This window comes from Benincasa hispida, chromosome 10 (assembly GCF_027475165.1).
Source record: "Benincasa hispida cultivar pf3 chromosome 10, pf3_genome.v1.1, whole genome shotgun sequence".
NCBI classification, from domain to species: domain Eukaryota; kingdom Viridiplantae; phylum Streptophyta; class Magnoliopsida; order Cucurbitales; family Cucurbitaceae; genus Benincasa; species Benincasa hispida.
The window spans coordinates 2,768,057-2,839,440 of NC_143487.1; the positions used below are offsets into that span (position 1 = coordinate 2,768,057).

General features: G+C 34.1%; 6 protein-coding genes and 1 long non-coding RNA gene across 14 annotated transcripts in view; 4 read left to right on the forward strand and 3 right to left on the reverse strand.

The window, feature by feature from the left end:
* Window positions 1–8,658: 8,658 nt before the first annotated feature.
* DPBF2 (Basic-leucine zipper (bZIP) transcription factor family protein) lies at window positions 8,659–10,885 on the forward strand. Of its 4 annotated transcripts, XM_039046679.2 has the most exons (6): window positions 8,659–8,785; window positions 8,897–8,976; window positions 9,110–10,055; window positions 10,220–10,291; window positions 10,375–10,404; window positions 10,506–10,885. In XM_039046679.2, the coding sequence occupies exons 3-6, from the start codon at window positions 9,207–9,209 to the stop codon at window positions 10,590–10,592; spliced, it is 1,038 nt and encodes a 345-aa protein (XP_038902607.1). In that variant the 5' UTR covers window positions 8,659–8,785; window positions 8,897–8,976; window positions 9,110–9,206; the 3' UTR covers window positions 10,593–10,885. The 4 variants fall into 4 exon arrangements, with proteins under 4 accessions (XP_038902607.1, XP_090162350.1, XP_090162349.1 ...); XM_090306223.1 differs by lacking the exon at window positions 8,897–8,976 and having other exon boundaries at window positions 8,683–8,785; XM_039046680.2 differs by lacking the exon at window positions 8,897–8,976 and having other exon boundaries at window positions 8,732–8,844.
* Window positions 10,886–12,143: 1,258 nt separating this feature from the next.
* LOC120087824 (Glycosyltransferase family 29 (sialyltransferase) family protein) lies at window positions 12,144–19,517 on the reverse strand. Of its 3 annotated transcripts, none has more exons than XR_005484703.2 (3): window positions 17,715–19,517; window positions 12,789–12,899; window positions 12,144–12,627 (listed from the first exon to the last, which is right to left on the reverse strand). XR_005484703.2 is itself a non-coding variant. In XM_039044743.2 (3 exons), exons 1-2 carry the CDS (start codon window positions 18,852–18,854, stop codon window positions 12,838–12,840), a joined length of 1,185 nt encoding a protein of 394 aa, XP_038900671.1. In that variant the 5' UTR covers window positions 18,855–19,517; the 3' UTR covers window positions 12,144–12,627; window positions 12,789–12,837. The 3 variants fall into 3 exon arrangements, 2 of the variants coding, with proteins under 2 accessions (XP_038900671.1, XP_038900670.1); XM_039044743.2 differs by having other exon boundaries at window positions 12,789–12,882; XM_039044742.2 differs by lacking the exons at window positions 12,144–12,627; window positions 12,789–12,899 and adding an exon at window positions 15,397–15,651 and having other exon boundaries at window positions 17,715–19,511.
* On the forward strand, window positions 12,523–17,436 carry LOC120087823 (poly ADP-ribose polymerase 3). Its single transcript, XM_090306222.1, has 18 exons — window positions 12,523–12,660; window positions 13,048–13,343; window positions 13,434–13,629; window positions 13,725–13,838; window positions 13,923–13,980; window positions 14,072–14,141; window positions 14,450–14,624; window positions 14,703–14,836; window positions 14,920–15,157; window positions 15,263–15,390; window positions 15,488–15,564; window positions 15,638–15,798; window positions 15,868–16,077; window positions 16,165–16,267; window positions 16,350–16,432; window positions 16,502–16,645; window positions 16,728–16,910; window positions 17,086–17,436. Exons 1-18 carry the CDS (start codon window positions 12,655–12,657, stop codon window positions 17,152–17,154), a joined length of 2,445 nt encoding a protein of 814 aa, XP_090162348.1. The 5' UTR covers window positions 12,523–12,654; the 3' UTR covers window positions 17,155–17,436.
* LOC150033044 (uncharacterized) lies at window positions 15,823–16,296 on the reverse strand. Its single transcript, XR_016524096.1, has 2 exons — window positions 16,162–16,296; window positions 15,823–16,049 (listed from the first exon to the last, which is right to left on the reverse strand). It is a non-coding gene; the product is annotated as an uncharacterized LOC150033044 (long non-coding RNA).
* Window positions 19,518–23,075: 3,558 nt separating the features above from the next.
* Window positions 23,076–24,322, reverse strand: LOC120087627 (A20/AN1-like zinc finger family protein). The gene is made up of 2 exons (XM_039044466.2): window positions 23,873–24,322; window positions 23,076–23,773 (listed from the first exon to the last, which is right to left on the reverse strand). The coding sequence occupies exon 2, from the start codon at window positions 23,749–23,751 to the stop codon at window positions 23,257–23,259; it is 495 nt and encodes a 164-aa protein (XP_038900394.1). The 5' UTR covers window positions 23,752–23,773; window positions 23,873–24,322; the 3' UTR covers window positions 23,076–23,256.
* Window positions 24,323–52,089: 27,767 nt separating this feature from the next.
* On the forward strand, window positions 52,090–58,987 carry LOC120088631 (protein SUPPRESSOR OF K(+) TRANSPORT GROWTH DEFECT 1-like). 2 transcript variants are annotated; one of them, XM_039046048.2, is made up of 9 exons: window positions 52,090–52,568; window positions 54,200–54,684; window positions 55,095–55,200; window positions 56,340–56,538; window positions 57,326–57,394; window positions 57,479–57,553; window positions 57,663–57,761; window positions 57,874–58,029; window positions 58,612–58,987. In XM_039046048.2, the coding sequence occupies exons 2-9, from the start codon at window positions 54,213–54,215 to the stop codon at window positions 58,735–58,737; spliced, it is 1,302 nt and encodes a 433-aa protein (XP_038901976.1). In that variant the 5' UTR covers window positions 52,090–52,568; window positions 54,200–54,212; the 3' UTR covers window positions 58,738–58,987. The 2 variants fall into 2 exon arrangements, with proteins under 2 accessions (XP_038901976.1, XP_038901977.1); XM_039046049.2 differs by having other exon boundaries at window positions 52,098–52,568; window positions 54,182–54,684.
* A 586-nt stretch (window positions 58,988–59,573) lies between these two features.
* LOC120087609 (protein SUPPRESSOR OF K(+) TRANSPORT GROWTH DEFECT 1-like) overlaps window positions 59,574–71,384 on the forward strand; it is a 16,211-nt gene continuing 4,400 nt past the window's right edge. Inside the window, exon 1 of one of the 2 annotated variants that reach the window (XM_039044431.2) lies at window positions 59,574–60,177. In XM_039044431.2, the coding sequence (XP_038900359.2) occupies window positions 60,100–60,177 (78 nt within the window). In that variant the 5' untranslated portion in view covers window positions 59,574–60,099. The remainder of the gene's footprint in view (window positions 60,178–71,384) is intronic. The other variant, XM_039044432.2, reaches the window with a different exon arrangement.

Genomic DNA, 71,384 nt, shown 5'->3' on the forward strand with positions numbered 1-71,384 from the left:
CATTCATGTGGAGACGTGTGAGTGGAGGTATCCTATACAAAGAGTTTTTATAAGACTAGACCATAAAATGATTAGTCTCTCTTTATAATATCGTTACTAGAAGAGACTTACAAGTTACATTTCACTAGGATGACCATAGGTGACTTGACTTTAATCCTGAAGAAGTTGTGAACTCCTACCTATGAGAGCAGTCCTTTGATCTGTATGAGTGCTAGTGACCAGATTCACCAACTCAATATATGTCTACCATTTTGAGGATTCATCTAAGTGGAGAGTTGGGAACATAGCTACACAAGATGAAATTCACGTTTTCCCGTTATTTGGGTAAATAGATGAACTACTCCCTTAAGGACTGATTCCAAGTCTTGAACAATGAGACACCTCACTGACTTACTAGCCAGAGAGAATTCTAGTTATAGTTCGACTATGACTAATCGTTCATTATAAGGATAAGTGGTAATTAAAAAATTAGATGTAACTACAGGGGTAAAATGGTAATTTTGACCCAGCTATAGTTATGAGCAATTTGTGAAGGGTTAACTTACTGTTGATTGGCTATATCCAATTGTTGGGTTTTATACCCTAAGACTCGTAAATTGTAAATGTTATTTATTGACTGTCATCAATAAAGAGTTACATATGTTAAATCAATAAATATTATTGTTTGTATTATTGTTTATTTTGTCTTAATAACCTTAAATCCAATAAACTAACATCCAAGCCTATCTTATATGTCTTGAACTGTATGTGGAAATATACAAGGATCAATGTTCAAGATATAGCCTAAAGGGTCTATAGCATAGAGATAAGGCTGGGTACCTTATCCTGTAATATTATGAATACGACCCACTTTGTATTTGATATAAATGTAATGATTCAACGCGTTTGTGTAGGTGATACGTGAATGGAAGTATCCTATGCAATGAGTTTTCATAAGACTGAACCGCGAAATAGTGACCACTAGATGTAACACCGTTAACTAATTAGATTCCTATTTCAATTGGATGACATAGGCAACTTAATCTTAATCCTGAGTATATTATGAACTTTATTTACGAGGGATTGTCCTTTGACTTGTATGGATGGGGGTGGCCAGATCGTCGACCCAATATGCCTACCATCTTGGGAACAAAACCGAGTGGGGAGCTGGGAACATAATGATACAAGATGAAATTCACTCTTTCCCGCCTTAAGGGTAATTAGATGAGTGTTCCCTTATGTCGTGTCTCCGAGACTTGAACAAAAGGCCTTACCCTCTCATTGGTCTGATAGGGGTTTCTGTTTATTGGTTGGACCATAAACAGGTTGTTTATTAGAGGAGCACTGGTACTTAAAGGCTGAGAACCCAAAGGTAAAATGGTAATTTGACCCAATTGGTATTACGAACACTCGTGAATGACTAATTTGCTGGTATTAGTCTATATCCATGGACACAGAAATATATCTGTAGTGAGAATAGTGTAGTTGTGGGTCCCATAGTTAACGAATATTTATTAATTTGGTTAATGAGTTTAGCCAATTAATCTCATATCGTTGGAGCTTCTGATCTACAGGTCCACTAGGTCCCCTCGTTAGCTCACTAGAGAATACTTAAGAGGGATAATTTGATTTGTAAAAATTAATTTGAGAAAAATATATATTAATGTGATTAATATATAATTAATTAAGAATATGATCTATAATCAAATTGGAAAGTAATATTTGAATACGATTCAATAATTAATTCAAGTGAATTAGTTCACAAAGAATTAATTAATAGAGAGGTTTTGCACATATACATGGGATGTATATGATAAATGTATACATTAAATTGGGTTTAATGTATAAGTAGTTATTTAATTATTGTGTAAATTAAAATTAAATAAATGTTATTTAATTGTGAAAACTAAATAAGTGTTATTTAATTGGGCTAATTAATTGAATAAATGCTATTTAACTAAATGGGTTAATTAATTAAATAAATGTTATTTAATTAATTATAGAAAAGAAAAATATATTGGGAAAGATCCTTGGTCCTCTATATAAAGACCTCCCCATGGCTCTTTAGCCTTTTGAAGGCTGAAGGTGGAGGTAGATTCTAAACATTAATCTTCTTCTTTTTTCTTAGTCATACCCAATCTTTGGAAGATTGAAGATCGAGTCATTGAAATTTTATATGATCGAAGATAGGAGTTTTTTTTGCTCAACTTCTTTTGATTCTTCAGAGGTTATGTGATTGTTGTTGGAAACTTTTAAGCATTCTGTAAATGGTGACTCACCCTGATTACATCTTGACAAAGGAACATAACGCAAGATTGTAGGACTTGGAGCTTTCTCATCTTTTAAAACTTTAGTCTTTGTAATGCTAATGGGTGCCTTACTCTTTTGAGAGTTAGAAGCACTTGCCTCTTCAAATGACTCTCTTTTTTGTGACTTTAGCTTTGGATTATCCTCACTTTTTATCAAAGGGATTTCTGCAGGCATAGCTTCTCCGACATTATCACTCTTCAAGTAAAACTTAGCATTTGAAAAGTGAGACTCATCTCTTGAGAATGGGTTAGAGTCTGCTTCAACCTTCTTAATGTCATCTTGATAAAACTTGAAGTATTGATACAGTGTTGAAGTTACCACTCAATTTCTGTGAATTCAAGGACGACCTAGTAATAACTTGTAAGTAGTCCTCGAGTCTATGACATGGAATAATACGATGGTATTCAGGTCACCGACAATAAGTTCTAAGCGTATCATGTCGATTGCTCGTTGGCTGCCTTGGTTGAAGTCTTGAATTACTAGTTTGCTATTTGATAATTCTTCCATCAAGATACCTAATGATTCATTGTTGACTTGAGCATTATATCGATAGTTGATCCATTATCAATGAGAATTTGACCAACCCTCTATTCTCGAACGTATCCGGAGACGAATAAAGGTCTATTATGAACATTTGCCCCCAACAATAAATCTTCATCTGAAAAGCCTATGGTCGTGTAGCAAGAAGTGCATGTGCGCGCTGCAGGGTTAGGGCATTTGAACTTGTTGCTCCTGAATATTACAACGCGTCAATAAGGGCATTCTTGGTTGCTTAAGAGAGGGAGAACAAGTCATTTATATCAAATAACGATAAGCCTTTTGATTGTACCTCATTCTCTAATGAACTTGAAGGAGCGTCTTCATCCTCTTTTGCACTGATGGCATGACATGCAACAACTTCTCATTTTTCATTTGAACAATCATCGCAGAAGTTTCCTAAGAGGAATTCTACCAAAGTTATTGGATGTGGAGGTCGAAGAACATCTCATCTTTCTCCTGCACGAGCTTGGGCTTCCAGACCTTTTTTTTTTTCCTTTCTTTCTCTCAGTTTTGATCCCTCTTCTATAATTTTGATGGAAGCGCAACTCTTTTTTGGTTGAACTTGACTCTCTTCTTTTTCGATGAGTTACAACTATCCATCCTTCATCCTTTTCCACTATCCAGTTCTTCCTTCTCTTGGGGGGTCTTTCATCACAATCCTTTGCTGGAACCAAACAACTATGGGCTCGAAGGTCCCAAATTGGATCAAGCTTTTCCTTTGATCTTAAAATAATATTGATGGTGAAATATTTGAAGTCACTGCCACTTCGACATGATTTGAATGAGCTACTTCAGTAAGATCCAGTTCAATCTTCCTTTCATGAGCCAACTTTAAAATAAGTTCCTTCAACACGAAACACTTTTCCACTGAGTGGCGGACGACCCAGTGATACTTGTAGTAGTTAGGATCATCAAATTTTTCTACTTGTTTCGATCATTTGCATTCAGGTAGCTGAATAAGTTGCTTTTCTAGCAATTGCTCTGACAATGGAGTCAGGAAATTGATAAACTTTTTCCTATCTTTCTTTTAAAGTTGGGTGACGCTTCTCGCCTTCATCGTGCTTTCTTTCAAATTTTGTTTCTTTTTCTTTGGAGAAAAATTTTAGTGCGGTCACATGAACGACCATAAATTCTTTTGTCGCACTATTCATGATCTTTTCAGTGCCATTGGTTTCATTCTTGTCTCTCCTCACCTCAGTAACCAAGAAGTCCTTAGTTTCTCTATTGGTGATGTTCAGCTCCATGTCATGGGCGCGATTCGCCAACTCTTCGAAATGTACGAGGCTTTATTCCCTACAAGATGTAGAGAAATTCCCAGGTCATGTATTAGGTGTACATCTCCACTGCAGATAGTTCAATGAGTCGGTCTTTGGAGTCAAGACTGAGAGCCCTCCATCAATTGATGTAGTCCATGATTGGATCTCCTTTCCACTGCTTGGCATTTGTCAGCTCCATTACACTATTGGTGTGCTTTGTGCTGTAAAAGTAGTTCAGGAACTTACTTTCTAGCTGCTCCCAGTTGTCAATCACGTCTGACTCTAGATTAGTATACCAATCGAAAGCATTCCTTTAAATGGTCGAACAAACTGTTTGACTATCATGTATCCTCTAGTCCTTGCATTTTCGCAAGTTTCAATAAAGTGAGCAATATGTTGTTATTTTATTGCCCTTTCCATCGAACTGCTAGAACTTTGGAGGTTGGTACCCAGTTGGCATTCTCATGTTGTCGATTCTCTTGGTGTACAGCTTGGAGTACATAAAAGAAGTTTGTTACGGTTCTCCATACTGATCCTTTATGGAGTTCATGATCATATCTTGCAGCTGTTGAACTGACAAAGAGGCAACAGAGGTGGATTGTTGCAGTTGGTTTTCCTACAAGACGGTTTTTCCTTTGTCATTGGCTTTGGCGGCTGTAGCTTTACTGTCTCAGCAGTTTCTTGAGCCTGCATTTGATCTCTTAAGACAATGATTTCATGATCTCATTCCTTAACAGCTTTCATTAGGAGATCTATTTTTCTTTTCACCTTTTCCATGGTCACTTCAGCTATTACATCAACCATCATGACAAACATCACCTAAAGGTGTGATTCTTTCCTTCTTTCCTTGATCGATTAGAAGCAGACTTATCAAATAAGATATTTTCTTTGATGACAGATTTGCCTTTAGGAGATTCCATCGATTGTTCTAAGACTTTCCTCGCAATGACAGTACCTTGTTCTTGTTCCTGCAATCTCTCCTTTGAACGACTGCGGGTGGTAGGTCCTATGTAGGCGTCACTTACAGTAGTTACTTTGGATGTAGTTTTCTTTGGCGCCATTGATTGATTTGAATGTTGAAAGAGAGATGAAAGGTAGAAATGTCCCACTAGGCATGCCAATTTGGTCGCACGAGTTTTCTGGAGAAACATGTTTCATGGAGTTGAACTTGTGTTGATGTAAATTTGATGCGATTCGAACTCTAGAATTTGATCCTTTGATTTTTCCTCAGTTGAATGCGTACACTTGATTTGAAGAAGCGGAGCACATGGAAATTAAAGTCATGGATGAGTATTTGTATCTTCAGAACTTGAGGTTCAAAGAGTGGTTCAGTCTTCAAGAGTTAGGGAGTCTTCTGATTGTAGAGATTTCTCTCTAGGCTCTCTGGAGTCTAAAATTTTTGTCCATTCAAATGAAGAGAACTCCTCTATTTATAGAGTTCTCTGGTGGGCTTTGTGGGCTTGAACTTAGTTGGTTCGTGTACCTAGTCCTTGGGCCCAACTAATTGAATTGGGCTTTATTTGACATTTGGGTTAAATTAAGCCTAATTTTTTGCTCAATTGGATTTTTAACCCAAACAATAATATCAAATTGGACCAAATTATTTTATTCAATTCAATGGTCATGATGAAAACACGTGACATTATCAGGATTTGCCAATTTATGTCTTCAACTTCAATTTGGGACACATGTCAACCTTTAATCAGATCCAAATTTGATGATTTGGTAATTTCGCCATTAATTTGATAAATAACATGAAAAATTGTGATTGGTCCAAAATTTCTTATTTAACAAACATTGTTTAATCGGTCCATAAATTTTTTTATTTCTTCTACTTGATCTATGACATTAGAGATTTGTAAAAATTAAATGAGATATAAAGTGTAGAACTGAGTTTTATGGACCTTAACCTTGCAATTTCATGTTTAGCTAGTCCGTGAATTTTTTAAGATATTTGATAGATAAGTTACTTATTAGACACAAAATTATAAAATCTATGGGTTTATTGAATACAAATTTACACATTTAGAACCTTATTAGATTTTTTAAAAAATATTTAAAGATCTATCGAACATTTTCAAAGTATTATAAATTAAATAGACATCAAGTTAAAAGTTAGGGACAACACTGACAAATATTTTTTTAGGTTAAAAATCACCTTTAATCCCTAAACTTTCATAAAAGTAACAATTTAATCTCTAAATTTTGATTTGTAATGATTTAGGCCATGTATTTTCAATTTATAACAATTTATCCCTATTATAGAAATTAGTGCAAAAATTTAGTAAGATTTCTTGTATAAATGAACTGATAAATTGATTAGAGATTCAATATTTTTACAAAATACAAAGCCTACATCATAAAATAATAAAAAGTGACATCTAATTTTTATGAATTTTTTAATGTTAAGGATTAAATTGTCACAAATTTGAAAGTACGACGACTAAGTTGTTACATACTAAAGTTTAGAGACTAAATTATTACAAAACTAAATATATAATTATCAAATCGTTTCAAACCAAAATTTAGTATCTAAATGATTACTTCCTTGAAAACATAGGACCGGAAATGTTTAAAAAAAATGTATTGTAAAAAGAATATGTAATGTCAAAGTGATTTTAACGTAAAAACTTTTCTCCTTAATTCCTCGAGAGAAAAAAAAATCACCTGAAAGTACATTACATTTGTTGTCAAAAGAATCCATGTGAGTAGTCAACTATCTGATGTTAAAGAATGTGTAATTGGTCAGATTGATCAGGTACGTGTGGGTTCGGTCGCAGCAGATTCGAACTTGTACCTCGGCTACCAATCATGTGCGTGTGCAAGGCATGAGGTTCATAAATAGGCGTCGAATCCAACGGCTGAAATTGAAGGATGGTAACTGCCTTTGTCCTTCTTTTCCTCGTATTTCGCAAACACTACATCATCTCATGAGACAAAGTTGCATGATGGATTATACGTGTCCAACAAAATCCCTTTTTTTATTAATTCACTGTGAGAGAAAATTTCTTTATATTTTTTAAATAATTAAGAGAAGTTTGGAGTGTTGAATTTGTTATTGTAGATTTCTTTTGGAATTATCGTAATTTTTAAAATAATTGCTAATAATTGTTTTTTTCGAAAAATCAAGTGTGAAAAAAAAAAATAGTGTTTGGTAAATTTAAGTTTAAAATTGAAAAAGTAGATTAAGGTATTCAATAAACAATTACAAAAATATCTTATTTTATATATAATAACTAAAATAGACTTACAATCAATTTTTTTAAAAAAATATTGTATTAAATTTTAAATAAATGTATAGTATGATAAATTTTGTTTATTATAGATTAATTTTTAAATATTAAGGAAAATAGTTTTATTTTAAAAAAAATGAATATGGTATGCTTTTAAAAAAAAATTATGTAGAAAAATAGAAAATAGATTTGATTGGGTGAGAAATAGATAAATATATAAAATAAATCTTCTTTTTAAAGTATGGAATTGAAAATTGAATATTAATTAAAAATTATACCTGATTTTAGGAGAATCTAAAAGCTAGAAGGATATTGTTTTTAAGGTCTACGTGAAATTAACGTGTTTTTAAAAGTGATTTTAACATATATAATTTAAATATGTTTTAACAAACATAAAAAATGGGTAAGATTTTTTCCAGCGGTTTTTTGACACCGTTGACGCAATGACAAACGTAGTCGTAGTTTGTGGTTATTATAATTTATGGGTTATAATAGTTTTTGTTTAAGATCCTCATTAATTTAGTTGGATTTATAATAGCTTGTGTTTGGATATAAACTATTTTAATCTGTATACGAGATAGTAAACATAGAAACAAAGAGATATTTGAAAGAGTAATATTGTAGGTTATAATAATTGGAAACTTCAATAAACATGGAACTGGGTTATAATAGACCACTCCATCAAATTCAAGTTCTTATAATTTTATGTATCACAATTTTGCTTCTACCATTTATTTTATTTTCGATTTGTTTTCTATATACTTTTAATTATTTTTTTCAATAGTTTAATGAAATCTCATCATTTGTGTCTGTTGTTATCACATTTTACACTTTTTTCAACATCGGTTTGTAAATTTTTTTATTTGGTTTAAATGTATTAGTTGGACCAGATTAAGAAAGGATTGAACCCAAAAAAAATGAAATAAAAATATTACATTGGTTTATGTAAGTTTAATTTAGTGGCAATTGACATGACATGTTCCTATGATAGAAAATTCAATTCCTCAACAATATTAGAATAAACTAAATGAAAAAAAAAAAAAAGTTCAAAATTATAATAACCTAAAACTAAGTCCTTGTATAAATTAAATTAAAATTTTCATAGGAACTTAAACCTCGACTATATTCAAATCATTAATCAATTTATATAAAAAAAAACAAAGCATATAAATATATAATTGAATTTAAAGGTTTATTATTACTTATGAAGTGAGAAAAATGGCAGTTAGTTTCAAGTCTGTGAGCCTTCTTTCTCGCCTCGAAACTACTTTTTGAAGGAAAAAAAGTTGTTCCTCCATTAAAATCAAATACCAAATTCCTCTCCCCTATACATATATAAACTCACATCCATGCATCTCCCTTTGTTTACTCCGCTTCCATCTTCTTCTTCTTCTTCTTCTTCTTCTTCTTCTTCTTTTTCTTCCTTTGTTTCACCATTTTTTCTGATTTTGGTTTCTCTTCTCACAGGTAACTTCACTTCCTAAATGGGTTTATGTTTTCCATCAATTTTCTATCATCGTTTTTGGGTAAATCTCATTTCTTTCTTTCAACTTCTTTCAAACGGTTGCTTGCATGCAGGGATTTCGAATTTGGTCTCTGTTTTCACTGTGAATTGAATCTCTTCATTGAACTTTTGAACAGAGACTGACATTTTTTGGGTATTATTTCCACTGAATTGGATGTGACTGAGTGGGAAAATCCATCATCTCAATTGGGATTTTGGTTTTTTTTTTTTCAAATTTTTTCTAAACTATGGTTTCTCTGTTTTTTCTGTCTCTGGTTCTTCTACAGTGTATTTGCCAATTTGGAGCTGTTTAGGCATAATTTTTCTGGGTCATTTTTTAAGCAATTCAAATCAAAACACAACATTCTGCTTAATGTTGGAGAAATGGAGAATTCCCAATTGGAAGATATGGCAATTGTCCAAATGACATCAGAGGCAGAAGCAGCAACAGCAACACAAGCAAACAAACATGAGTCCATTTTATCACTGACACTTGATGAAATCCAGTGCAAAAGTGGGAAAAATTTTGGGGGTATGAGTATGGATGAGTTTCTTGCTAATATATGGAATGTTGAAGATCTTCAAACCCAATTTCACTCACAATCACAAGAAAATGAACCTCAAAATCACTCTTTTTTGGTTGCCAATAATTCAAGGCCAAACCTTTGTAGCCAGGGCTCTTTTTCCATCCCAATTCCACTTTGTGGAAAAACTGTGGATGAAATTTGGTCTGAGATTCATAAAGATCAACAACACCCACATCACCAAAAGTTCATTAATGTTCAACAAAATCCTTGCCAAAGTCAGCAAGCTTTAGGGGAAATGACTTTGGAAGATTTCTTGGTGAAAGCTGGAGTGGTTCAAGAAGCATCTTCTTCTGCTTCAATGAAGCAACAGTTATGTTCTGCGAATAACAGATCAATGGTGGATTTGGGGTTTGGGGTTGGGGAAAAATTAGGGCTGTCTTTGTCTTATCGACAGAATAGTGATGCTGCAAGAATCAGAAATATGTCGGGGAATTGCTTTTCAAATTATCAAATGCTCATCCAATCAGTTGGGGAGCCATCTGATAACAGCTCAATTCAGAAATGTCAAAGCTTGATGACTGATTGGGTTGAGCCTAGTAACAAGAGAAGGATAATTGATGGTCCTGCCGAAGTTGTAGTGCAGCGGAGACAGCGCAGGATGATCAAGAATCGCGAGTCCGCTGCTCGATCTCGGGCTAGAAAACAGGTTTAATACAGCATATATGAAGTTCATTTGAGCTAAACCATGATTCATATGATTGTCTAATGTAAATTTGAATTAAATCGTTGATGCATTGACACATTTGTAAACTACAATGAACTCAAGTTGTTGTCGTCGTTCGATCATCGAGCTACCGGTTTCGATTGCAGGCATACACAGTGGAGTTGGAAGTGGAACTGAATCAGCTTAAAGAAGAGAATATAAAACTAAAGCAAATAGTGGTGAAGTTTTTCTGTATTGCAACTCTCTATATGCTAATACTCATTATATCATCTCTACTAATTTCATTTCTTGAATTGTGCAGGCTGAATCTGAAAGGAATAGAAAGCAAGAGGTAAGCACCTCGAGCCGAGTTTTTGAGGTTTTTCTTGTTGGATTGTCTGTTTGGATATGCTTTATGAGATTATTGTGTTTGTCTTACATTTTTCATTGTAGATTATGCAGAGAAAACAACCTGAAAAGAGACAGAAACCAACAGAAAAGTTGAGGGCAATGAGGAGGATAGCAAGCATGGCTTGGTAGAGGGGAAAAGGGTTTGCGTTTTGTTGTCACTTTGAGGAAAGTTTTATATGTAAAAGTTTTACACCAAGTAATGGTTGTATCAAAAACTATATATTATAAGTCTCTTACATTACACATGTTTTCTTTTTAGTCACATATAGTTGTATAATGGTAATGAGCTTTCTTTATAGTGTGGGATTTTGCTTCTTTTCTCTTAGGATCTGATTCATTTTGAAAGCTTCTTTCTGGTTTGGGAAATTTGTCAATTCCATTTGATTACCAAATCAATTATAACAATCGACATTTGTTGGTAATATTCTCGTCCTTCATTTTTATTATTGTTGTTTTTGTTCAAGGTAGAAATGCATTAAATGTTTAGATTTTATTTTTCGTTTTTCTTGGTTGTTCTTTGATTTCAAAATTTAGTATTACAATCACCTATCACAGGATGGAATTTCAAACTTACAAGCTTGGTTTTTATCTTTGTTTCTTAATATTTGGACAATTATAATTAAGAGAATGGGTTTTCTTCTAAACAGTTCTTAAAAATTATTCTAAACACCCTCGGTTAGAAAGATTCTTAGAAAATGAGTAAAACAAACCTACCTTCTAAAAGTGTGATTTGAAAAAAAGAAAATCAAAGATAAAAGATTTCAGGGTTCCATTCCATAGTTATTAATTTCATATTCTGAGTCAAAAATAGCACTCTCATCTATAGAAGTAAAAGTAAATCAAATAAAAAATATTAAAAGATTTTAGGGTTCCATTCCCTAGTTATTAATTTCATATTCTGAGTCAAAAATAACACTCTCATCTTTAGAAGTAAAAGTAAATCAAATAAAAAAATATTAAAAGATTTTAGGGTTCCATTCCATAGTTATTAATTTCATTCCATAATTATTAATTTCATATTCTGAGTCAAAAATAGCACTCTCATCTTTAGAATTAAAAGTAAATCAAATAAAAAATATAACAAAATTTCACAACTATTTATATTTATCTAAATTATGATAGACACAATAACCTATCATGATCTATTGCGATCAATTATAGATAGATCGAAATATTTTACTATTATTTATAAATATTTTTTCATCCAAAAAAATCTCTAAATTTTGGAGTTTTTTTTTTTTTTTTTTTATTAAAAAGGTAATACACCCGTTTGACTCAACATTTTCAAAACAAGAGTGATGAGAGTAACAATATTTCTTCTTTTCTTTTTTTTTCTTTCTTTCTTTTTTTTTTTTTTTTGGAGACAAATAGTATTTTAATTTTATAATTTTTCTATTAATAAATTAATGACTCAGAAAATCTAGTCCAGAATCTTGGACTTAGCACAGATAATGAGGCTCTTTCAACTATGATAAAGATATTATCAAGGAAAAAGGCTATTTAAATATATCACCAAAAAAATGAGAGCCCATAATTTTTATTATAAAGGAAGAAGGCTATTTAAATATATCACCAAAAAAATGAGTAAGCCCATAATTTTCTTTTTCACTTTAAGTCCTAACTGACATCAGAAGCACAAAATGAAGAAAATACAGAGATTGAAAGGTCAATCTAAGCATCTGTGAGGCAACCCATGGCTTCCTTTCTTTCCCATTTATTCCCTATCTTAAAACATGCTTTCAGTTTACATTTGAATTGGAATGAAATGAAATATTTTGCATATTTCCTTCTTGGCTCTCATTCTCTCTAGGGCTCAATCAACAAATTAATGAGCAGGAATTACAGAAGGGACAAAGGAAACCAAACCCATGAGGAGTTTTAACGTTCACCACCTGTCAATGGCGGAGGCTTTCAAAAGGCAACCAATTGGACACGTGGCAGCCACCCAGGTGCCACTTAACACATGGAATTCTACTAATATGACAGAGAAGTCAAGAACAAGCATGGACGTGTCTATCTTGGAAGAGTTGTCTCTGTCATTAAGTGTTTGCAATCTTAAGGGGAATCCATGGAATGGTCTCTCAGTCTCAGCTAGTTGAAAAACTTGGATTTGATTGTTTTGCTTTTCACTGGCTTCTTTGTTGGGGAGCTCATCTGTGTTCACCTACAACAGAGACAGAAAAACTGAAAGATGAAGGTTCGATCCTCTTGGTTTCTCTCATATGTTCTTTCTCAGTTGTTTTACAGCTTAATCATCTACTTGTTGCATTTACTTAGGTAAAAACTTGTAGAAGTTTAAACCAAAATAAAAACCAACTTTTGTACCTGCAAATATGATTGGGATGTTGGTTTGCTGTCCATCTGATGCAAAAGGTCATGGTAGTACTGCAAAGCTCTTTCTTGCTTTAGTCACCAGTTGCTGAGAATATATGAAATCTTGAAAAAAAAATGACACTTCAAGAAAATTGAGGAAATACAATTGAAAGGTTATTGAAGAAATGTAAAGAAAAAATTGAGCTAAGGGTGATGGGTTTTGAGCCAGAAACGGAAACGCTAGTGCTAAGTTTGTGTAAAACTTTTGAAGGTTCATGATACGAGATCTCATTCTCACGCTCATGGTGCTGGTGAAGAAGAAAAGATAATGACAAGGAAGCAAAAGGCAGAGAGCAAGACGCATGAAAATGAACAATCGCCTAAGAAAGTTAAGTCTGAAGATGAGAATGGCCGGCCCAATGGGAAATCTGAAGCCGACCTTGCAGATGAATTTGAAGAGTTCTGTAAAGTTACTAGAGATGGTCTTTCTATTGATCAAATGAAGGAGATTTTGCAAATGAATGACCAAGATTCTACAGGCCCTGACTATGAAATTGCTTCTAAATGGTATAACATCGATACAGTTTTACCCTTATCACATTTGAATCATTCTTTTTCATTCTTGTATCTTTCTGAGATTGTTCTCACATTTGACAGTCAAGACTTACTGTTCTATGGTGCGCTAGAAAAATGCCCAGTTTGTAGTGGGAAATTGGTATTTGATGGGAAACGCTATTCTTGCAATGGATTTCTAAGTGAATGGTCTACTTGTACCTTCAAAACAAAGGATCCATCTAGGAAAAATGAAGCCAACAAGTTACCAGAATCAGTCTTGAATTCTCCTGTTTCAGATGTAACCCTCCATTTCCTCACTTGTTTCTTTCTTTTCTACATAGCTTAACATCATCATCTGTTTCTTCATTGAACTCTCCTTTCTTTGTGGTGTAGTTGATAAAGAAGTATCAGAATCCGGGTCAACGTCCTAAGAGAAATCTTGGACAGTCGGATAAACCATTCTCCGGAATGACAATTTCACTCTCTGGTCGTCTTTCAAGAACTCATGTAAGTGCGTGGATTGAGGGTGAGCTTTCATGGCACGAGTTTTTATCATTATGTTTAACAAGTTTCCAATGATTATTACCTCAGCATTACTGGAGAAAAGAAATTGAGAAGCATGGAGGGACTGTCAACAATTCTGTTATTGGTACATGTCCTTTGTTCCTTTTTTCTCGTCAAGTCCTTAATTGTTGCCTACACTGTTATTACTGGCAGTGTTTATGAACAAATCTTTGCAGGTGTCAGTTGTTTGGTTGTCTCTCCTGCGGAGAGAGAGCGCGGTGGATCTTCCAAAGTTGCAGAAGCAGTGTGGGTTTCTTCCCTACTACCAAAGATAAACGTAGTTTATAGGAATGTTTGGTTTTTGAATTCTCATACTAAGGAATGTACAGTGGATGAGGGTCTTTCCAAACAGGTCCTAAAACCAGAGACCAAAACCAAGATGCACAGTCATAAGAAAAGGGGCATTGAGAAATGTGGTCTTAAGACTGAGCAAAGTGCTTAATTAGAGAAAATATTTAGTTCTCTCCCTTGCAAATCAGAATTTAGCTAACTGTACAATGAATGTTTTTCAAACGTCCTGCTCTCTCAGTAAGCACCAATGTTATCTTTTTCAGTGAAAGAGGGATACGGATCATACGAGAAGCTTGGCTGCTTGACAGCATTGAGAAACAAGAAGCTCAGCCATTGGAAGCTTATGATGTTGCAACGGATCTCGCTGTGGAAGGCAAAGGGATCCCTTGGGACAAACAAGATCCATCTGAAGAGGCATTTGAATCCCTCACAGCAGAAGTATGCATATAATTTTGAACAAACTGTAGGTGTATATATGAAGTTCTTACCGGTTTTATGTCTACATATATTGTGCAGCTCAAGTTATATGGAAAAAGAGGGGTTCACAAGGATACTAAATTACAAGAACAAGGTGGAGAGATATTTGAGAAGGATGGGGTCTTGTATAATTGTGCCTTTTCACTTTGTGATCAAGGCCGAGGACTCAATGAGTAGCATACCGAACTTCTCTCAAGAAACTTCCTTATTCGTTAATTTTCTCCAGTTCATTTTTATCCACGAGCTTTTATTGTAGGTATTGTATTACTCAACTGATCAAAGTACCTGATAAAAACTTGCGTCTGTTCTATAAGAAAGGAAAAGTTGGTGATGATCCCAATGCGGAGGAAAGGTTAGAGGAATGGGAAAATGAGGGAAATGCTGTGAAGGAAATTGTGAGGCTATTTGAGGAAATAACCGGAAATGAATTCGAGCCATGGGAAAGGGAGAAGAAGTTTGAGAAGAAACGCTCTTTTTTCCATCCCATTGATATGGTATAATCCTAGTTTTTCAGTCACATTTGATCATGAGTTGGTCGTCACGTGATGTTTGATATACATGTTTTCTTTTTAATTTGTGGTGATGGTTATACTTTATAGGATGATGGCGTAGATGTGAGACATGGAGGGCTTGGTCTTAGGCAGCTAGGAATTGCAACTGTTCACAGTAAGCTTGAGCCAGTGGTTGCAAACTTTATGAAGGTTTTGTGCAGCCAAGAGATTTACAAGTAAGGCCTTTCCACTTATATAACGGATAGAAGTGCAATCTCCTTCCCCCTTCCTGTTCCCTGTGACTGATCTCACACCTTTGTCCTTCGGCTCCAGGTACGCTCTCATGGAGATGGGGCACGACCCTCCGGAGTTCCCGATGGGGATGCTGTCTAAATTTCACCTGGAGAGATGTAAGCTCCTCTTGGCCTTTTCTTTATTCCAGTTTTCGTTCTCCTTGGTGCTGAAGAGGAAACACCTTTGCAGGTGAAGAGGTCCTTCTGGAATTCATAGAGAAAGTGAAATCAATGAAAGAAACAGGATTCAAGTCTGAAGCTGTTTGGACAGATTATAGTAATAGATGGTTCACTCTAATGCACTCTACCAGACCTTTGATCTTCAAGGACTATCAAGAAATTGCAGAACATGTAAGCTAAGCCCCCATCTAGACCTTTTTCTTTTTGGTTCATCGTCATCTTAGCCGCCTAATTATCCAGGCTGCGGCGGTGTTGGAGGGTGTTCGAGATGTAACAGTGGCTTCACATCTCGTTGGGGACATGAGCAGATCTACCATCGAAGATCCACTCTCAGATCGATATGAGAAACTGGGTGGTTCTGTTTCACTTCTAGAGAAGGATTCTGATGACTATAAAATGATTGCAAACTATCTTGAGAAAACCTATGAGCCAGTGAAAGTTGGAGACATTGTAAGAACTGGCATTCAATTAAGCACTTGATAACATATTTTAAAACATGTCAATTCTTAGAGTTTGTTTTTTGAATGTGTTTACCAGGAATATGGGGTGAGCATTGACAACATTTTTTCGGTAGAATCTGCAGTTCTCCCCAACTACGAAGAGATGAAGAAACTACCAAATAAAGTCCTCTTGTGGTGTGGTGGGTTGGCTTAATCCCATTACTTACATTCATTTCAACGACGATCATGTTGTTCCATCTAAATTTCCTTCTTTCTTTGCAGGTACTCGAAGTTCAAATCTCTTGAGGCACTTGCATAAAGGCTTCTTGCCAGCAATATGCTCACTTCCAGTTCCCGGTTACATGGTACTTGCAAGAAAAATTATCTTTTAAACATCAAAACGTACAACAATGAGGATTTGCTTTGCTTTGTAGTTTGGCCGAGCGATCGTGTGCTCTGATGCTGCAGCAGAGGCAGCTCGTTACGGCTTCACCGCCGTAGACAGGCCAGAAGGGTTTTTGGTGCTAGCCATTGTTTCTCTTGGGGAAGAGACAACAGAGATAACAAGCTTACCTGAGGTAGTGTGTTATGAACTTGATTTTACAACGTCCTTCCTATGTACAGTAGGAGGTTGAATTAACTTGCAAGTGGCTGGGACAGGACACGAAATCACTGGAGGAGAAGAAGGTGGGAGTAAAAGCCTTGGGTAGAAAGAAGACAGACGAATCAGAACACTTTGTTTGGAAGGATGATATTGGAGTTCCCTGTGGCTCTTTGATTGCTTCAGAGCACAAAGATAGCCCTCTTGAATACAATGAGTATGCCGTCTATGACCCAAAGCAGGTAAGACATTGAAGGAAACTTCATATAATACAACAGAGGAAAAGAACGAACGTTGTTCAAGCATATCGTTTATTTCCTCGTGAAATAAATTGATAAGAAGTCTTAAATGAGAGGAGAACCACCAAAACGGGTGGAGTCGGCTAAATTCTTTCTTAAATGGCATTTTTTCTTGCAGACGAGTATAAGGTTCTTGGTGGGGTTGAAGTACGAGGAGAAAGATGCGGTGATGGACACACAAGAATGAAAGGAAACTGGAGCGGTGTTTGTTAAAGCATGGGCTACATTATCTCTCTAACCCTTTTGCACTTCTTTTGTGTTGTGAGTGTTTGATTCACTTCATAATGCACAGATATAGTGATCTCTAATCTGGTTTCTGTGGTGCTTTTTTCCAGTCTTTGTTAGGTCAGCTTAGTTTGAAATAGGAAATCTGAATAGCAATATAATGTGTTATAAAACTACGGTCGCCAACTTTTGGTGTGACAGAGCGACAGTGTTGACATTAGAATCAATCTCTCTCATTCATTCATCCCCTTGCATTTGAATGGGTATTAAGTTTTCGTTGTTGATAACTGTTCATGGTTGATTTAATCTATCATGTGCTTGGTTATAAAGCATTGTACAAAGGATAGCCCAAGAAGTACCGGAAGCACTAAAGAACAAGTTTTTCTTTGCGACCAGTTAATGGACAGCCTAGCGAACAACTATATACCAAAAAAGAATGAAGCGAGTAATCTTATCAATCATCAGAATCATTGATTTGTCCAATTTACATCAAAATCATTGATATAAAACCGTAGGAGGTACCTTGAACTTGTCCGACAAGAAAGGTATTCTCTGTGGCCTAGCAATCAAATCATAATAGAAAGCATACTCTGCCTCGTAATCGTGCAAACCCAGTTCAGCTTTCTGGTTTGTATGATAATGATGCTTTGCTGAAACCGATTTACCAAATCCAAATATACTTACTTTATCACAAATTCCTACGGCCAACATAACGGCTTGCATGCCAGAAGAATAGTGGAACAAAGGACCTTCGTGGGCTGAGCTCCATTCTTCCAACGACTTCCCTGTTACCTCCACAAAGCGTTTGACAGAGTAATACTTAACAATCCTAGAGCACAGAGCATCAAAACTTGGATCTGTTATCAGCAGTGGAGATTTGTGGGAACCGTTGCAGATAGTGTAGTCCATGAAATGTACAGGTTGACAAATGTACATGACTGTTGGCACATTTGGCCCATAAGGATGGCAAAAACACCCTTCTCTTCTGGCACAAAGATGCAAGATGTTGCTATTGATGAAAGAAACGCTGGTTTTAGATCCCACTTTGCTCTCATAGTTGTCTGTTTTCGCGTTGTTCAATCGAATAACAATCTCGTGGCTGTCAATTAGCTTCCCATAATCACTGTTCAATAAGATTCCACTGTTCCCCACGACGGCACATGATGAATATCTTTGATCTGAACCCACAGACCCATTGTATCTGTCCAATGGATCTTTGACGAGTCTTACCAGTTCTGGCATTATATCCGTCGTAAACCCTTTTTTTCTCACCCAGCTACTCAACGCTCGCCTGAAATCCAGCCAATGTCGGTAGAAAGCTGGTGACCGGAATGTCACTGGAAAGCTATTTGGGGGCCTTTCTTTCTTGTTATATTGATTGAACCTTCGCCAAGTAGCATAAGTCTTGTACGTCCTGGGACCACCAAAGTTGGCCTCCAATAATTGCTCTATCTCTCGCTTCGACTGCGCCTCTCCGAGATCAACCGAAGCGAAGTTCAGCAGTGTGGAATTGAACACAAATGCTGGAGGTCTCGGAGCGATTACATTAGTTTCCAACTCAATGGAACTGAGGCCACGACGGAAGATAAGGCGGCAAATGAGAGTGACGGTAAAGGTAATGAACAGCAGCACGCTGAACACCGGACGGACCGTGCGCTTCATTGCGACGGACCAATTGGGGGTAATGCTAAATGAAACCGGGCATGGATTGAACAGATCTTGAACCGATATGTCTCAGATCGATTCCCAGGAAGTTCGGCATCCAATTTGAACTCAGAGAAAATCCGAAAAGCGAAATTTCTGTGATTGCTTAGAGATTTCGAAAAAGCAACAAACACTGAATGAGAATGCAATCTCGTCGGTGACGATGTTAGAAAAGAGTAGGTAAGAAACAAAAACCGCACATCCAAAGAGTCCAAATAAAAGCGAAATCAGAGTAAGAACGTACAAAACATGCCTCCCTGAAAGAGAACGGCCTCAAAGAACAACACCACCAGAAAAGATCTACGAGAAACAGCAGAGGCAAGCGGTTTCCTAATTAACTACTACAAGTAACTGAACTACAAATTTTGCTGTTAGAACTTAGAATTAGACCTCAATGTCGGTTCCACCATTAAAGCGTAAACAAAGCATTGAGAGAAGATCGGGGAGTTTAAGTAACAGTGACGGGCAGACACAGAATCCGAAAAACCATTAACAAAACCAAAAGATTCAAACCAGAATCACGAACCCTAACATGAATCCGCCGCTTCCATTGAGGAACTATGAGATGCAAAGAAAGTTCAGAATCATAAGCATTGTTTTTCGGACGGGATTTTGCCCGTCGATCTTCCGGCCATTATTATACCCTTTATATACACCCAGATATTATAATGTGCGGCGCTGTACACGTCAGTAACCATGTGGATGGTTCCACGTGGCTTTTTCTTGTTCCCTCTTTTTATGGTGTTTACATCAGACGGTTCAGATCACGCCTCTGGTCATGATGCACCACGTTTTCAAAGGTGGAAATCACATCTTATCTATTCCCAAAGTTATTCATCTAATTATCTAAAGACTGCAATCCAATAAATTTTCTGGAGCTTTTTTAATGCCTTAAATAGAATTTAATTTATTTTGTAAAATACGAAATTTATATTCCATGTGTTCCAACGGTGTTCAAAAAATTCGAAAATTTTGATCAACTCAACTCAATCTATATGGTTTGAATTGAGTTATCAACTCACTTGAATTGGATATAGTTCCAATAAAAAGGAATTATAAATTGGGTTAGTTCATAGCTCCACTTAAAATAACTATAATCAATCCGAACCAACTCAAAATTATTATTAATTTTTTTAAAAAAAAATTCTTTCTTTTACTTATGATATAGTTATGTATACAATATTTATTTTAATTTTATAATTTTTAGATCATTTATTTCCCAACCACTTTAAAAAAAATTAATACTTTTGAAATAAAACTTTCATTATATAAATTGAAATTAAATTATTAATCTTAATTCAATATATGAAAATAACTCAAATACAATTTTTACTCGTTAATATTTCACTTACTTTTATCCAAGTAATTCAAGTCAATCTAATTTAAATGTTGGTTGGATTTATTTATTTAATAAGAATTATTCATGTTAAAAATATTTACTATTCCAACAATTTGATTGAATTTGAAAAGAACCCAATCGAATTAACGAACAGCTGTTATGTAATTGAGGTGGCACCTTATAATTGAGTGGGCATAATGTTTGTGGCAGGTTTTCTTATGGGGGTTTGGTCGGAAATCACGAGAAAGAGTACGATTAAAGCTTGTAATATAGAATTAATTAATGAATTACGCATTTAATTATTGGTGGTGATCCGTTTAAATAATGAAATATTTAGTATTCCCTGGATATAGAATTTTGCGACAAGAACAATAATTGTGTATTTTCATTTTTTTTCTTGTTTTGGCATAACAAGACGATTGCTTAGGAATCGGCCTCCCCACTTTTAGCTATAGTTTTTTGTGAAATCGAGGGGAATATTGTTTTTTTCAGAAAAAATTAAAAAAATATATTTTATACCAATGGAACTAAACTCGCTTTGTTGAGATAATTTGATTTTGGTTAAAATTGATGTCAAAGCTAAATTTGAAAACAAAAAATTGACGAATATATTTTTGTATTGAATGTCAAATATCACACCTTACATTTTGAAGAGAGAGATAAAATGACATATATATGCGACCTAGTAAAATAAGTTTTAGAAAGAACTCTCAAACCTTATACACACCTAAAATTAATTAATATCTACACATATAATACGCTTAAAAAACTTTATGTTAGATTTATTAAAATGTATTGCAAAAATATTTTTCCATTTATTATGACGTTAATTTTATGTGGGGAAGAGATTGAGACCAATATTTAGTCCCCTATTGGGGCAGTCATCATTTAGAGTAGAGAAATGTTGGGGAAGATGTATTTCGTACTAAAGCTATATGATTTAATAATCAATCAAATTGTAAGATCTATTATACTTATATTAAAATATAGCAAATGTATTATCGTGATTATATCATGGATCATGCTTTTGATTTAGTGGCCAGATTACACCGTCATCATTCAATTGTGGAGGTTATTTTTTTCTAATATATTCTAGATACTTTGAAAAAAAACCAATAAAGCTAAAAAAATAGTTTTTACTTTTTCAAGTAGTTTCAATAGTGTGTGTGATTTTAATTATTTAAAGAGTAAGTGAGCATTTAATCACATAATATAATAGCATAACATATCAAATGTACTATCGTGATTATACCATGCATCATGCTTGGTTTAATGGCCAAAACACACCATCCTTATCATCTAATTGGAGTTTCTTTTTAATACATTCTAGATATTTAAAAAGATGGTGGATCACGACAATCTTTTTGTTTCTTTTCCATGGTTAGTGAAAATATTGTCTAGCTAAATTGAATTAAACATCTAAACATACTTTGTAGTGATTTTAGTTAACATTATGACTTTAATTCCAATTTGCAAACTAGAAGGGTATTTGATATTATCTGACAAAGGGAAGCACAAATGTACAACAATGGGAAAAAAGAAAGTTGAAATTTCAATAGATTTGCTAGCGCTTGAATATTTTTAATTAGGATATATAGGACACTTTTTTTCTACGAATATTAAAATCTTCGATATTTTATAAAATGAATTAGAATTATTTATATTCCAATGTCGAGTGAGTGGGGTAGGTTATAATAGTCTCATCCAATCACATACTACTATAACTCAAATTATAATAACTACTATGACCCAAGCTTGTATGAATATTTAATGTGGAATATATCCTATATATGCTAAGTTGGTCCCAAATTAAGGGTTTCCCTTTCCGAGCTTTAATTTCATCTTATCTCAAGTTACCACTTGCTAAATTGAAATCTTGTGGCAAGCTCTTTATTTCAACCCTAATTTATGTACCATTACATTGGCTCTCCTAGCTTGGGTCGACGTCGACCATGTAGAGCACTTCTGTCGGTGATTTTTTCAATTATGTATCTAACTAATTATTAAGTTTTATGTTCTTTAATATTTATATTTTGTAATTAAAAAAAATATACGAGGAATTGTTAAAAACAACGTCTAATTATTTTCATCTTTCACAACAATCGACAACAATCGATGACTTCTTTTTATCTATTGATTATTGTGAGTTTGGCGGTGAGATCTCGACTAGACTAAGATTACATGTGAAATCTCAACCAGACTAATATCGTATGTATTCAAATTGCTTAATATTTTGTAGAATTTGATTCATTGCAAATAATAAAATATCTTATTCTTCTATTAAAATCTATAATGAATGAAGATTTGATCCACCCTAAAATTCCTTTAAATTTAGAGATGATTAGATATTGTATTAAGATTTGGAAAAAAAAAATTACATATAATCCTTCTGTATAAAAATCCAGGGATGAGAAAAACTATTCAGTTAGGAAAGATGAAAACTTTTAAAAGTTATTTTTAACTGCTTCTCAATTTAATATACATTTAATGATTATTATTATTTTTATTATCTTACTAGATTAATAATTAATTAGGAGCCTTTGATAATTTAAATGATTCAAGTACCGTCTATGTGCATCCATTTTTCTTATATGTCAATTAGGGATGCACCAAGATGGGTACCCAACAACTAAATTTTTTTCTCCTTTTTCATTTTAAAAATTTGTTTTTTTTTTTAAATTAAAAAAAACAAAGACTCAATCATCTTTCGAAATAAAGTGATAACAAAACTTTGAATACAAATTAAATTATATTTTTCTCTCTCTCTTCAAAAATAAATATTCTGTCTCCAATGGTTACTTTCATGTGGAAGAGTCTCGATCAAACAATAAAACCATGTCTGGCAATGGAAATTAAAATATAGATCATATTATTGAATATTTATACAACCACCAATATTTTCCAAACGGCCCATCCCCTCGGTTACCCACCACGCGCCGGCACACGCGAGAGCGACATATACCAAAGAAGAATAAAGAAAAGAGAAGAAGAAGACCACTTTACCCCTCTCTCTCTCTCCTCTCAGATCTTCTGTAGTTTCTCCCCTTTCACCACCGGATTCGCCTTCGCGATCTGATCCTTCCCCATCCGTTTGAAGTCAAATTCACATCCGTGTTGTTCCGGGTACCGGTGAGTCCCACAGTACACCATCCCACACCTGCACTTGAACCCCGTCAACCCCACGCGCCGCCTGCACGTCGTACATCGGCTCGGTTGCTGCTGTGTTGCCGCCGGCGTCGGAACCACTTCGGTCCTCGTCTCCGTCACCTCCGCCAGAGGCTGAATCGCTTCCGATGAAGCCAGTTTCGGATTTAACAACGCGGCATCCGCGAACGAAGATGACGCGGCGGATGTTAGGGTTTGGTTTAAGGCGAGTTTAGCGGAGGAGGATTGCTGTTCCTTCACCTCCAGATCTCGGTAACATTTTGAACAGAGATCTCGAGTCGCCGGACTCCCGAAGAATCCACAGTTGTTTACGCAAAGCTTCGGCGCTTGACATCTATGTTCTTCCGCCATCCTTTTGCGATCTCAATTAAATCTATAACAACAACAACAACAACAACAAAAAATCAGATCGAATTCCAAATCAGAAAACGAAGAACATGGAAAAAAAATCCAAAATCAGTCAGAGAATTACCTGTTTGCGATGATTGAATCGGCAGAAAGTGAATAAAAAAAGAAGATCAAATGGAAGGAAATAGGGAGAATAATAGGGGATTGAAGCGTTGGGTTTGAAGGAAAACAAAGGAATCTCCAAAATGATTATAAAGGAAGAAAATGAAAAGAGCCGACAAGAAGGGAGAGGGCGGTTTGTTGAGCTCTAAGGAGATTCCTTTTGGGTCTGGAAGGAAAGTTCCAGACAATTTCCCTTTGCCTTTGCTCTTCTTTCGTTCTTTCTTTATTTTCTTTCGTATTAATTATCTCTCGTGTTTGTTTTGTTAATTTAATTGAATTTTTTATTATTATAATTTATTTTTACTGGTTCTTTCTTTTCTTTTCTTTTCTTTTCTTTTTTTTTTTCCCAAACTTTTCTTTGGCACCAAACAAACGCCGATTCCATGTGTTTAAATACGCGTTTCGTTGGTTCAATGCCGTAATAAAAACTACGCGTGAAAACCAAAACACGGCTGTTAGTTGGCTGGCGATCCAAATCATCTAGAAATCGCCCTCGCCTTATTTCATTTTAATTTTGTTTTCAAGTCCATGTAAAGATAAATACTTTGTTGTTTTTAAAAAAATATTTTAGTCCTAAACTAACAATTTAGTCCATAAATATACTAATTAATAATTTAGTTTCTTTATTTTAAAATTTATAATAATTTTCTATGAACTTTAATAAATAACAATTTAGTTTATATGATTTACAATTTGTAACAATTTAAGTCTCTATCGTGATAAATATTAGTATGATTTAATGAATTTTCTTAGATTTTTAGATTGATAAACTGATTGAAAATCAAATTTATTGATAACTATGAAAACTAAGTCCTTATATAATAAAAAATGTCGCTTCGAATTTGATGAATTTTCCGTTATAAATTGTAAAGTATAAGGATTATATCGTTATTTAGTAAAGTACATAGATGGATTTGTTACAAATTTGTAAGAATAGGGATTAAATTGTTACCAAGTACAGTTTAGTTTTTATGAAAGTTCAAATACCAAAAACTTTTTTTTAAAAAAAAAAAAATCAATACTTTTCAAATAATATAGGCAAACGTGTTTTTTAAAGATTATGTATTTTTTCCTTCTTTATTAGAATGTAATGTTTCTCTCGTTTAGTAATGTTGAGGGTTGTCCTAGACAAGTTTAAAGTCCATAAACAATTCTAAGTCCAAGAAAAACAAGGGGTTCCATAGGGGATCGTGCATCCCAAAAATGAAAAAGGCAAGCCTTTGAATTCCAGAGCGATCACCGAGCTCAAAATGTTATATAGAAGAAAAATAACTAAGACTACCAAACGAATGGGTTGGAGGAATGCAAGAAGCCCACATGCAATTTCCCGCATCAACAAGTAGAATTTACATGTAAAGATAAAAATATCGATGTCAATATCAATAACGAGATTTCAATTTTACTAATATATTAATGAAATATTGATATCGACAAATATTTCTATAAGCCACAAAATTTATAAATTTTTTTTTATATTAATAATTAAGCTGATTTTATTAGCAAACTAAATCTTGTAATTAGTATTATTATTCCTATTGGACTGAGTATATGACATTTTTTTAAATATTTTACGAATATTTATAAAATATGTTGAAAATAATATTAATATCAATGTTAAATACTTCGATGATATGTTGATAGATATTTTCATCTAAAGAATGAAACGAATGTTAGATATTTTGACTAATAAATTGAATGTGTAAATATATTTATGTGCATTTATGAAATGTGATGTAGTACATGTGATTGAGGAGAATTGTTAGATTATAAGTCTAATTAGTTTATATTTAGTTTAATTGTTAGTTTTAGATTGATGGGTGTTTAATAAGCATTTATTTTAATTAGTCACCCTAAATGTTATAACATTTTGATCATTAACTTTTAGTTATTTTGAATGTTCTCTCACATTATTAGAGGATGAGTTTTTTTTTTTATTCAACCATAGATTTGACTTAATACCTTTACTTGTCCCATCATGAATTCATGATAGTACATGGTAGAATTGTCGTGCGTACCTTGCCATTCTCTTTCTTGTATCCAAGTCTATCATATTTTTTTCTCTTTTTTCACGTTATTTAAAAGGTTTAGATGATCTTTTCATGGAAATTTTAAGTATGATTACTTTGAATACTTTATCTTTAAAAGATAATATTACACTATAATAATAATAAAGATAAACTCCATTTAATGCATAAAGTTTACTTTTTATTTAGTTTTATATAGTTAAATTATAATTTTAATACTATATAGTTTTTTCATAATAGTACTTTTTTATTTTACAAATATAGTGTTGAGAATAGTAATATTATTTAGTTTTGAATTCTTAAGAATATTAGAAACATATGAATAAGTATTACTAATTTTTAGCTCTGCAAATAAACTGTTTAGAAATTAGAATAATGATATTTATTTAAGTTTTAAGTTTTAAGAATATTTAAAAACATTTAAATAAGCCTTACTAAACATGTGACAAAATAATTCAGTTTTACTATATTTATTTATTTTTTTTTTGTTGGTATCAAGTATAATAAAAAGTTAGGGAATTTGAATTATAGACCTATTAATTGTTAATACATATCACTAAATTATCATCACTTGAACATATATTTTAGTATTTTGGTTTGAATTTATTTAGAGTGTGTTTTCTTTTTTATACTTTAGAGCTTATTATTTTTGGCATCTTTTAAGTTATATATATATATATATATAATATGTGAAGTGGAGTGGGATAATTAAATTTTTAACGTTAAGATTATATAACAAATACTATATCAATTAAATTGTACTCATTTTTGCAGCGTAGAAGATATAACTTAATAAGGTATTTGAAGTATTTTGTGGACTTACTTTTGTGAATGTGTTGACTTTTGCCTTTATTTGAATTTATCATTTAATACAATAAAATAAAATTTGATTCATTCAAGGTCATAATTTTTCGCTGAAAATAACTCAAATGAAAAGGAATATTAGAAATTTATGTTGACCTAGTATTGTTTGTGCCTAGACTGTACGTGCAATTAATTATTAAAAACCTCTTAAAGGTATTTTGCTCACCAACATAAATTAAGGTAAGTTAATATAATATACCAATTCAATGTTTGATCTATCAATTTGGTTGGTGGAGTTAAGTTGGTATATTTTACCAACTCACCCAAACTCACCTAAACTCTCCCTTATTCCAATATTTTTAATGGCCAATATTAAGGACTATCGTTGCCATACTCGAGAAACCAACTTCAGGCTCCGACAACCACCTCTGATGACAACTCCAATAACCACCTTTGTGTGACCAACTTTGACAATCAACTTCGGGCTTCGGCAACCATCTCTGATGACAATTCTGAGGAAAATTATCAAAAATAGCATGCTTAAGTTTTCACTTTACAAAACTAGCATCCTTTTCGAAAACTCAAAAGAATAGTCTCCTTCAACGATAATCTCCTTCAATGGCCGCCTTCGAGCGAGCAACTTCGATGACCAACTTTGGGCTTCGACAACCACCTCCGACGACAAACTCTGGCATCCAACTCCAATATCACCTTCATGTGAGCAACTTCAGACTTCAACAACCACCTTCAACTACAAATTCCAGCAAAAATCATCTACGATGATAACTTTGACGACTACCTTTACACGACCAACTTCGGGCTTCAAAAACCACTTTTGACGACAAACTCTGATGTCCAACTCCAATACCATTTTCATGCGACCAATTTTAGGCTCCAACAACCGCCTTTGACTCAAACTCTAACAAAAATCATCATCGATAATCAACCGACAATCACTTCCGACTATTACAAGACTGATGACTGTTAAAATATATTGTAGGTGTTGGGGTTGATGCTCTAAATCTTGTAGGGTCTTATAGTTTGTAAACAATAGTGAACAAACTCATTGTCTATTTAATAAAATATATGATATTTTATTCATTGGGTATAAAATATATGATATTTTAGTTGTATTGACCACAAACCAATAAACTAACATCCAAGGTTATCTTTTGTAACTTAAACATGTATGTACAGACATACGGGTGGATCACGTTTAAGTGATAACCTAAATGGTCTGTAGTAGATGGATAAGGCTGGGTACCTTATCCTAGTGACACTATGAGTGTGACCCGCTTTGTAGGTGTTACAATTGTTGTAAAGTGCTATAAATAATCTGATTCTGATCATTCATGTATAGACATGTGAGCGAGGATATTCTATACAAAGGAATTTGTATAAGACCGGACCACAAAATGTTTAGTCTCATTATATAACATCGTTCATAATATAGACTTACGTTTCACCAGGATGACTATAGGTAACATGACCTGAATCCTGAGTGAGTTGTGAACTTTTACCTATGAGGGCGGTCCTTTGATTTGTATGGGTGAGAATGGCCAGATCGCCGACTCATCAAGCCTACCATTTCGAGAATTTGTCTGATTGGGGAGTTGAGAACACAGCTACACAAGATGGAATTCACTCTTTCCCTGAGACAGGGGTAAGTAGATAAATTGCTCCCTTAAGAGCTGATTTTGAGTCTTGAACAATGTGACGCCACATCCTCTCCTAGCCTTAGAGGGGTTTAGCCATAGTTGAACTATGATCTATTGTTCATTAGAGGGATCAGTGATACTTAAAAGAATTAGATGTAACTACAAGAGCAAAATAGTAATTTGGCTAGCTGTACTTACGAGCAATTTGTGAAGGGTCATAGTACTGTTGATTGGTTATATCCAATGAACAAATAAATTTATCTGTAGTGCGAAGAGTGTAGTTTTCGGTCTTTAGTGGAGTGTTCGACAGTTACAGATGGTGAATGATTTAATTAAAGAGTTTAATTAATCATTCATGTACCATTGGAGCTTCAAGTCACAGGTCCATGAGGTCCCCTTGGTAGCTCAATAGGATTAATTGAGAATCAATTTTTTGATTAATTTGAATTATTCAAATCAATAGATGGATTTAACTATATATGATATAATTAAGTTGATTCAATTATATGTGATATAATTGTTATAATGTATTTGATACATTATAGCTTAATGGGAGGAAATAAATATTTGAATGATATTCAAACATAGTTTTTATGAATTGGATTCATAGTTGTTAAATTTAATATAAATACGATTTATATTAAATGCCATATAAGAGAGAAGATAAACTGCAACTTATATTGTATGTGATACAGTATTAAAACTATAGGTTATATGTTATATTTAATATAACATATAATTTAATATATATATATATATATATATAATATGATAAGTTAGTTATCATATTTATATTTATATTAATTATTATTTTAATAATAAGTGAGGGAGTTACAACTCCCTTCCCCTTCTTTTCTCTCCACCCGCGTAGGTTAATTTTGGCATGTTGAAAAAGAAAAGGTTTCTTCTTCTTGCTATAGATTGTCAACTTTGACAATGAGAAAACAATAGAAGAGTTTGGTGTGTTTTTGAGTTTTTTAGAACATTTTCATTCCTTCCTCCTTACCATTAAGTTTTTCCTCAAATCCAAAATAGTCGGAGCCCAACACTTCTGGGTTCTCACCCTGAGAATATCTAGAAAACCTTCGTGGTAGTGTTCGAACTTGTTCGAGTTATTTCTTAGAGAAAGTCTTCAAGTGGTTTACTGTAAAATCTATATTCATTGAAAAATTGTTTTTGGTCGATCCGTTTCCGCTCAAGATTCTCTTCTCACAGACTTCCTTCAATAGGGTTGTTGATTATGTCAATAATAGTATTTTGTTTACATTAAATAGAATATTTATACATAGAAATTTGTAAAATATATTTTTGTTTAATTGAATTCACATATCAAATGAGTGTTAAGAATATTTGGAAAAGTATGCATGCAGTTGAAAAGTATGTAACTTATAATTAAAAAAAACCCATAAAATGGAGATTTTTTTTCCTAAAACATTTATAGCAAGAATTAATGAAAATTTGAAATTTTTTCTCTGATGATCATCCAAATTTGGAGAAATTGAAAGTGAAATTGTTAAAGAGATGTGGTGGTATTCAAATGGCTGCTAAGATGATGGGGGAGATTCAATGTTTAAAAAATTCATGATAGAGTAAAAATACAAAACAACAACAGAACAAAAAAAAAAAAAAAAAAAGAAGAAGAAGAAGAAGAAAAAGAAGAAGAAAATGAAGATGAAATTCATGGAGAAAAATTAGGAATCAAAAGTTTTGATTTCTTATTTTATTTAACCATATTTATGTAAGAAATATAGTGGGTTAATCGTTGTTTATTATCCAAAAAAAATGAATGAAAGAAAGAAAAGCTTTAAAAGTTAAAAAAAAAAATTGCAATATGTATTTTATTTAAACAAATATGGGTTGAATTATTGAATAAAAAAATTCTAAGACAAAAGTAGTAACTCTAAAAAACTGTATACCCAAACATATGAATTTAACTGTTGTACCTCAAATACAGACATACGAAGTCAGACCAAATAACTCTGCACCTCAAATATAGATATATGAACTACAAAGATATATGAACTTCACAGATATATAAACTCCAGACATCCTATCTCAATTCAGTGCCCCAAACAACCCCTAAGTGTATTATTTCACCATGTCCCGAGTTAACCTTGTTTGGTCAAATATTACAAAGTGTAAAAAAGGTTAACAAGTTTTAAAACTAATTATTGGTATGGAGTAAATTAAATAAAGAAAAATTATTTTAAATGATAAAATTGTTGAAAATATTTACAAATAATAATAAAATATCACAATCTATCTATCATGACACAGATAGTAGTCTATAGCGGTCTATTGTATATAGACAAAAATTTTATTTTATTTATAAATATTTTGATTTATTTTTTTATATCTCAAAACAACCCTTAAATAAATGAATTAAAAAATGTAAATTAAATCAATGACTATAAAAAGTAAAATAAATTTATACAAAATATGTTTACTCGGCCAATAGATTGGAAGTTTGATCTTGTTGTTAAACCAAAAAAGAATAAATAAAATATAAAACTCTAAATTAATTTGACCCACCAACTTCTTAAATAAATATTAAACAATTTAAATTCGGTAATAAATATTAATAAAGTTTGCATATTTATTGAGAAACTTTATTTTTCATTATTTCTCTATTTTGTATATTTATTGAAGAATTCTATCTTATAACTCTAAAATTCAAACACAAACTTTTTAACTTCACTCGATGGGCCAAATGTGCTTGTGTATTTAAATAGTATTTTTTAATTACCGGTAAAAATATCAAATATCTGAAATTCATACATCTAATCTTTACAGAAAAACAAGCATATATCTAGTTTTTTTGTTGTTGAATTATTTACATAAATAGTATAACATAAACGTGTATTTGAAGATCCATAAATGTAAGGTTTAGAGAGAAGGGAAAAAAAAAAAAAAAACAGCATGTTAAAACCCAACTTAGTTTAAAATATACAATAAAATACAATAAGAAAAGTCGATATCAATGTCATATTTTGAAGAAATGATTAGAAATAACATCTTTTAAGTTCTCACCTTACAAAATTAGCACATTTTTTAAAACTCGTTCAAATAATTTTTTTCAGTCCATCTTAGACGAGATCGACCACTGAGATTTAGTTAAAAAAAATTAGATTTTTCTAATTGATCAATTGTTTTGGCCCTTTTGACCTTTCTCGATACATCTCGAAGAGATCTAGTAAATTTTCCAAAATATTATGCGATATTTCTAAATCTTATACCAAATCTTGGTTTGACCGGGGGATGGGGTCAAACTAGAAAATTTATTCGGGTCCCCATCCAGAGACGGAGCGGGGATGGGGACGGTATCCCTACCCCGACCCCGATTAAACTCCAACCTTGATTAATTATTTTTATTTATTTTTTAAAATATATATATATATATATATATATATATATAAAAGTCAAAGCCCAAACTAAAGTCCAGCTCCCAACTCAACTAATACTTCTATCAAAAGACCAAAGTCCAAGCTAAAACCTAAAAAGTAAAAACACCGACATTTTTTTCCCCAACAAAGCAACAACTAATACCCAATCCGCCATTCACGTTCAGTGTTCACGAGTCACGACTGCCTAGCGTCGATCTGTCGTTCTTCTTTTTTAGCGCCGATCTGTCGTCCACCAACCAATGAGCACCCGATCTTGTCATCCGTTGGCTGCCAAGAATAAGCACAACACAGTTGTCTTGCCGTCTGTTCACGTCAAGCACGAGCACAGTAGGGTCTCCGTTCACGTCGAGCAGGAGTTGTTCTTCCCGTTTGCTGATCATCGCTCCTTCACAGTTCAAGTCTTCGTTCAAGTTATCATTCACTTCATAGTCTCCTTCTTCACGGTCATTGTAAGTTCGAATTATTTTTGGTTAATATATTTAAAATTTATTTAAATGTTGAACTTATTTGTTATTAATAAATTTGGAATTTATTAGGTTTGTTACATTGGTAATTTGGTGATGGTTGTTAAAAATTCAACCATTGTAAGTTTGTTAATTCTATAAAATTGAATACTAGAATTAGGTTTGAACATAGATAGACTAAATTAGGTTCGAACATTGATAGACTTTAAAATTGGGTCCAAAAAACTAATACTAAAATTAAGTATCATTTACAAACTTATATTTTTAAAAACCATAATTATGTCTTAAAATATAGATAGACCTTAAAATTAGGTCCGAACATAGATGATACTAAAATTTGGTATTATTCACAAGCTTATCTTTGCTTTATTTTGTATAACTTGTTAGGTTCTAAAAAACAATGTCTTCATCACCTTCTACAAATAAAGATTCTCCAAGTTTTATTTCAAGTTCAACCCCAAATTCAATCCTAAATTTAATTCTATGCTCCTCAAATGACGATAATTTGAATGTTTATGATTGTGTTATTCTTGATGAGGAGGACACTGAAAAAGGATATTTTTCCCAAACATTTGTAAACTAAAATTGATTATTTCTGAGCGGACAGATTATAGCTTTCAAAAGATAAGAGACATGACTTCAAATATGATTTCAAAGTTTGATGAGTATTGGAAGAAAATTCTAAAGGAATCGTGAGGTCCATTGTGGAAGTGGGATTGTTCTCAATTTCGAAATTTCACAGAATTAAAGATACAGAGAAACTAATTATGCATTTTACAAAATTTATAGCATGTTAAAGAATTAACAAAAAGAAAAGGATTTGGATCACTTACCCTTGAAGAACCAAAGTCTTCACGTATTCTCTTCCAAATGGTTACAATCTCTTCGTTTTGGAACTTGATCTAAAAAAATTGCAACAATCCAATTTGGCCACCACCATAAGTGAATCTCCTATATTCTCTTTAGGGGTTTGAGAATTAGTAGGAGTATGTTGACTCCGCTATGATTTTGGGAGAGGGAGGAGAGGATTTGGGAAAGGATAATTCTTTTCTGTGTGGTCATTGGGAAAAAATCATAGCATTTTTCTAGGTAAAAGACAAGAGAGAAGAAGAATTATAACCACCCCTTACTCCACACATCTTTTATTAGAGAGAAGCTAGGGGAGGGAGTTATAACTACCTCTTAAATCAAATTCAAATATTAATTTAATAAATTATTATTATTATTATTATTATGTAACTACCTTATCATATATTATATATAAAACTATATGTTATATCAAATATAATACATAACCTATAGCTTTTATATTGTGTCAAATACAATATAACTTACAGTTTTTGTCTCTCAATAATGCATGGTATTTAATATAAATCACATTTATACTAAATTTAATCATATGAATCTAATTCATACAATTAATATTTGAATCATATCCAAATATTTAATTCTTCTCAAAATAAACTTTATATTGTGATGTATCAAATACATTATATTAATTATATCATATATAATTCATTCCCTCAGTTAATTTGAACAATTCAAATTAATCAAAAATTAATTTTTAGGAATCCCAATTGAGCTACAAATAGGACTTTATGGACTTGTAGATTGAAACTCCAGTGTGAAGGAACTCGTTTGAAGAAAACCTTGAACAGAAGTAGATCGTCCAAATTCCATTAATTATAGAATACTTAATTTACAGCAAACATACAAATAGATATGCATTTACATTTAAACTACAACATGCTTTAACAAGGAAAAAGGGCTCAAGATACATTACCTTTGAAGAACCTTTCTTTGTGAAACCCCCTCAAACAATCACGTTCCTCTTTGAAGACCTTCTTCAACGAAAATTTTAAAACAACCACAAAGAGTCCTTGGTATTCTTGGGGTGAAAACCCAGAAGTGGTGGGCTCTGACTATTTTGGTTATGAGGGATAAGATTTTGTGGAGGAAAAAGATTTGAGAAATCTTTCAAGAATAAGAACACAAAACTTTTATGTATCTCAATCGTTCAATATGCAATAGCCAATCGTTGAGGAAAAAGAGAAAACCACTTTTCTTTTAGTCCTTCAGCCATAAAATTAATAACCATCCACTAAAGTGGTTGGATAGAAAAAATGGAGAATTTATTATTCAAATAATAATTAAAAAAATATATAAATAATTATGGTAACTAACTTATCATATTATATTTATATTAAATTATATGTTATAAAATATAACATATAACCTATAGTTTTAATATCGTATTACATACAATATAAACTATAGTTTCTTTTCTCTATTTTATGGCATTTAATATAAATCATATTTATATTAAATTTAACAACTATGAATCACATTCATAAAAAATATATTTGAATTTCATTCAAATATTTATTTCCTCCCATTAAACTATAATGTATCAAATACATTATGATAATTATATCATATATGATTGAAACAATTTAGTTATATCATATATAATTAAATCTCTCTATTAATTTGAACAATTCAAATTAATCCAAAAATTGTCTCTCAACTAAATCCTTTTGAGCTACCAAGAGGACCCTATGGACTTGTAGCATGAAGTTCCAACGATACATGAATAATTAATTAAACTCTTTAATTATATTATTCACCATTCGTTAAATGTCAGGCACTCCACTAAAGACCGACAGCTGCACTCTTCCCACTACAAATATATTATGTGTCCATTGGATATAACCAATCAACAGTACGATGATCTTTACAAATTGCTTGTAAGTACAACTGGGCCAAATTACCATTTTGCCCATGTAGTTACATCTAACTCCTTAAGTACCACTGATTCCTCTTATAACAATAGATCATATCCTACTATGACTAAACCTCTCTCGGGCCAAGAGAGGGTATGACGCCACATTGTTCAAGACCTGGAATCAGCCGTTAAAGGAGCAATTTATCTATTTACTTTCTACTTTGAGGAATGAACGAATTTCATTTTGTGTAGCTGTGTTCTCAGCTTCCCAATAGAACTAATCCCCAAAATGGTAGGATTGTTGAGTCGACGATCTGGCCACTCTCACCCATACAAATCAAATGACCGCCCTCATAGACAGGAGTTCACAACTCACTCAGGATTCAAGTCATGTTACCTATGGTCATCCTAGTGAAATGTTTGTCTCTATTATGGATGGTGTTATATAATAAGACTAAATATTCCGTGGTCCGATCTTATACAAACTCCTTTGTATAGAATATCTCCGCTCACATGTCTAATACATGAATGACCAGGATCAGATCATTTGTAGCACTTTACAACGATTGTACCACCTACAAAGCGGGTCATACTCATAGTGTCACCAGGAAAAGGTACCCAGCCTTATCCATTTACTACAAACCATTTAGGTTATCACTTAAACATGATCCACTTGTATGTCTCCACATACATGTTTAAGTTACAAAGATAACCTTGGATGTTAGTTTATTGGTTTGTGGTTAATATAACTAAAATATCACATATTTTTATAGACAAAGTGAATAAAACATCATATATTTTATTAATCACATAAGAGTTTGATCATACAATGTTTAAAAACTATAGGACCCTATGAGATTTAGGACATTAACCTTAACACATTAGTACTCGAATAATTAATTAAACTCCTTTAATGAAATTATCCAACATCCATTAATTGTCGGTCACTCCATTAAAGAACGACAGTTACACTCTTCTCACTACAGATATATTTATGTGTCTATTGGATATAACCAGTCAACAGTGCGATGACTCGTCACAAATTGCTCGTAAGTATAGGTGGGCCAAAATTACCATTTTACCCCTGTATTTGCATTTAACTCCTTAAGTACCACCGATCCATTTAATGAACAATAAGTCATAATCCAATTATGAAAAATCTCTCTCGGGCCAACAGAGGGTGTGGCACCACATTGTTCAAGCCCCGAATCAGTCCTTAAGGGAGAATTTATCTACTTACCCCAACAATAGTGAAAGTGTGAATTTTGTCTTATATAATTGTGTTCCCAACTCCCCAATCAGACGAGTCTCCAAAATGGTAGGATTATTAAGTCAACGATCTGGTTACTCTCACCCATACAAATTAAATGATCGCCCTCATAGACAAAAGTTCATAACTCACTCAGGATTTAAGTCATGTCATCTATGGTCATCCTGGTGAAATGTAAGTCTCTATTCATTTCGTGGTCTGGTCTTATACAAACCCCTTTGTATGAACATCCCTGCTCATATATCTCTACATGAATGATCAGGATCAAATCATTTGTAACACTTTACAACAATTGTAACATCTACAAAGCGGGTCATATTTGTAGTTTCACCATACCAATTGTAACATCTACAAAGATACCCAATCTTATCCATCTACTATAGACCATTTAAGTTATCACTTAAACATGATTCACATGTATGTCTTTATATACATGTTTAACCTACAGGAGATAACCTCAGATGTTAGTTTATTGGTTTCGTGGGTTAATGCTACTAAATGTCAAATAAAATACATCATATTTTATTAAATAAATAGATCGTTTGTACATTATGATTACAAACTATAGGACCCACGAGATTTAGTTCATCGACCCCAACAAATTCATGGGAAAATGGCCATAACTACAGTAGAATTTCATTACAAATAGAAGTTGATTGAGTTTTACTTCCCTAGAATTTATGGTGATACTTTTCTTCACAAGGTGGAAAGGCTTTTTTTTTTTTTTTTTTTTTTTTTTTTTTTTTTGCATATTTGGAAAAAGAATATCACCTAAAGCATGAAAGTAAAGGTGATGATTCTCGCTCTACAAATTTTAATGGAACATCAAATAATACAAAATTTGATGATTTTAATAATTATGACTCGTTTGTTTCAAATACCAATAAGATGAATAAGAAGCAATAGTTTGATGCATATTTGGATGAATCTGTCTTAACCCGATCATCTGATTTTGACATTATAAGTTGGTAGAAATTGAATGGGGTCAAGTATCTCATTTTACAAGAAATTGTTGGAGACATATTATCCATTCCTTTTATCTAGTGTTACATCAAAGTCTGCTTTTAATACTTGTGGTAGGATTGTAAGCCCATATCGTAACAAACTTCACCCGAAGGCAATAGAGGTTTTGATGTGCACTTAAAATTGGATTGCAACTGAAGATTTGACATTTAATATATTAATAAATATTTTTTTTGTATTATAAATATGTGACAACATAAGATATTAGCACGGGAAAAGAAATGGTTAAACATTTAACAACTGTTTTAAAAGATGCAAATGACTCTAATGAAGCTGGAGTGGTGACTGAGGTATGCTCAAGGATTAATATTATTTTTATGGCACTTTTTAAAGCTTGTTGTCTAGTTATTTTTTTGTGACATTATTTGTTAATTGTATTTTAAATATAGAAACAATACTCACACCTAAGGATGATATGATGTCGAGAAATGTGAAAAAATTGAACGTAAAGTTATCGATAAAGAGAAAATAACGAACAATTTATGATTTTGATTGTTGTATTTGTAATTGTGTAAGACATTTGACTTCAATTGATTTCCAACTTTTATTCAAACTTTATTTATTCTAAGTTGTAAACTTATTTAATGGATTTGTGAACTTCTAAATTGTGTTTATTTTATGGATTATTCCATTAAATTTTGTTTATTTTTTGTGGACTAGTGCAATTTTAAATAAAGTGACTTGAATTTTAAAAAAAAATGTCAATAGGGGAATACTCGCAGGGCAACGGGGAATAGGTACTTGCGGGGACCTTGTTTCCCCGATGGGGAATTCCCACCCTCGTCCTCGCCTTTGAATGATGGGGATGAGAGTGAATTCCCTCCATGGGGTCGGAGATAGGAGATCCCCTCCCTCCCGCCTCACCCCGACCCCATTGCTAACTCTAATTATATATAAAAAGTTTGTATAAGACTAGACCACGAAATGAATAGTCTCTCTATGTGACACTGTTGCTAGAAGAGACTTACATTTCACCATAATGACCATAAGTGATTTGACATGAATCCAGAGTGTGTTGTGAACTCCTGTCTATGAAGGCGATCATTTAATCTCTCGAAGCCCATAAACTGAAGGAGATCATTCGAGCAGTACATTAGAGAGTAAACAAGAATAAGTCATTCTTCAAGGATAAGTCATTCTCAATCCTTCTTCCTCTCCAAATTTCTATGAATGTATTCTTAATTAGAGTAAACGTATATTAATTTTCGTCCCCTAATAATTCTAGTTCCATAAAATAAAAAATTGAGGCACGATCTTTGTGCTACGGGTATTCACATACTTCCTTCACTTAGTCCCTTGAGAGGCATGTGGATGGTGGGTTGAGTTGAGTTGGATGAGCAAAAAAGCTCACCCGACATTTGATTCCGTTGATAATTATTACGCAACATTTCATTTATCCCCCTTAACTCCCAATTTTCACGCGTTTTCATTTTCATTCCTCTCCAACTCCCTCATTTGCTCTATCGTTTTTATCTCTCTTCATGTCTCTTCCGATCTCTTTTGTCTTCTCTCTCATTCTCTAATTTGTCTCTTCATTTGTTCTCTTTCATCTTTTCTCTTCATCTCTTTTGATTTCTTCCTCCGATCCGCTTCTTTGTCTTTTCTTCTATGGATGTTTGTTGGTTTTTTTAAGATCTATTAGGTATTTATTAGTTTTTTTTTAAATTTTATTTTTCTGTTTCCATCTCTGATTTGCATGTTAGATATGGGTTTTTTCCCCTTTGATTTTGGGGTTTCGTCTTCTAATTTGCATGTTAGGGTTTGTTATGTTTTAAGAAGGGGAAAATTAAGCATTTTTAAGTGTATTGTAATCTAAAAAAAAATGTAAGTATAATTGGAAATTAAAAAAAGGGTAGGCACAAAAAAAAAATTGCAATACATAAACAATTTTGTTTAAAAAATATGCACCAGATACTCCAAATCAACTCAAAATAACTTTAGATATCAAACACATACAATAATTTCCAACTAAATTCAACTCTGCACCCAACACATGCTCCCTTAATTTTCAAAATGTACCCCTTAAGTCCCCAAGTTCTTATGGATAGATTTAAAAGATCATCTAAGTATTGTTTTTTAAATTTTATATAATTTTATGACATTTGAATTACAAAAATAAGTTTAAAAAATAATTTTAGAAAACTGGTAGTTTTTAAACAATTATTCTTCTAATTTAAACAAAAACAATAAATTATTGTAGATACCTTTTAAGTCTATTTAAAAAAATCTAAGGTCTAAAGGTACATTTTAAATCATGGGTCAAATGCACATATTCTAAAAATCTCAAAAACTAAAAAGATACGTTTTAAAAATTCTTGAATTAATCGCACATATTTTTCAAAACTCTAAAAGGTAATTTCCCTCTACTTTTACCATTTTCAATTATACCTTCAATGGGTGGTTGATAAATTATTTGTTTGTTAAGGTTGTTTGATTTCATTTCTAAAATTATTTAGATGCGTTAAATAAAAATATCATTTCTTTCTTCAATTAAAAATACTAGGGGTGAAAGATGAAATCAGCATTCACAAGAAATATCGTACCAATATTTGTTATACAAGTTTTTCATTAGCCAATTTAAAGAACGTGAGAAACTACGGTGGCTAATTTTAAATAGCTATACAAGTTTTTCATTAACCAATTTAAACATTTGTTGACCATAAATGTTTAATTAACACAATATTAAGACTACACTGAAAATTTTAAGTCAATATTGGCTTAAATTGAAATCTAATAAAAATAGTGAAACTTAATTAATTATAATTCTTTTAATAATTTTTAATATATTAATATAAATTAACTCTAAAGATGGAAAGTGAGTTTTTGATGAAAAATCGAATTAAAGGTGTAATCTTGAAATATAGGAATCAAATTGAAGTAAAATTTAAATGTCGAAGGTAAAATTGTAACATTTTGAAAACTTGAGAGTTTGGTAACCATTTTTTTTTAAAAAAAAAATTAAGTCTATGGACACTATTTCTATCTCCAAATGTCTTCTTTTGTTATCTACTTTCGACTAATGGTTTAAAAAACAAACAAAATTTTGAGAACTAAAAAAAAGCTTTTAAAAAACTAAACCATTGTAAGAAATGTGGATGAAATATATTTAATTTTCGAAAAGCAAAAACCAAAAACCAAATAGTTATCAAACGAGACCTAAATATGTAACATTTTAAATTTATAGACTAAATAGAGACTATGGGTGTACACGGGTTGGGTTGGGTTGGGTTGGGTTAGGTTGGTCGGGTTGGCTACCTGAATGACCTGAACATGGTCTACAACCCAAATCAACCCAACTATTAAAATTTGGGTTGGGTTGGGTTGTCGGGTTATAAAAAATGGAGATTTATTTATTTATTTTTAATATGAAAGAAAAGAAAGACCATGAGAAAGACAATGAAATCTACCAACATTATGGTGTTTGGACTCAAATGGAACTCAACGTCGGAGAGCCAAAGATTGAGAAAGAAGGGGGAGGCAGACTAGATGACTAAGATCGAGGGAGAAAAGGGAGAGAAAGGAGACGAGTCAAGACGGTGAGTAGAGGGAAAAGCCGAGAAAGCAAACAAAAGACAAAGGAGAGTTGAAGATGAAATTTCTTTATGCACAAACATTGTAAAGAAATTGAGAGCGAAAGATGAAGAGAGAGAGGTGAGAGGAAGAAGACGAAGAGGGACAAAGGTGAGAGGAACGGTGAATTAAACATGAAAAGTGAAGGACGCGCCTGAATTTTGTGGGGTTCATTAAAGGCTAAGCGGCACAAGAAAATAAAACCCTATATATATATATATAGTTTAAATAATATTAGTAATTCGGGTTGGGTTGTGTAACACCCCGATTTATTTTGTAGTTAAGTTTTAATTTATTTTGTAATTAAGCTTTAATTTTTGTTGGACTTCTTGGATAAATCAGAATCTGGGATTAATGTATTTGGCTAAGTTAAAATACAATTTAATTATTCGAAATTAAGTTTTAATTTGGCTTGCATTTGGAGATTTGATTATCTATGGAGATAATTAAGTTTGTTTGTTGGAAGTTATATATATATATGTGTGTGTGTATGTTTTTGGAAGAGGAATGGGGAATTTGGAATTTAAAAAGGAAAAGGAAAGAGGTTTTAAGTATATTTATACATGTGGGAAAGGAAAAAAGATTTTTTTTCTTCTTTTCTCTCTCCACAGCCGTGCGGACGCCTTCCCCCCCCCCCCCCCCCTTTTTCCCTTTTCAAGGACCACAGCCTAGCTTCAGACGCTAGCTTCAGACGCTCGGTTTGGAGTCGCGTCATCCCCCGCCAACAGTCGTCGTTCACTTTTTAGGCCATAGTTGCTAAAATAAACTTGTGGTTAATGTCATAGGGCTGATTCGAGTTTTATCCAAGGGTTTTAAGGAATTATTTGCACTAACTTTTATGACCAAGTTGAGGTAAATGGTACTATTACTGGTGCCTTCGTGACAGGTTGCCTAGATTAGATTTATAAAGTTAATTAATGGACTCTAGAAGCATGATTTTGTCGTTGTAATATACTTGTTGCATGACAATTATGAATATTATGAGCATGTTTGAGATTCTAAACAGTACTGAAATAATGTATGTGATGCATAATTAGACCAATCGGGCAGTTTACCGTCTCGCCTTGATGCATGTTTTATTTCAGAGGACCGAAGGGTCTAGTTTCATGTTTGACGGTGTGCCTTCGAGCTGGTAGACATGTGCGAATCGATAGGTTCACGTTCATGTTATTTTTCCATGTTTGACGGTGTGCCTACGGGCCACAAGACATCGACAGGTTCACGTTCATGTTATTTTTTTCATGTTTGACGGTGTGCCTACATGCTGCTAGACATGTGTGAATCGACATGTTCACGTTCATGTTATTTTTTCATGTTTGACGGTGTGCCATCAGGCCACTAGACATTCAAGTCAATGCAAGACAATACGTCATTTGGTTTCTTTTCATCAAGCATTTGAACCTTTATGTTTTCTCATGTTTTTATTTTATTTTATATATGATTTTTCTTTTATTATTTACTTCATGTTAAGGGGTACCCGGGTCAAACGATTTAAAATCTTAAGATAATGACAAAATAGTTTCTTATATACTTAAGCAATCCAAAATCATGTTATTTTATTTTATTTTATTTTATTCCTCAATGTGAATATTTATGCATGCATACAGTAACGATTCCCTTTTTAGTTGTCCTAAGAAGTGGGGTTGTTACAATTGGTATCAGAGCCCATGTTTTGGGTTTTGTAGACTGACTTACTATGTAAGTCCAGGTTGTCCATTTTGGCTTATAACAAATTCTTCGTCGTCGCCAAGTATGTCCCTTATGAAAAGTATCTAGGATAATATGCACCCGAGTATGTAGTATTTATGATTGCATTTGATGTGTTTTATTGGTAAGGAAAGTAGTTAAGTGGTGGTTGCGAACAATTGTGAGGAAATGGTATGTGTTAGGGGAAGAGGCAGTCATAGGGTTACCAGAAGGGGGCGCGTTCCCCTAGATCAGAATCCGACAGTTCAAGATCAAGATCCTCATGATGAGGACCCACAAATTCAAGATTCACAAGTTCAGGACCCTACGGTACCAGAGGATTCCTTGCTGCCTAGGGACCCCTCAGGGTCAGGGTGGCAGCGAACCCAGACATGAGTAGAGCCCAACACACGGCCACACCACCACAGACGTAGGCCACCCCAATTGTTCCATCAGAGTTTACCGATTAGGCAACCGCTATTGGGGAAGCAATCACATCAACTGTGTTGAGTAAAATGAAGGACATGCTGGATGAACGGTCGGCCCAGTTTGCCCAATTCTAGCAGTTACCACCACCACAGGATCAGATGCCGCAAGTTCAGACTCAGAACATGACCCAAAACTAGAGCATGTCGGGCCTTTCGGTGGAGGCCAAGCATTTGCAGGAAGTACAACCCCATCACCTTCAATGGGTCACTAAAGGACCCTACCAATGCAGATTTATGGATATCCATGATTGAAATGATTTTCCGTTATATGAAATGCCCAGAAGATCAGAAAGTGCAATGTGTCGTTTTCATGCTCGCTAACAAAGCACAAATTTTGTGGCAGTCAGTAGAAAGGATGTTGGGCATGGGAAGGGAACCAGTGACATGGAAGCAGTTCAAGGAACGCTTTTACGTGAAGTACTTCTCTGCCAACTTGAGATACAATAAGCAAATGTTGGAGCTGAGGTAGGGACACAGGTCGGTGGAGGAGTAAGACTAGGAGTTTGACACCCTGTCCCGTTTTTCCCTGGAGTTGGTTGCTACGAAAGCTATGAGGGCAGAGAGGTTTGTTCATGGCCTAAAGGACAATATACGAGGTATTGTGCGAGCCTTCAAAACAACCACCCATGTTGAGGCACTTTGTTTAGTAGCTAAGGTGGACCCACAGTGGGGAGACGAGCATTCACGGGCATTTGGAGCGGGACCTTCCTCGGGTTAGAAAAGGAAGGTAGATCAGAAGGCTTTCGAGCCTCACCCCCATCAGAAGATTTAAAGCTCAGACTTATTACTTCGACACTTTAAGCAGCAGGCTGCCGAGGCAAGTATGGTAGAAATAAATCGGTCGGTGTGTAGCTCGTGTGGAAGACGTCACTAGAGTCGATGTTTGGCAGGCACCGGGGTCTGTTTTCATTGCAAGCAGAAGGGGCACTCGATAGATGGATGCTCTAATAGAAACACGTCCGGTTACGGAACTAGTTTGTAAGCCATGAACAGAGGAGTTCAAATAGGCCTCAGCAACAATAAGGTTGTGTTTACTCAACCACCCAGTAGGACGTCGAGAAAGCAGACACTGTTATGATAGGTACTCTCCCAATCTTGGGACACTTTGTGCTGGTATTGTTTGATTCCGATTCTTCCCATTCGTTTATACCATCGATATTTGTTAAGCATTCCATGTTAGAATTAGAGCCCTTGCACTATGTGTTATCGGTATCCCCTCCGTCTGGAGAAATTATATTAGCAAAAGAGAAGATAAAAGCATGTCAGATTGAAGTCGCGAGTCGTACACTGGATGTGACTTTGATAGTCTTAGACATGCGGTATTTTGATGTGATTTTGGGCATGGATTGGCTAGCTTCTAATCATGCCTGTATAGAATGATCTCACAAGGAGGTGTTTTTTAACCCTCCCACAATAGCCAGCTCTAAATTTAAAGGGGCGGGGACCGTGGTCCTACACAAAGTAATTTTTGACATGAAAGCCCAGAGGTTGCTTAACTGAGGTACCTGGAGTATCTTGGCTAGTGTTGTTGACACTAGAGAGCCTAGGTCTCCTTGACTTTGGAGCCAATAGTATGAGATTACCCAGATGTCTTTCCAAAAGATCTTCTAGGTCTGCCGCTGCATCGGAAGATAGACTTTGCTATCGAGTTGGAGCCAAGCATAACTCTTATCTCGAAAGCTCCATATAGAATGGCTCCAGTAGAACTGAAGGAGCTTAAGGTTTAGTTGCAAGAGTTGTTGGACAAGGGTTTCATCCGCCCTAGTATGTCCCCGTGGGGTGTGCCGGTACTTTTTGTGAAAAAGAAAGATGGGTCATTATGTCTTTGCATTGACTACAGGGGATTAAATAAGGTGACTATAAAAAACAAGTATCCACTTCCCAGTATTGACGACTTGTTTGACCAGTTGTAAGAAGCTACAGTGTTTTCTAAGATCGATCTTCGGTCGGGATATCATCAGTTGAGGATAAAGGACAGTGATATTCCTAAGACAACTTTTCGTTCGAGGTATGGCCATTATGAGTTCATCGTGATGTCATTTGGGTTGACGAATGCTCCTGCAGTGTTCATGAACCTGATGAATAGGTTGTTTAAGAAATTTTTTGACATTTTTGTGATAGTCTTCATAGATGACATTTTGGTTTATTCCAAGACAGAGGCGGAATAGAAGGAGCATTTACAAAAGATTTTAGAGACCTCGAGGGTGCAAAAGTTATATGTTAAGTTTTCCAAGTGCAAGTTTTGGTTAAAACAGGTGTCCTTTCTAGGGCATGTGGTGTCAAAGGAAGGTGTATCTATTGACCCCGCAAAGATTGAGGCAGTCACGAGTTGGCCTCGTCCAACCACAATCGGAGAGGTACGTAGTTTCTTGGGGTTAGCGGGCTATTATCGTCGTTTTGTGAAGGACTTTTCCCGTATAGCCACCTCTCTGACCCGGTTGACCCGAAAAAAAGCTTTCTTTATTTGGAGTAAGGCTTGTGAGGATAGTTTCTAGGATCTCAAGTAAAGGTTGGTTACTACCCCAGTTCTCACCGTACCGGATGGAACAGGTGGTTTTGTTATTTACAGTGACGCCTCCAAAAGAGGTTTGGGGTGCGTATTGATGCAGCAAGGTAAGGTAGTTGCTTATGCCTCTTGTCAGTTAAAGAACCATGAACAGAACTATCCCATACATGATTTGGAATTGGCAGTCGTGGTTTTTGCTTTAAAAATCTAGAGGCACTACTTGTATGGCGAGAAGATACGAATTTTCACCGACCACAAGAGTTTAAAATACTTCTTCACTCAGAAGGAGTTAAATATGAGGCAGCGTAGGTGGTTGGAGCTAGTGAAGGACTATGATTGTGAGATTTTGTACCACCCAGGGAAGGCAAATATGGTGGCGGATGCTCTAAGTAGGAAGGTAGCCCATTCAGAAGCCCTTATCACCAGACAAGCCCAGTCATGTAAGGACTTGGAGCTGGCCGAGATAGCAGTGGTGGTAGGGGAGGTCTCTGCACAGTTAGCACAGTTATCGGTACAACCGAGTTTGAGGCAGAGAATCATTGATGCTCAATGGAGTGATCCTTACCTGGTTGAGGTAGCACAACAAGTGAAGGTAGGGTAGGGTGGTGAATTCTTCATGTCCGCAGATAATGGTCTTACTTTTCGAAGACGCTTATATGTACCAGCAGATGATGACCTTAAGAATGGTCTATTTTGGGAGGCTCATAACTCCCCATTTTCGATACATCATGGCAGTACTAAAATGTACTAGAACCTAAAAGATTGTTACTTGCAGAATACCATGAAAGTGGAGATAGCAGAGTTTGTCAGTAAGTGTTTGGTGTGTCAGCAAGTGAAGGTCCTAAGACAAAAGCCAACAGACTTGTTGCAACCTTTGAGCGTACCAGAATGAAAGTAGGAGAATGTCTCGATGGACTTCATTGTGGGGTTTCCGCGAACCGCGAAGGGTTTTACAATAATTTGGGTTATAGTGGATAGTCTAACCAAGCTAGCACATTTCATTCCTGGGAAGCCTACATATTTAGTGAATAAGTGGGCACAGTTGTATATGAAAGAGGTGGTAAGGTTACACGGGGTGCCAGTGTCTATTATTTCTGACAGGGACCCTCGATTTACCTCCAGCTTTTGGAAGAGCCTTCAGGCAGCATTAGGTACTCGTTTGAATTTCAGTATGACTTTTCACCCACAAACTAACGGTCAAATAGAGCGTTTAACCAAGACACTGGAGGATATGTTACGTGTTTGTGCGTTAGAGTTTCCAGGGAGTTGGTGTTGGGATTGGTGTCTTAATTCTCCCGGAGTCTCGTTGTTTGTAAAGATACACATTATTTGATGAATAAAATAAGTGTTATTTAATTCTGGCATTTACTCATAAGCTCCTTGGTTATCTTATGTGAACTTAAGCATGTATATGTGATATACAAGTGGATCATGTCTTAAGTGATAACCTAAATAGGTCTGTAGTATAAGGATTAAGGTGGGATACCTGATTCTGGTAACACTACGGATACGGCCTGTTTTGTAGAGGTTTGCAAGTGTTGTAAACTACTATAGATGGTAGATCCAAACCATTCATGTGGAGACGTGTGAGCGGGGGTGTCCTATACAAAGAGTTTGTATAAGACCTGGACCACGAGATGACTAGACTCTGTATATAACGCTGTTGATACTAGAGACTTGCATCTCACCTAAACGACCATAGGTGACACGACCTCAATCCTGAGTGTTTTGAGAACTCCTACCTTTGAGGGCGGTTATTTAATTAGTATGGGTGAGAGTGGCTAGATTCCCAACTCAACATACTTACTTTTTTGGGGACTTGTCTGATCTAGGAGTTGGGAACTCAATCCACAAGATGGAATTCACTCTTTTCCCAAAGCAGGGATAAGTAGAGAGATTGCTCCCTTAAGGGCTGATTCCGAGGCTTGAACATAGTGGCCACAACTTCTCTTTGGAAGAGAAGACTCTGTCATAGTAGGACTATGACTTATATTCATTAGAGAAATCAGTGGTACTTAAGAAGACAGATGTAACTACATAGACATAACGGTTATTGGCCCAGTTGATTTACGAGCGATCTGTGAAGGGTTCTCGCACTTCTGATTGGTTAAGATGGACACATAGTATATCTGTGGTAAGAAGAGTTCAGCTGTCGATCTTTAGTGGAGTGCCTGACAGTTAACGGATGGTGGATCACGTGACTAAAGAGTTTAGTAAGTTATTCACGTACCGTTGGAGCTTCGAGCTACAGGTCCATAAGGTCCCCTTGGTAGCTTGATGCGTTATTTTATATGATGAAATAATGGAATGAAATGTAGTGATGGAAATACGTTGAGCAACAAGTTTTCTCAACGGAATACAAGTATAAACCCCATTGAGTTTCCTGGTAAGTCCAGGGTCGAACTCAGGGACTAGGAAAACAGTATGCGGTGATAATTTCTAAGAAGACTTTGCGGTAACCAAATAATCAAATAGTTGTTTTGGATTTTTGTTTGCAGTATAAAATAAATGTATGTGGCGGATTTGAGAAAAGATCGATTATGTTGTAGATACACTAAGTATGCAGAGGAACGGGTTGAGAAGTTCTTTAGCTAACATTTCCCAGGAATGCATCAAACTATGCGATCATGCTACACTCATGCGACAACAAATCATTTTCCAATGCAAGTGCGGTGCTCCTAGTTCTAGGACGCATGTGTTGAATGCAATAATGTCCATAGAGCTTATTCCTAAGTCTCTAATTTTTTCCTATGTGATGATGCAAGATGCACACAAAGACAAGGTGACCGCACACAATCATATCTTATCTATATGATGCATGCGATGCATTAATAGCAAATAGTGCTTATTCCTAAGCTTCTATCTCTTAATTATGCATTCTAATTTGACTCTCCCGAGCCTAGATTCTAACCTGACTTTTTCAAGCCTAGATTCTGCCCTTAGACTACCTTCCTGAGTATCTCTAATGGACGAATGATGCATACATAATACAAGATAATCGCATAGAATGAAGATCCCCAGTTATACTAGCTAAGTGTTTCTCAACCCATTCGACAGATTTAGCTACTCATGCGTAATAAACAGAGAGTGAACAGATATAAAGAAGTAAATTCCATTTCTATAGATAAGTTTAAGTACAAAATGACAATGGAAGATAAGGATAGAGAGCATGGTAGCAATCCCTTACTTCTCAAGCTTTTACACTGTCAACTCTATTCTATTCAAAAGATATTCCTGCTTCCGCAAGAGCTGGCCCTCTCTGATCTCACGCTTTCGGCACTCTTCTAAGTTCACCGGAACGATCTCTCGGTACAATCTCGCTTCTCTCGCTTCCGCCTTAAATAAAAGAAAAACTAAAAACAAGGTTATTCTATCTAAGGGAAAATTCTCTAACTATCTGAACTCCTTCACTGAAGGTTGCCTTCGATATTTATAGAGCTTCGGGGTGAAAGGATGCTTTTCTTTTATGATTGCACTGATAGGATGGCATTAATTCTCTCTCTGATGCGCCGAATATTTGTCACCGAAAAGTTGAGTGTACTCGCTACAGTAGTTCGTTAGCAGCTTGTCAACTTAATTCGAAATCGACCGTCATCAGCTTTCTGTCTCATCATGATTTATTATGCTTTTCACTCAAATGCGCCCTCCAAGTTGCGGCGGCTCTATGCGGCAATCCTTCTGAGCAGATATTTACAAGCACAAATTACCGCAAAGCCTTGCGGTAACGCTACGCTCGACCGTTGCTTTCTTGTGATCGCATTTTACGCTTTGCATCAATGCATATTCTGCACAAAAATATAAAAGTTAACTATTTTTATGCGATGAACGCATGCGACCGCAATGTTACAAACTTAATACTTTTTGGACGCAATCTTATTTATTTTATCAATGCAAACCTGCATTGTTTAATAACTTAGCACTGTGAAAACGTGCATTTCTACCTGTTATCATAGCTCAATGGATTCAGTTGAGGATCAGTTCTTGGTGTTGATTTAAAATGTTCAAATTGACAAGAGGTATTTTGATTATATATGATATAATCGGTATGATGTATGAGATACATCTAGTGGAGGATTGATGTAAAGGAGATTTACATTAAGTACCGTGGAATAGAAAAAGAACTATGGTTTATATGTTTCATGAGATGAAATATTAAAACTATAGGTTATAAATATAGTATGATAAGTTGGTTATCATTTATATTTATAATAATATTAATTATTGGATAATTAATTCTTTTTCTTTAATAACCAATTGAGTGGGTGGTCATTGATGATTCATGGTAACTATGAGATAAAAGAAAAATGATTTTCCTAATTTTAGTAAGTTTTTGTCAAAAAATTTGTTTTGAGATTTTCTCTCGCAAAAGAAAACTCACGGTAGTTGTCAAGTAAATACAAATTTACTAAATGACAGCTTGGGCGAGCTAAACGATCATGCAATATTTACTAAATGACAGCTTGCCCAAAGTAAAAGATTGTGTAGTGTTTGTAGGCGACATACACTGAGCTATGCAATGAGCTAAACGATCGTTTAGATTTTGCTAGACGATCACTTAGCTTTAGCTAAACGATTGGGCATCGAACTATACGATAGGTCTCTGCCATCTCCCATTTGCCCAATCGTGTACACGATCAATGTTTCCTCCTTCGCCAGCCTCAGACGCTTGGAACTCTGCCTGTTGCCGTCGAAGCCAACGTCGCCAGCATCTTCGTCGAACGCCGTCAGTCGTCGCGTCTGGGTCTTCGTCGAATGCCGTTGCCATTCCGCCACCGTGAGCTTCGACGATTCCAGCCGCCTTCGAGTCGTCGTGCACCGGAGTCGCTAGCCACATCGTCTGTCCGTCGCGTGGTTTGGAGTCACGCCGTCCCCCACCAACAGTTGCCGTTCAGCCACCCACGTATAGATCCATACCTACCGCCGTGCCCAGGCACGAGTCGATGCGCCGTTAGCCGCAACTGCCTAGATTCTTGCTGGAATCTTGAAAAATCTTAGGTAAGATTTATTTTCCTTGGATTTTTTAGGAGTGTAATTCACCCATTTGATTTTGGGTTAAATTAGTAACCTCTTTTTGGTTTGAAACTTAGATTCAAGATTTGGGAATTTTTGAGGTACCGTTCAACGAAGTAGAGACCATTCTTTTCAATGGAAAATTTTTGGAGTTAAGTAAGTTTTGTGTAAGTTTTGGTTGGTTATCCTTTGAACTTAGACCCTGATGATTTATTTAATCTTGGACTCACTTTTTAGGCCATAGTTGCTAAACTAAACTTGTAGTTAATGTCATAGGACTGATTCAAGTTTTATCCAAGGGTTTTAAGGAATATTTGCATGGACTTTTGTGACCAAGTTGAGGTAAGTGGTACTATTACTGGTGCCTTCGTGCTAGGCTGCCTAGATTAGATTTATAAAGTTAATTAATGGACTCTAGAAGCATGATTTGTTCGTTGTGATATGCTTGTTGCATGACATTTATGAATATTATGTGCATGTTTGAGATTCTAAACAATACTGAAATTATGTATGTGATGCATGATTAGACCAATACAACAGTTTACCGTCTCGCCTTGATGCATGTTTTATTTAAGAGGATTGACGAGTCTAATTTCATGTTTGACGGTGTGCCTTCGGGCCACTAGACATGCGTGAATCGACAGGTTCACGTTCATGTTATTTTTCCATGTTTGACGGCTGCTAGACATGCGTGAATCGATAGGTTCACGTTCATGTTATTTTTTCATGTTTGACGGTGTGCCTACGAGTCGCTAGACATTCATGAATCGACAGCTTCACGTTCATGTTATTTTTCCATGTTTGACAGCCTGCCATCAGGCCACTAGACATGCAAGTTAAGACAAGACAGTACGTCCTTTGGTTTTTTTTTCATCATCTAAGACAGATGTAGTTGTTTGAGCCACAGGCCCATCATTCTCTGCTTGTGGATGCATAGCCTGATCCCGGTAATGGGATCACTTACTGGGATTTTATACTCAACCTTTAACTTTATTTTTTTTTTTCAGGTAAAGGTAAGAATACTCGGGCGACTGACCAGAGGAATCCGTGACAGTGCCAAAGGAACTAGAAACGCTTCCGCATTTGAACCTTTATGTTTTCTCATGTTTTTATTTTATTTTATTTATGATTTTTCTTTTATTATTTACTTCATGTTAAGGGGTACCCGGGTCAAACGATTTAAAATCTTGAGATAATGGCAAAATAGTTTCTTAGAAGTCCAAAATCATGTTATTTTATTTTATTTTTTCCTCAATGTGAATATTTATGCATGCATGTAGTAACAATTCCCTTTTTAGTTGTCCTAAGAAGTGGGATTGTTACAGGTTGGATCAACCCGTAATTTTAAAAATGTAACCTGAGACCCAACCTAACCCAACCCGAAAAAATATTTTAAAAAATAAATAACCCAAACCTAACCCAAAATTAATACTAATCCAACTTAACTCTTATAATTGGGGTTGGGTAGTCCGGATTATTCCAGTTATCGGGTCATTACACTGGACCAAAAGATATTTTTCAAAGAACTTTATTTTAAGGATTTAGTTAGAATTTCGGGAACTATTCAAGAAGCAAAAAATAAAAAAAGGAAGAAAGAGAAAGAAACCAACGAGCAGAACAACGGCAACGACCCCACGCACGAATCACTAATCAGGTTCGACTCGCGCGAGCGGCAAAATTTCTTCCTCTCTTCGACTCGTCGTTTCTCTTTCGCCGAACGACGAACCACCACGCGATCGATGACGATGTATGCGTTAATCGGCGGATTCTGAACATCCACGTGAACACCCACTTCGCCAACGCGTTTCTTCTCCGTTCGAGACTCCGGCGTGAACATCAAGTTGTTCAGCACGTTTTCAACGGACCGTGACAGTATTCCAGCGGCGTTTTTGACTTTAAAGTGAGCTTTCGGCTGTTACTCACTCTTCGTTTGGCCTCAAATCGGATTATCCATAGGTTGTGTAAGGCTCACTCTTCAAGTTCGGACGTTTCTAACATCAACCAGCAAGGGTCAGAGCTCTTCTTGGTAAGATTCAGTGATATAGTTGTTCTAACTTTCTTTCGAATTGGTTTTAAATGTTCAAATGTTGTTCTGAACCCTTGGAACTTTCTGTTGCTGTGTTTGGATAAATATTGAAGTATTCGATTAAGGTTCAATAAGTATTAGCGCGATTAGAACTATGTCGAACTCGATTAAAGTATGTTTGATGATTGATCAGTTTCTAAACCGAGGGGAACTTTTTGTCTGTAGTTTTGGACTAATCCGGAGTGATGGGTTAAGGTTTATGGTGGATTATGATTAAGGCTTTCAAATTAAGTTCTAATCACTAAATTTTGTCTTAGTTGGTTAGACTTTGAGGAAGTTGACATTTGTTCAAGAAAGTGGATTGGTTGAGAAGTGTAGGATTGTTGATTGAGTAAATAGTTTTCACATCTCTTCAAAAATATAAATTTTGATAAAATTATGTTTCGACTAATATGATTTGAACAATGTTTGAAAGTATGTTCCGTATGGATTGAAGTTGATCTGAACTGTTTTATATGCTTTAAAGTATTTTGCTATTTGAAGGTATTTTTTGCCATTTTGGATAATTTGGAATAAAAGTGTTTGATTGATTTCAAATTGAAAGCAAATTCTTTTGGTTTTGTCATATATGAAATTTATTGGAAATTTTGAATGGTTTGGTTGGATGAATTCTTGCTATTTAAAATTACATGTTTTGTTTCAAATACTTATGTAAGAATTTTTTATTGATTCAAAATGGCTGTCTAGCTATGCCAAATTTTTGTTTTGGGATTGTATGCTTATTTTGTAGTATCCAAATGTGGAATTGATGGTAAAGGATTTACATGAAACTTATTTGTGAGAAGGCACTTAATAGTTGTTTGCTATTCTTTTGAAATGAAGATTCATGTGTGTGTTATACTCATATGACCTCATACTTAAGTAATTGTATTGAATGTTCAGATCAATTTTTAATCGACATATATGAATGAATGAATATTGGTGTTACCTGTGGGTAATTGCATATGTCTAGGTCACTTCAATTATGCATCTTTCCCATTATGTTAAATGAAACTATTGATTGATCGAAAGTTATGTCTGATTGGAAGTGTTGAAAGCTTTGTATTTGGAAGTATCGAAAGTTTATTTGAAAGCTTTGTTTTATTGAAAGTCTATTTGAAAGTTTAGATTGAAACATTTGCTTTTGGAAGCTTATTTGATTGAAAGATTTTAGATTTGAAAGCTTATCCAACCGAAAGATTTTGGCTTTGGAAGCACCATTTGTACAAAGTTTTTAATTGGAAGTTCTGCAGAGATTTGTATTTTTGTTAGTGAAAGTTTTGAAAGAAAATGAATTTCAAAGCTTGATACGAGAATTGCTAATTGAGTGTTTTTGTATTCATTTTTGTTTTTCCAAAATAATTTTAGATGATGGATTAGGTGGCATTTCTAAAAGAAGTGAAGTTTGTTGTTCTGCCACAAAAAATTGAAGGATGTTTTTGTTTTAGGATTTGATAGTTTATTTAAGTAATAAGTAGCTTTTGTAGAAATTGTTTGTAATATGAAGCTTTTGTTGAATTGCGTAAGTTGTAGTAGTTTTCTGATTGTTTTCTTCCGTATTATTGTTTTAATAGTTGTATTGGAAAATACAGGCTGCCACAAGAGATGTACAACAATTTTAAGGAAAAAGCCATCGAGTACGTGAAGCAGGCAGTGCAGGAAGATAATGCTGGCAATTATGTGAAAGCCTTCCCCCTGTATATGAATGCCTTGGGGTACTTTGAAACTCATTTGAAGTATGAGAAGAATCCTAAGATTAAGGAAGCTATTACCCTGAAATTCACCGAGTATTTGCGCCGTGCCGAGGAGATACGGTCTATGCTCGATGGTGGCAGTCCTGAGCCGACTTCCAATGGGGATGCAGCAATTGCGACTAAGCCCAAAACGAAATCTAAAGATGGAGGAGAAGGAGATGGAGAGAATCCAGAACATGCTAAGTTGCAGGCTGGTCTTAGTTCTGCAATTGTAAGGGAGAAGCCGAACGTCAAGTGGAATGATGTCGCCGGTTTGGATAGCGCCAAGCAAGCACTAAAAGAGGCGGTAATATTACCTGTGAAGTTCCCACAGTTCTTTACTGGTTAGTACCATGTTACTTCTTTGATCTCTACTGTACATGGATTTGTTTTATTTGATTGCGATGGTCTTGACCATGTCAGTAAAGTGGCTTTTTAAGCTCAAATTTTAGTTCTCTCTTTCAAATCTGATTTGACGTGTAAAGATTGCAATTAATGTCAGATTACTCCAATGATGGGGAAGGCTTGGTTGTTCTGTTTGTGTGGCTCCATTGTCTTGGAATTGAGAGGAAATTCCTAAGGACAAAATTCGATTTAAGAATGATGCCAATTGTATACTAACCAAGTTCTTATATGCTACCTCTGTAATTACACAACATTTTATGGAATTCTCTCATTTGCATTCATAAATTCTATTGTCAAGGATTTTTTACTCAAATAAAATATTGATAGACAATCATCCGACTTTATTTAGGCAAGAGGCGACCATGGAGAGCTTTCCTGTTATATGGGCCTCCTGGAACTGGAAAATCATACTTGGCAAAGGCCGTTGCTACAGAAGCTGACTCAACATTTTTCAGGTAACAGGAAGTTTTATGAACCTATGAACAGGTAGTTTACTTGTTTTGTCGTGAAATGCCCTCACTTAGACTGTGTGAACAATGAACCACTCTCTAATTCTCATGCCGCATTTCTTATACCATTAATAAATGTTATGAACCGTGTGCTTCTTTTTTAATCTTGTGAAAAATGTGTTGCATTGCAGTTGATATAATCTATATCATTTTGAAGTGGTATTTCTTTTTAGATATTTTTCATGCTTTAGGATAGTGATCATAAGCAGCCAGTAAGTGGTGGAAATTTCATTTTTCTAAATGTTTTGTGCAAGCGCATCTCAGGATTTTATGACTAAAAATTTGGGAACCTATTCCTGAAATGCTTTTTGGAGGTTTTCTAGTTCTTCATTTGTTCATCATACACTGATTTGTTTAACTGGAAAGAAACAAGGAAAAATATGAATGTGAGGTGAATGTAATTTACTATTGTGGTGTATTTTGAGCATTAGTCGCTTTTCATTCACTTAATGAAAAGTTTTGTATTCTTTAAAAAGAAAAAAGGTGAAAGTGCAACTAATTAATAATAACTATGAGGAAGTTTTATTCTACAAGGTTGTTTGGAGGACAAGTATCATTTTAATGCACCATCTTATGGAATTTAGGATGATACCTCTGTCAAACTTTAAGGGTAGAGCTTACCTTTTTGTGCTCTTGACAACCAAAAGGAAAATATGCACCTGAATTTTTTCTTATATATGATTTTTTACTTTGGTGAACTTCAGAATAAAATTAGTTTTTTTCTTTTAAATAAAAGAAGTTTAAATGTCTTTTTAAGAGGATTTCGTGGCTATTTAACTGTGTAAACCCATTTAACAGCTTCCGTTTATAGGAATTTTCATATGATGTTTGATAGTGATCACTCACTCATTTTTTGGGCCTAGTACATAGTTTTTTCTCACGATCTCTATTTACTGTAGTCATAACCATACATCTTCTTTGTTTTCATTCTCACCCTATTTCTTTGTAGTGCATGCACCCCTCACGTTCTATTTGGATATATCTGGTTGTAACTTGAAAAATGTTGTTATGACTCACTAATCTTGGCTACTTTTTGGTTCCTTACATCTTTCTTTAAGTTGAAGTATTTATTTTTGTGTTGGTAGTATTTCTTCTTCGGATCTTGTCTCAAAATGGATGGGTGAAAGTGAAAAGCTAGTTTCAAATCTGTTCCAAATGGCTCGTGATAGTGCTCCATCCATCATCTTTATCGATGAAATAGATTCGTTGTGTGGTCAACGAGGTGAAGGTAATGAAAGTGAAGCTTCTAGACGCATCAAGACAGAACTTCTTGTGCAGATGCAGGTATTGTTTGTAGAGTAATAGTATTATACGTGAAGGAGGGGGATTGATTACCATCTTATCTTATGCTTCCTTTCCCTTTCCATTGATATTGGTAATTTGCAGAAGATGTCTTTTTACTTGCAGCTGACCTACTTTTAAGTGTTTTAGCACGTTGAAAATGGATTTTTATTATATCTAGAGGGTTATGTAATAGTTGAAGTTGGCTAAATCATAAAAAATAGCTGTGAACTTTGTTTAAAAAATATTCCTATTCTTTCAAAAGTTGTAATATTAATCTTGGCATATCTCAAACGTTCCAAAACTATCATTGGAGTAGAAAAATCTATAGAATGTTGAACAAAAAGTCAATGTGTCTAAATGTTGTTCTTTCATGCTTAATCCAAACAAGTATCCTAATCACTGCGGCACTATTTCAGGTCACCATTATGTTGATTTCTTTTTCAACATTCTAATAAATTTCTACTTCAGGGATAGATTTGAAATGTTTATGAAAGATTAAGGGTAATTGCACTTTTTGGTAGAAATGAGGGTAGCTTTGAAATAATTGACAAAGTTCAGGAGTATCTTTTATTTATAATTTTGCCATTAAAGAGGTGCTTGGGGCGCTGAGTTGAGTTATTAAGTCCAAAGTTGTTTAGTCTAAATTAAGAAGTTTGTGTTTGGGCTGCAAAATTGCTTAGTGTGAGTTTAGTTTAGGTTGCATGGTGGTAGTGGGTTTTTTTTTTTTTCAATTTAAAAAAAAATTCCCCCCCTCCTCTTTTCTCCTCCTCCTTTTGTATTATTGTAGGGTGTAGGCCACAACGACCACAAAGTTCTTGTTCTTGCTGCAACAAATACTCCCTATGCCTTGGATCAGGTAAGAGGAAATTTGTCTGCTTCCATATTATGTTAAGGATTATGGAAATGTAGAGCATGTTTGACTGATCAGTAGCATTTTTAGGCCATTCGTCGACGATTTGACAAGCGGATATACATCCCTCTTCCTGATTTGAAAGCCAGGCAACATATGTTCAAAGTATTAGGACTTTCTTTTATCTTCTTCTATAAATATGTATACATTTCCCCCCTTTTCTGGGTTTTGGAGGAGCTGAACTCTACTAATGTGCTTGGATATAATTAAATAGGTGCATTTGGGAGATACTCCAAATAATTTGACGGAAAGAGATTTTGAAAGCTTGGCACGTAGAACAGAGGGTTTCTCAGGTTCAGATATTTCAGTTTGTGTAAGTGTACAATATTAATTGTATGAATTGAATTCTTATTATTGGCATCGTCATTCCTTGAACTCTTATTCAGAGGTTAGTTAGGTAATTCATAGACCCCTTGAATTGGCAGGTGAAGGATGTGCTCTTTGAACCTGTTCGTAAGACTCAGGATGCGATGTTCTTTATTAAAACTTCAGATGGTATGTGGGTACCCTGTGGACCTAAGCAACCTGGCGCTGTCCAAATTACCATGGAAGAATTAGCAGCAAAGGAACTTGCCTCAAAGGTATTCTAGATCTTACTACCATGGATGAATGTTAGAATTTATAATTTGATAGTTTATGCGCAGCTCTTGGGGCTGCTTACTGCCAGTTATTTGTAAAATTTCATGTAGTGTCAAGCTCACGTGTATGATAGTTCATACCAATATATTGAAACTCAACTTATTATGCATACCTTGTTAAATATGTTTTTTTTCCCCTTCTCTCAGAGGATAATTTATAGTATTCTGATTAACTGATCACATCCCTGGTGCAACAAACGTGTTTTTAACGACTCTTTTTCTGTTTGTGATCATTTTATGGATTTGGTTCTATCTACTGCTTTATATTGGTGCAAATCTAGGTACCCTTTTAAGCATTTTAATCTTTCTTATTTAGTTTCTAATTATAATTTCTTTTATAATCACTTAGAGGTGCTTTGGGTCTCCTCATCGTTTCATTTATTCAATTAAATGTTTCTTATAAAAAAAAGATCACATCCCTGGTTGGTAGTTAAAGAACGTTTTCTAGTCCTGTGTTTCTTGGAACATAGATACTGTTTTCCTGCTGCAGTTTATTTTGCTAAATGGTTACTTGTTTCGATACAGATCCTTCCACCCCCAATTTCAAGAAGAGATTTTGACAAGGTTCTGGCTAGACAAAGGCCTACAGTGAGTACATCTGATCTTGGGGTTCATGAAAAGTTTACAAAAGAGTTTGGGGAAGAAGGTTGACGATGAGTTTGTTGTAATTACATCGAGTCAATTATTTCTATCGAGTAAATAGCACACCTGAGTTGTATTATATTCGTGATTCCCATATCTGAGAAATCTGTATATATTTCATTTTTTTTTTTCGTTAGAGTGAAAAGCAGACATGACATTTTGCATTGAGCTTGAAATGTTGAAGTCTGGCCTTTCACAAAGTTCATTTCACCAATTTGTGTACAGTTACATCAGCTTGAAATGATTAAAGTTTGTCCAATCTAGAGTTGTGAAGAATTTTTCATGTTGAGATCACTATGCTACTTAATTAATTGGTAATCTTCATTTTATACGTATATAATTTACCAGGCTCGATTTTCCTATTTCACATATTGTAAAAAAAAATGAAGTATAATAATTGGTATTCTTTTTTTTAAAAAAAAAATAAAAGCCTCTGTCTCACAATAATTTAATGTTAATTCAAATATATATACATATATTTAGATTTTGAACTATTGACTTTATGATGGAGACCGATTTCGACAATTTTTCAGTTAATTTTGTATTGTATCTGACTTGGAGAAATTATATGTTGAGTTTAAATTATTTAAGATAAGCAACAAATACTTGACTGAGGGCATTACAAAATAACAAAAGTTAGGAAATTATTAACTTTGATCAAGTCAGTCGAATAAGAAAATTAGTTTCAAATGCAAATCCTATCATTATATTGGTAGTATTTGTATATGACAGATAAAGTCATATATAGTATTTAAAAACAATTAAGAACGATGACATACATTTAGGAGCATAATAATCGCCGTCATCTATTAGGAAATAATTAATCAAGAGGGAGGGAATTAAACCAGAATTCGGAAGCAAATTATTATATGTTAATGGAGACGTGGAAGCAAAGGGAGAATTATGGGGTGGGGTGTGGTGCCAACAAAAGTTCAATTGGCATAATGTTCATACTATCAACCTCGTGGTTTGAGGTTTGATTCTCCCACCCCACACTTTAATTACAATACCTATTAAAAAAAATTATGGAGGTGCAAAGATCATGGTTGTATGATGAGGTATTAAAATGTTAGTAAAGAAGGAAAATAATCCATAATTTTGATAGGGATGTATAGCAATTTCAAGGAACAAGGTTTAGAGTATGCGAAGGAAGCAGCAGAGGCAGATATTTGTGGGAATTACCCAAAGGCATTTTCTTTGTATATGAACGCTTTGGAATATTTGAAAACTCATTTGAAGTATGAGAAAGATCCAATTGTGGAGGAATTCGTCGGCCACAAATTCTCACCCTTTATTTGCGCCGTGCCGAGGAGATAAGAGCTCTGCTCGACCTCCATCTTCCCGGACCTCCTCCTAGTTCCGCCGCGCCGGATGGATCCGGGACCGCCAAGCCGCCGGCGTTGCCGGAGGCCGCAATATTACCCCATAACTTCCCCCATCTCTCCCCTGGTTAGTTCCTTGTTCCTTCCTTCCCCTTTTATTATGTGAAAAATATCAATTAGATAACAAAATTTTAATTTAAAAGTTTCGTTATGATTACCTTCTACTTCATGCATTTACTCTGACGTTTATAGACTGATTTTATGATTCTTCGAGAAAATTTTAATTGAGATTATAAATTGATTCGCTCAGGAATAGAAGAGTTTAATTGATATATGGAAATTTAGTTGATAAGTTTTTTAATTTTTTTTTTAATTAAATTCCTGGGCCAAATATCAATTGATATGTCTAAATGTAAGACTCTAAACTAATAATACTATCAAGTTAATCATAAAAAACTATTTTCATTTGATTTTGTCTACAATTAGCTCAAAATCACTTAAAAAAATTATTCTCTGAATTATAATTTCTAAATTAAAGAAAAATAGAGAAAGCCATGAAGACAAAAAAAAAAAAAAACTATCTAGTTGATCATCACATTTTTCTCTAATTTACATTAATATGTGCACTAAAGAAATCTTATACACGTGTAAATGTTAGGTACTAATCGTTTTAAAATGAAATTTTAATGGAAGGTTTAAATTAATTCACCTATGGAAGTTTAAGGTTCAAATTGATAAACTTATTAGTGGCATGAACCCCCTAAATGATTGATGACCTGCTCTAAAAAAACAAATGAAGACTAACTTTCTACTTACGTCAAAGCGTACTGCTGTGTTTTATATAGTATGTTAGGGACGTCTCTTTTATCATAGTCCTAACCTGGTGACCATGTCTATAGCAATCTTTATTTTTCTCACACTTTGTTGTGCTTTTGTCATGGAATATTGCGGTAGAGTGGAAAAAAATGAAGATCGTGATGTATCGTATTAGGGATGTCTCTTCTATCATAAATTTAACTCGATGGACATTTCTATTGTGATCTTCATTTTTCCATACTTTATTGTGTTGGGGGAAAATGGTATATATAGAACTAAATAGACTAGCAAACTTATTACACCTCAATTACTAGAAACAATATACTCAATGTATAATATTCAAACTCAAGCGAAAGTCAGATAGTGTAACAAGGTTTAGATATGAAAAAACCAAAGACTTGAAAGAACTTCAAAACCTTTGGAGACTCAAAACATAGTTGAAACACGCTTCTGATAAACATTATCCTGAAGACAATTATTCACTCTACACGGGCTACAAGCATACTACGGTGATCGTCTCAGTAGGATACAACGACTACTCGGATTTGGCAAAACTCTTGGATACTTGCTCTCAACTCAACTCAAGAACAAAAGAAAGAAAGAAAGAAAGAAAGGAGAGGACTCTTCAATTTTGAAATGTGATGCTATAAATGAATAACCAAGTTGTTATTATAGGCTAGCAACTTGATATCTTTCCAAATTACAAAATAAAATCAAATAACTATAAAAAAATTAAACATTTGTCAAAGTTAACTCAATTGAATTATTATTTGACAAAAATCAAATATAACTCATTCAAATTGAAAAACTACAAATTTAACTTCCATACATATTAAATTTGTACATGAAACATCATTTTAATTTGAAGTTTCAATTCAATTTGAAAGTTTCCAAACAATGAATTTAATCTACACAATTAAATTCATTTTATGTTTCAAATATTCAACAATTTTTCAATTTATTTCACTATATATATCCAAAAATCCCTCACATGAAAGAAAGTGAGAAAAATCAAACAAAACTGTTGAGAGCAAACAGACAAGCTATGCTTCAGAAGAGGTGTCTTTTGGACTTAAACCTTCCTTAGTGAATATCCATTGAATTTACTGAAGAAATAGTGAGACTAAGCTCTAGAACTATCCTTTTAATTTATGAATTCAAACAACAGATATCACACACAATTCGTCTTGTATCTTTGAGTTCTATACGTTTGTGTCCATTTTGGTCCTGGACAAAATTCTGAATTCATGAGAGTTTTAAAGAACATAATCCATTTGAAAAGTTCTCATAGAAGCGACCGCGATTCTACTCTCATATAGGTAATATTGATTAAGAGCATCATGTCACTACTTCTTTTGTAAAACAAAATATCAATATAACTCAACATCAACAGACCACACACTCTAGAATATCATAGAAATGAGAAGAAACTATAAGTTTAATAGTGTGTCAACTATGAATTATCCAACTAGTTTGTCCATTGAACCTAGATCTTGGGATCTCCAGTCAACTAGGTTAGGTTACCACCCGATAACTCATTTCATAGGCCTTAGCCCCATTTTCCTCGATGTATATGTGACTTGCTCTCTTGACAATTTTTTTGTCAAAGAACGTGCAATATTCTCTTTGGACTTCACATAATCAATGGAAATTATTCCATTAGAGAGATTGCCTTATTGAATTATACATGTAGTAAAGCACAATTTCTTCTAAGGATCGTTAGAACAAATCTCTAACCTTGTCTCAAGCATAATATATTGACAAAATATTTGTCAAATATTCTATGTAAAATTCCAAGAAAGGTTTACTACCTTTTAGGCATGGAATTATGCTATCTAAGGAACAGTGTCCTAAGACACCTTAAGAAGTTAAGGAAATAAGACAGATTCCTTATGCAATTGTGGTATATAGCCTCATATATGTCATGTTGTATACTAGGCTTGACATCTGCAGATGGAGTGGTCAATAGATATCAATCCAATATAGGATTTGTCACTGGACAACGGTTAAAACCATTCTCAAGTATCTAGGAGAACGAAAGTGTATGGTGCTAAGGATATGATCCTTACAGGATACACTGGTTCTGATTTTCAGACTGATAAGGATTCTAGGAAATCCACATTAGGGTCAGTATGCACTTTGAATGAAGGGGCTATAGTATGACACAACATTAAGTAATGATGTATTGTAGATTCCACGATGGAGGCAAAATATGTAGCTGCAAAAAAAGCTATCTGGCTAAAAAATTCTAATAGATTTAGAAGTTGTTCCAAACATGACCTTGCCTATCACCTTTTATGGTGATAATAGTGGTGCAGTGGCAAACTTCAAGGAGCCTCGAAGTCACAAACGAGGAAAACACATTGAGCGCAAGTATCATCTCATTAGGGAGATTGTGCAACGAAGAGATATGATCGTCATACAGATCGCCTCGGAGCACAATATTTCGATCTATTTACAAAGGCTCTTGCGGCTAAAGTTTTTAGACCACTTGGAAAACGTTGATTTACGAGATATGAGTCATCTAATCTAGGATAAGTGGGAAATGTTGTTGGGTATATTGTATGCCCTGGTTTATTATATTGTATTTGATACTATACATCCCACTCGCTTTAGAACAAGTGGGAGATTGTTAGATTTAGTGTCTTAAATCTCATATATCTTGTAGTTTGTAAATACAAATCATATATTTAATAAAATTATAGGTGTTTTATCAATATTTAGACTACATTAATTCAATACAATAAACTAAGATCCAAGGTTAATTTATGAAACTTAAAACATGTATGTGGTTGACATATAAGTGGATCATGTTTAAGTAATAACCTAAATGGTTTGTAGTAGATGGATAAGGTTGGGTACCTTATCCTGGTGACACTACGAATACGGTCGCTTTTGTAGTTGTTACAATTGTTGTAAAGTGCTACAAATGATCTGTTCCTGATTGTTCATGTGGAGACGTGTAAGCAAAGGTATTCTATACAAAGAGTTTGTATAAGACCAGACCACAAAATAAATAGTCTCTCTATATAACATCGTTGCTAAAAGAGACTTACATTTCACTAAGGTGACCATAGGTGACTTGACCTTAATCCTGAGTAAGTTGTGAACTTTTATTTATGAGGGAAATCCTTTGATTTGTATGGGTGAGAGTGACTACGTTACCTGACTCAACAAGCCTACCATTTTGGGGATTTTTCCAAGTAGGGAGTTGGAAACACAACTACACAGGATGAAATTCGCTCCTTCCTAATCTTAAGGAAAGTAGATAAATTGCTCTCTTGATAGTTGATTATGGGTCTTGAACAATGAGGCCTCTGAAGGAACTCTTATCAAAGAGAACCCATGAGCAGAAGCATGATCAATCCAAATTCATTATGACTGAATTACAAGCATTCACAAACATACAAACTAGTTATGCATTTCAGAACAAATTATGACATGCTTTCATAAATAAATACAAAGGGAACAAGAGACTTACCTTTGAAGAACTTTTCTTCTGACTTTCTATCGCTCTCGTGGAGTCTGGAACAGCAACCTCTCGCTGTCTCTACGATCATCTACCCAATCATCTAGTCAAGCACGAACAACCTTCTCCACGAACAAGTAGCCTCTCGGACACCACCACTCAGTAACCTTAGTATTCTCGGAGTGAGAATCCAAGAGGTGTGGGCTCTATTGGATTTGATAGAGGTTTAGAGGAAACAATGATCGAACTCAATGACCAAGCAAGTGGGAAAGTATAGTGTCTATCGCATAGATTTCGTGCTTGATCGTTTAATAAAATTTGAACAGATACATGATCGTTTAGGAAAGCAGGTGTGCTCGTTTACAGATCGTTTAGTAAAGCTCGCTATCCATGCGATCGTTTAGTAAAGCTCGCTGGCCACACGATCGTTTAGAGAATGACGCGTGTACACGATCGTTTAGACAAACACTTGTTGGCTGTCGTGTAGTCTCTCGTAAGCTAAACGATAGGTTGTGTACTTAATGAAACGATTCTTTTCAAAATGAAAACATTTTTCATTTTATCCTTCAGTTATGAAAACTGAATACAACCTCCCACTTTCACGCACGGTTAAGGAGAAACTACCCACAATTATCTCATAATTGTTTTAATTATAAATAAATATAATAACTAACTTATCATATTATATTTATAACCTATAGTTTTAATATCACATCATATGTAACATTTAAACCATAGTCTTTTTCTCCTTTACTTGATATAAATCATATTTATTTCATATTCCTCCAAATAATGTATCTCATACATCATGTCGACTATATCATATATGATTGAACTAGTTTAATCATATCATATATAATCAAACTCCCTCTTGTCAGTCTGAATACTTCAAACTGACCCAAAAACTGATTCTCAACTTGAATCCATTGAGCTACCAAGAGGACCTTATGGACCTGTCGCTTGAAGCTCCAACAGTACGTGAATAGCTAGCTAAACTCTTTAGCCACGAGATCCACCATCCATTAACTACCGGGCACTCCACTAAAGACCAAAAGTTGCACTCTTTTTACTACAGATATATTTCTATGTCCATCGGATATAACCAGTCAATAGTATGATAACCCTTCACAGATGCTCGTAAGTACAACTAGGCCAATTTACCATTTTACCCCTGTAATTACATCTAACTCTTTAAGTACCACTGATCCCTCTAATGAACAATACATCATAGTCCTACTATGAGTGGACACCTCTCAGGCCTTGAGAAGGTGTGTGGCGCCACATCATTCAAGCCCCAGAATCAGCCGTTAAGGGAGCAATCTATCTTCTTACCCTTGCTTCGGGGAAGGAGTGAATTTCATCTTGTGTAGCTGAGTTCTCAGCTCCCAAATCAAACGAATCCTTAAAGTGATAGGTTTGAGTCGGCAATCTGGCCACTCGCACCCATACAAATCGAAAGACCGCCCTCAAAGGCAGGAGTTTCCAACTCACTCAGGATTAAGGTCATGTTACCTATGGTCATCCTAGTGAAATGAAGTCTCTGTCATGATGACGTTATATAACGAGATTAAACATTTCGTGGTCCGATCTTATACAAACTCCTTTGTATAGGACACCCTTGTTCGTATGTCTCCACATGAATGGTCAGGATCAAACCATCTGTAGCACGTCACAACACTTGTAACTATCTACAAAGTGGGTCATATCCATAGTGTCATCAGGATAAGGCTTCCCTCCTATATCCACATACTATTTACCATTTAGGTTATCACTTAATGCATGATCCACTTGTATGTCTCCACATACATGCTTAAGTTACAATGACAACCAATGATCTTAGTTTATTGGTTTGTGGTAAATGCAAATAAAACATCTCATGTTTCATAGATAACAGTGAAGAAAATATCTCATATTATTACATCACAAGTGTTTATTCATACAGGTGTTTACAAACTACAGAACCCCACGAGAGTTTAGGGCATCAAACCCAACAACTTTATCCTCTCACTGACTAGAGAGGTATCAGTTTGTTGTTAGACTATAAACTGTTTGTTCATTAGAGGAATCGGTGGTACTTAAGGAAGTTAGATGTAACTACAGGGGTAAAACGGTAATTTGATCCAGTTGTAGTCATGAGCGATTTGTGAAGGATCAACTCACTATTGATTGGTTATATCCATAGACACAGAAATATATTTGCAGTGTGAAGAGTGCAGCTATCGGTCTTCAGTGGAGTGACCGGTAGTTAATAAACATTGATTAATTTAATTAAAGAGTTTAATTAATTAGTCTCATATCATTGGAGCTTCTAATATGTAGGTTCATAAGGTCCTCTTGTTAGCTCACTAAAGAATAGTAATGGGGAATGATTTAAATTGTTCAAATCACTTGAAGGAATTTTATATTAATATGATTAATATATAAAATGGTTAATTATGTATGTGATTTATAATTCAAATTATGAAAGAGAGAAATATTTGAATGAGATTCAAATATTAAATTCATGTGAATTAGATTCATGAAGAATTAATTAACGTTAATGTTAAAGGGGTATATGCATATAAATATGTGATGTTTATATGTTAATTAATTAAATATATATTAAATTGGATTTAATATGTGGTTATTTAATGTGTATGCCAATTAATTAAATAAGAATTATTTAATTAATTAGCTTAAAAGGTTGGAAAAGGAAAAACATGAAGAAGGGGTTAACCCTTCTCTATATAAATATATCCTTATAGCCCATTTAGGGCAGAAGATTAATTTGTGAGAAAAGAACCCTAGCCTTCACCAAATTCCTCTGTTAACAAATTCTCTCTACTCTTCCTCCAACAAGAGTTAGAGACCACACATCTAACCCTAGGAATCCTAGAGAATAACAAAGTTATTCTTGAGACAAACAAGAGGTACTTAGAGAAGATCGGGATTCGACAAAGGTAATGTGCTTTTATCCCTTTACATTTTCTTCCATGGCATGCTTATTTTGATTTTTATCCTCTGTTTTTAGTTTCTATAAAATCGAAAATCAAAATGCAAGGTGACCTCATGCTTTCACAGGAATTCGATTCCCTTCAACATACCCCATTTTGTCAAAATAAATTTATCTAACTCAAATATAAGCTTAAAACCATTTTTGTTAAGTAGGGTTCCTAAAACTAGATTCTTTTGAATCTCTGGCACATATCATGTCATTAAGGTTAAGTATCTTTTCATAAATCCATTTTAGTACGACCTTTCCCTTGTCTTCCACTGAGGCAACTGAAACATTTCCCATGTATAGCTTATCGCTGCCATCTAGCTTCTCATATATAATGAACAATGACTTGTGCTTACAAATGTGCCTGGTAGTACCAGTATCAATCCACCAACCTTTGGTGTCTTAAGTCATATTTACCTCAGAAATGACAGCAACCAAATCGTCATTTTCTACGGCATTGGCTTGATTGTTGGAACTTTGTCACTTCTTGTGCTTGCATATTGTAGCAGTATGGCCATTCTTACTATAAACCTTGAGCTTGCACATTGTAGCAGTATGATCATTCTTACTACAAACCTAGCAATTGACTCGAATGCACTTGCTAGCATCAGTCCTTGACCCATGATTCACATTTTTCTACTTGAAATTGTGCTTCTTGGGTTTATGTTTTGAAACTTCAGCAATGTGAGCCTTGGCTTCAACTTCTAGCGGAGCTTTATCTCCTTTTCTGTTATCCTCTTCTATATTGAGTTTTACCATGAGGATCTCTATGGATAACTCCTTTCGCTCGTGTTTGCGATAGTATTTAAAGTTCTTCTAGGAAGGAGACAATTTCTCAATCACAGCAGCAACTTGGAATTGCTCATTGATGTCTAATCCTTCACTTTTCAAATCACTGATGATAATTTTCAATTCTTTCATCTGATTGACTACCAACTTGGTATCGATCATTTTATAATTTAAGAATTTTCCCACAAGGAATTTTTTAGTATCAACATCTTCTAGTTTGTACTTCTTATCTTATACATCCGACAACAATTTTGATGTATTGTGGACATTGCAATAGACATTATACAAAGTGTCCTCAAAACCACTAAGTATATAATTACGACACATGAAGTTTGAATGCATCCATGCTTGCATTCCAGCTTTTATTTCAAGAGTTACGGCTTCTGATTGAGTAATCTTCCTTCAAAATATGAGCAAGATTCAATGTGGTGAGATAGAAGATCATCTTCTGTTGCAATCTCTTGAAATTATCTCCTTGAACTTCTCTGGTTTTTTAGCATAAGGAGGCGATCCCATCATGGTAGAAGTAACAACATTGGTGGAGGAGTTTGCAGCCATCAGTGAAATATAATAATTGTCTTCAGATTGTTGGGGGGAAATGATATATATAGAACCGAATACACTAGAAAACTGAATTTTTAAAAAAAAACATTTCCAAATATGGTAAAAGATTTAAATTTGGAAAGAGCAGGTGAACATATACAAATATAAAATAAAGCCAATTTATGTAGTTTCTGTACGAAGTTAATATATATATATATATATAGAAATGATAGTATGAAATAAATTTAGATATAGAGTTACTTCCTACTTCTACTTCTTATACAGGTGAACATCTACTTCTTACTTCACTTATTCTCGACAAAAATGTTAAAGTTAAAATTCTCATAATATAAATGCTAATATTATTATTATTATAACTATAACGCCAATATGAAAAATATTCTTTTAGGGATATCAAAAAGTTTATAATTAGTTTTGAAAATAGGTAAATTGTGTCATAGATATTGGAACCGAATACACTAGAAAACTGATTACACCTTAATTACTAAAAACAATACACTCAATGTATAATATTTAAACTCAAATGAAAGTCAGATGATGTAACAAGGTTTAGATATGAAAATAACCAAAGACTTGAAAGAACTTCAAAACCTTTGGAGACTCAAAACGTAGTCGAGACACGCTACTGGCAAGCGTTGTTTTGAAAATAATTATTTACTCAACACGAGCTACAAGTAGTCTACAACGATCGTCTCAACAGGATACAACGACTAACTCCAATAGAATTGTAGCCTCGAATTATTCAGATCTGGCAGAACTCTTTGATACTTGCTCTCAACTCAACTCGAGAACAAAAGAAAGAAAGAAAGAAATGAGAGAACCCTTCACTTTTGAAATGGGATGTTACAAATGGAGAACCAAGTTGTTGTTTATAGGCTAGTAACTTGGTAACTCTCCAAATTACAAAATAAAATCAAATAAATATAAAAATTGAAGCATTTGTCAAATTTAATTTAATTAAGTTGTTACTTGACAAAAATTAAATATAAGTCATTCAAATTGAAAAAAACTACAAATTTAACTTTCATATATATTAAATTTGTACATAAAACATCATTTTAATTTGAAGTTCCAATTTAATTTGAAAGTTTCAAAACAATTAATTTAATTTACACAACTAAATTCATTTTATGTTTCAAGTCTTCACCAAACTTTCACTTTCTTTCACTATATATGTCCAACATGTTGTGCTTTTGTCATTGAATATTGTGGTAGAGTGAAGAAAAATAAAGATCACGATAGATATGACTATTAGGCTAGGGTTATGACAGAAGAGACATCTCTAATGCGATACTATATAAAATGAGATTAGTGCACTTTGATGCAAGGAGAAGGTTAGATTTCATTTGTTGTTAGGGTGAGTCATCGATTGTTTAGGAGACCGAAAATGGATCATCCGTACAAAAATCTCTAAATTTCGAGGGTGTTTGTATAATTTATAGATCTATCTAGGGAAAATTTTTACATATAGAAAAAATGTCAAACTATTGACATAAATAGCAAAAAAAAAACTGATAGATACTGACAGACTTCTATCAGCGTCTATCATATAGTATCAATGATAGACTTCTTCAATTTCTATCATTGATAGACACTGATAGACTTCTATCAGCCTCTATAAAAAAAGATTAAATTTTGTTATTTTGTGTAAATAGTTTTCTTATTTTTCTATTTTTGAAAACTCCCTAAATCTAACTTCACTAAAAAAAATTAATTAAAAATTACCCATAAATTCTTATCTTTTACTTGCCTTAAACTTATTTCAAAATTACCATTTCATCATTTTTTTAAAAAAAAAAAATTAAAAAAATAAAATAAAGACCGGAAAAATATGAAGATAACTTATAAAATAGATTTTGATATGTTTTATTTAAAAGATTATTTAAGGTGTATTTTATGCAATTTAAACTAAACTAGGGTGGGTGTTTTGTATTGATTTATTCAAAACAAAACTTTTTAACCTTTTTGTCAGTGTCATCAAGCCTTCTTTCCATTTTTTCCCTTTCTTGTTCTTGCTCTCTGCATTTAGTTTGTTTTGACATCTACAAAGACTACGAACGTGGTCGCCTGCTTTTATACATTGTCGGAAGAAGAAGAAACAACTTTGCCTGAGGCAAAATATAGAAAGGCCGCGTTGCTATCAGACAAAGACAAAAATACAAAGAAATGACCTAGTGGAAGGAAACAAGAGGAATGAGACAAGGAAGGAAGTCGAGGAAAATATAACCATAGTTGAGAGAGAGAGAATGAAATATAAAAATGATTATAAAAAATTATAAAACCTTACTTAAACTTAAAATAACATTTTCATCCATATATTTTGAAGTTTGTTCAATTTTAATCATTATAAGTTTAATTGTTCAATTTTAATCGTCGTACTTGTAATAAATCTTAAATTTAGTCTTTCAAAAGTTTTTTTTTTTTAACAAAAATTGATAAGATAATAATACTTTTCCGGCAAGGAAATACAACATGTGAATATCTTTTCAAATTTTATATTAAAATTGCTAACAAGATAACAAAAAAAAAATCTTTTTAAAAACCATCAATAAACTAGCAGTTGGACTGAATTTAAGGTATATTGAAAATACAATAATTAAAATTAGACAATAAAAAATATATGAACTAAAATTGAATAATTTTCAAAGTTTCGGTCGAAAATGATATTTAATCTTATTTAAAAAAAAATTATGCTAAATTATAGAAAATGTCCCTA

Bases quoted from the DNA above. Each gene is read 5' to 3' on its own strand.
- DPBF2 (XM_039046679.2), top strand. From the start codon at position 9,207: ATGGAGAATTCCCAATTGGAAGATATGGCAATTGTCCAAATGACATCA. The intron at 10,292-10,374 runs GTGAAGTTTTTC...TGAATTGTGCAG, and splicing joins TAAAACTAAAGCAAATAGTG to GCTGAATCTGAAAGGAATAG. The intron at 10,405-10,505 runs GTAAGCACCTCG...TTTTCATTGTAG, and splicing joins AAAGGAATAGAAAGCAAGAG to ATTATGCAGAGAAAACAACC.
- LOC120088631 (XM_039046048.2), top strand. From the start codon at position 54,213: ATGTACAACAATTTTAAGGAAAAAGCCATCGAGTACGTGAAGCAGGCA. The intron at 55,201-56,339 runs GTAACAGGAAGT...TTGTGTTGGTAG, and splicing joins GCTGACTCAACATTTTTCAG to TATTTCTTCTTCGGATCTTG. The intron at 57,554-57,662 runs GTATTAGGACTT...ATAATTAAATAG, and splicing joins CCAGGCAACATATGTTCAAA to GTGCATTTGGGAGATACTCC.
- LOC120087824 (XM_039044742.2), bottom strand. From the start codon at position 18,854: ATGAAGCGCACGGTCCGTCCGGTGTTCAGCGTGCTGCTGTTCATTACC. The intron at 15,652-17,714 runs GTACCTCCTACG...TATGAATTCCAG, and splicing joins TCTTGTCGGACAAGTTCAAG to AAGGACCTCTTCACCTGCAA.
- LOC120087627 (XM_039044466.2), bottom strand. From the start codon at position 23,751: ATGGCGGAAGAACATAGATGTCAAGCGCCGAAGCTTTGCGTAAACAAC.
- LOC120087823 (XM_090306222.1), top strand. The intron at 13,839-13,922 runs GTAAGTGCGTGG...TTATTACCTCAG, and splicing joins GTCGTCTTTCAAGAACTCAT to CATTACTGGAGAAAAGAAAT. The intron at 15,565-15,637 runs GTAAGCTCCTCT...ACACCTTTGCAG, and splicing joins TAAATTTCACCTGGAGAGAT to GTGAAGAGGTCCTTCTGGAA.